The 72089-nt window shown below is 34.8% G+C and overlaps 1 protein-coding gene across 1 annotated transcript; it reads left to right on the top strand.

The window, feature by feature from the left end:
- Positions 1–3120: 3120 nt before the first annotated feature.
- On the top strand, positions 3121–46947 carry LOC139890371 (uncharacterized). The gene is made up of 8 exons (XM_071873259.1): positions 3121–3227; positions 3800–3944; positions 4078–4299; positions 4387–4446; positions 44357–44452; positions 44509–45065; positions 45159–45923; positions 46014–46947. Exons 1-8 carry the CDS (start codon positions 3121–3123, stop codon positions 46945–46947), a joined length of 2886 nt encoding a protein of 961 aa, XP_071729360.1.
- Positions 46948–72089: the final 25142 nt, after the last annotated feature.

Below are 72089 nucleotides of genomic sequence, written 5' to 3' on the forward strand. Positions count from 1 at the left end.
TTTTCATGATTAGTAATATCAGGAGATTCGGTATTTACCTCTGTATGGTCGGGAAGATCATTAACCGTAGTACTGATTGGAGGGGGACTTTGTGGAGTGGTATGATGAGTCACTTCTTCAGATGATGGAATATCTAGCCAACTCACAGCGTCACCAAAGTCTGTCTCCCCCTGACTTGTGTGTTGGGTATAGAAGTATTCAGTTTCCAAAAAATCACAATTCATTGTAGTGTACATGTGTTTCTTTTTTGGACTATAGCATCTATACCCCTTTTGATTTACCCCGTATCCCACAAAAACACATTTTTCAGCACACGCATCTAATTTGGTTCGTTCGATTTTAGGAATGTGAACAAACACCGTGCACCCAAATATTCGAGGTCTTAGGGTGAGATTAGATGGCGGTTTATAAAATTTAGTCAAGGCCTCAAGAGGGTTCTTAAGTTCTAAAGCTCTAGTTGGGAGTCTATTTACAAGATAAGTTGAAGTGGCAAGAGCTTCAGGCCAAAAAGATCTTGGAACATTAGATTCAATCATTAAAGCACGGGTTATTTCTAGTAAAATACGATTTTTTCTTTCAGCCACCCCATTTTGTTGAGGTGTGTGTGGACACGTGGTTTGATGAATAATACCCCTTTCTTCACAAAAGATTTGCATTTGACTGTTGACAAATTCACCACCATTATCGGATCTTAAAACTTGTATTTTACTTTGGAATTGTGTTTGAATCATGTTTGAAAAAATAGTAAATTTATCAAATACTTCGGATTTGTTAGTTAAAAAATATGTCCAAGTCATACGAGTACAATCATCAATAAATAAAAGAAAATATCGAAAATTGTGTCCTCCATTAACCCTTGCGGGTCCCCATACATCGGAGTGAACTAAAGCAAAAGGACGTTCGGTCTTTGTATTACTAGTTTTAAACGAGTTTTGATGGCTTTTGGCCAAAATACAAGTTTCACACTCAATACTTTTATTTGAAGAAAATAAATTAGGAAATAAAATGCGTAAATATCCAGCAGACGGATGACCAAGACGTCTATGCCACAACCATGCTTGTCTGTCGGGAGTCCCGTGAGCTAGCATGATCCTACAATCTTGAGTGACCTCATCCACATAGTATAGACCATCCCGTTCAGTACCACGCCCAACTATCTCCCCCGTTCTGATGTCCTGTAAGATACAGAATGTAGGGTGTAATAAGACGGTACAATTAAGTTCTTTTGTCACGTGACTAACAGACAGTAATTTATGGGAGAGATCGGGAACATAAAGGCAGTTTTTTAAATTTAAATTTGGTGAGATTTCAACTGTTCCCCCGCCCTTGACTTGTATAATACCGCCATTAGCGGTTTTAATTTTTGTTTTGTTTGGTTTCGTATTTATAATAATATCATTTTTATTAAAAGTCATAGTATCGGTGGCACCACAATCGATAATCCACTCATTAATTTTTGTTTTATTTGAAACAATATTAATTGACGAAACGTTATTTTTAATTTTAAAATCTTTAGTTTTATTGAAAAAAGGTTTTATTTGTTTATTACCAACTATATTATTACAGGGACTATTTGTGTCAATAAAACAATTTGGGGAATTAAATTCGGTGGTGGGTGTTGAGTTCGTGACCGACACTCCTAACCCATCATACTCATCGACATATTTATCCCCACCCACTTTATTCAATTTGTCGGGTATGATTTTTAGGGATTTAATCCCTAATCCCAATCCCCTGTTACCTTCACCGGATGATGATGATGATGATGGTGGCTCGGCTGTGAATAAACCGAAACCACCTTGAGTGGTGGTGCCGGTTTCGTTATCCTCCTGTTTTCCCTTGGTTGTGGCCGTCGTTACCATCGAGGCTTTTCCCTTTCTGTGTTTATCAGCCCACCAATCGGGGTATCCAATAACCTTGAAGCATTGTTCTCTGGTATGTCGTTTCATACCACACTTTGTACATTCAAGGTTGTCTTTATCTCGGGATGATGACGTGGAGTCTGACCGGCGCTGTTGATTTCTTGATAGCAAACCATGGCCGTCGAAATCATTGGATTTTGATGCCGGTGCTACCAGACCAGTGGCTATGCCAGATTGGGTAAAGGCATCCGTTTTATTATTAAATATAAATTGGTGTGCATTTTCTTTTCGAATGGCAGCATAAGCTCCTTCGACAGTGGGTAATGGATCGGTTCTTAATAACTCACGTTTGATATTGTCATGTTTATGATCTAAAGAATTTAAAAACTGGAAAAGTTTTTGTTCTGACCTGATGTTGTTATATTTGACAATATCATTCGGATGTTCCATGGGATTTGGATCCCTTGTGTCGATTTCACCCCAGATTCCTTGCAATTTCAACCACAGTTCTTCGGTTGATTTACCATCTTGCCTGATATTATTAGCTTTAACATGTAAATCAAAGGTTTGGAGTTTGTCTTTACCAGAACTGTAGGTTGTAATGAGGGCATTCCATAAGGTTTTTGCTGTAGGGAACTGGGTCAGATTGCTTGCAATTTGTGGCTCTATATTTTGAATGATCCATGAAAATACCACCAAGTCTTCCTGGTTCCACTTCTGGTTGTTGGTTGATGGTGGATCTTCGGTTAAATGATTGAGGAGGGCCTCGGATTTACCTCCGATGGCAACCTTGATCATACGAGACCATAATGAATAATTTGAGTTGTTAAGGGTAACACTGATTTTTAAAGAATCAGGATGCCTTTGTGATTGATTTTCATTGTTGGTTTGGAGAATTCTAGCCAATTGGCTAGTTAATTCTGTAATGAGTTGAGTTTGGCTGTCATGTTCTGCCATGATAACCACTCAAACGAAAAAAAATAGGCAAATGATTTAAATTGCTGTGATTGAATGATTTAGATCATCAACACAAGCTCTGATGCCATGTTAAAATAAGAATTGTAATTGTATTTTGCTTGAGTATTGAATATTTTCACTTAATTGAGTTTTTACATTTGGAAGATGAAAGCTAAACTTATACAGAGAATAGCCTAACGGCTATATGACAATATCATGGAAAAAATAAAGGTATGTTTCCCTTTTTGTAAAAGTTAATCTTGCTGTCTTTTTATTTCTAACAGTTACCTGCATCCTAAAGATGGACCAAAGACATTCTCTAATCCAGGAAATGATGGATGAACATGTGGTCTGCGGTACTGTCAATGCTAAAACACAATGGCATGACCACTGTCATGATATAGTTATGTAATATCATTTGAACTTTTTATGGTAATTGTTAGTGATCTTTTTTTTTTCTTTCTATGATGCAATTTTTGAAGGTTAAAGATCATTCACTTCTTGATATGTAGGTGCAATCTTCTTTCTTGATACGTAGCTACAACCTTCTTTTATATGTACTTTTTTCCAATAAACAATTACTGTCTTTTTTTTTTCTAATCTCGACATGAATTTATACATATTAGAAACCTATGCAACGCACGGGATTTTTATGTAATATCATTTGAGCTTTTTATGGTAACTGTTAGTGATGTTAGTGATCTGATTTTTTTCTATGATGCAATTTTTGAAGGTTTTAGATCATTCACTTCTTGATATGTAGGTGCAATCTTTATTCTTGATATGTAGCTACAACCTTCTTTTATATGTTCTTTGTTCCAATAAACAATCGTTGTCTTTTTTTCTAATTTCGACATGAGTTTATACATATTAGAGCTGAACAAACCTGAGCAACGCACGGGCTTTACCACTAGTAATGAGAATGCAAGTAATTACGTTCTATTATCGCATTAATAATTATACTTTTTTCCGTATTTCAGAAAGTTCAATGAGAAACACCATCCAGAGCAATATATCGTTAAACCTCAGTTTGATTTTGATTTTCAACTTGAAGTCTATTCCAACACTGGATCTGGTGAGCGAGACAATGCCATAATCGAACTTCAACAAACTTCACCATTACAAGTTCTATGTCTCGTAGAGAGCTGTGTGGTCGAGCCTTTTAAATCCTAATGGGCAAAGCATTGAATGTGACCCAATTCGTCTAAACAAGCCGATAAAAGTTGTTGATCTGTTAAACATTGCGGGTTAACACCAGCAAAAATTTCCCAAACCGGTTGAAAAGAATCCGTTGATAACTGCTCAATTGTTAGTCAAACTTACAAATTCATGTGAGATTCCTGAGTATTACACGATGCTTTCAAAGATTGGCATGAGTCGTCAACCGTTAGAAGTCATTACATGCCTAACTCAGGCAGTTGAGTTGCCAATGGAATTCATTCATTTCTACTTAAACGGGTGCATGTTGCTATGTCAGAAGGTGAATGGCGCATGAAGAGAATTGTTAGGCTGATATATCTATCTCTTCATCTGGCTTTTGATAAGGAATGTCCTCAATCTTATTTAGCTAATTCCTTATCAAAAGTTGGATGAAGAGATACACCAGCCTAACAATTTTCTTATGTGGGTATGCATCCTTTACCTTCTCACATGGCAACATGCACCCACTTAGGTAAAGATGAATGAATTCAATAGGCAACTCAACTGCCAGGTAATGACTTCTCACGATTGACAACTCATGACCATCTTTAGAAGCACAGTGTAACACTCTGAAATCTCATATGAGTTTGAATGTATGACTAACAATTAAGCACGCTTCGGATTCTTTTCAACCAGTTTGGGTAATTTTTCTGGCGTTAACCCACAGTGATGTACAAGATCGGGTTGAAATTTAATAGATCAACAACTTCTATAAGCTTGCTTAAACGAACTGGGTCATTCAATGCGCTTTGACCACTAAGAATTATAAAACTCCAGTTCGAGACATAATTCTTGTAATGGTGAAGTTTGTTGAAGTCCAATTATGGCCTTGTCTCTCTCACCAAATTCAAACTCGGGATTGACTTCAGGCTGAAAATCAAACTCAAGATGTTTTACCTCACATCCATGGGGAACAATATATGGGTTTGGATGGCTTTTGTCATTGCATTGTTCCCTTGCCCCTTTAGGCCCATAATAAAATATTAAATGTCAATCTGAACCATATGAAACATTGCCAAACCCACCACAGACCCGCCCATTTTGTAATCCTACTAAACACGATTACCTGAGGGCTGCAACTACCTGATTCTTGTGATTGCCAAGAAGAATTAATGATGGGTACATATTTACACCCATTCCTAGCTAGTAGTCTTCCCAGCTCCTCAGCAATTGCAGTTGGTCACCTGAATTTTTTTTTAACGGCAAGCTTTGCATCAATGTATCATTTATTTCAACGACACTCGTCATTTGCACACACACGCGCATTACAGGAACCCGATCCTTTAACCATCCCGAGGGGCAGGCGGACAGGGTTTGAATACTGAATGGATCCGGGAGAAAACCCCCCTGAGGTCAATCTGAATATCCATATTTCAGGAAGATTAATTAATAGGATGGGCAGAGCGAGACTCGAACTCATCACCATAGTTATACTTGTGGTAGTTTGCAGCTCTCGGAATTTTAACCCATTTACCTTTGAGTAGGTCTACCAGATAATTTGTTATGATTTAAAAGTCCATTTTGTTACCTCTATATTGCAAGAAAAATAGGATAGATGTTTACTAAATTTACATACATGAGATCATCTTAACACTTACTCATGTCAAGGTGGATTAAAACGAAGAAGAAAGCCTACGAATTCCCAAGTAGCACCAAGACTGTCTTTTCTGTATATTTGTTATTAGTAGGTACTTCATGTAAATAAAACAAAAACAATGAACCAAGAAGCAAACATTAATGAAGAGGAACACAAAATAAGTTTTAATTATATTCTAAAAAGAGGTCATTTGTTACAGGTGAGACCTACTTCTAGAGCGTTAAGTCCACTTTTTGAAGAAAAAAATTCAATAACTGATTGTACCTTATTTTTTTCTCGGGTTTGTTTTTTGCCAGATTCAAATTCTAATCTAACAGTTCATATTTAATGAAAACGGATTGCTCTAGTACACCTTTGCTCATACTATATGCAACTTCCGTGCTCCATCAATATATGACAAAGCTGTTGTCCTATTAGTCAGTATAAAGAGATAGAAGTGCACTTCTATAATCATATATCCTATAATCAATTAGTAGCATCCCGGCCAGAGTACACCCGTCATAAATCACCATGGACAAAGGACATCTTCCCGGACTCATCTTAGCAACCTGATCAGAAGGTCACTTATGAACGTATCGGACAAGGGTTAGCCGGGACGCTACAAGAAGTTTCAGCCCGGACAAGAATGCAAGCTACCGGAATCATTTAGTCGGCTGCAAATGAAATGTCCCGTTCATATTGATTATAAACGTTCCATATTAATTGATTTCGTTGCGAGGTTTTGACCTCTATATGAGACATTTTTCAAAGACTGCATTCATTTTTAAAACAACCATAACCTTTATTTTATCTATAAAGGTTTAAAAAGCATTACGTAGATTATCAAATAATGATAATCTAAAATATACCGTTTACACACGACCATTACATAATGGTTTACAATAAGAATATATTACATCAAAAATAAGTTTCTTGAATGCAGTTTTTACATAATATCATACAAACATGGACTCCAAATCTTGTCCTTATTTTAGTATGCAACAGCGGAAGCTCTTAATAATCACCTGAGAATAAACATGCTTAAAACGTCAACAAAAATGTTGGTGAGTTATAGGTTTAACCTATATATTATCAAATCATAATAATAGACCACTAGATTTCATATTTCAATATACATCCCATACATAGAGATAAAAATCATTCATATGGTGAACACCTGGTAACCGACATTAACAAGATGCATATAAGAATATCCCCTATCATTCCGGGAAATCCTTCGGACATGATAAAAACGAATTCGAATTACTAAAGCATCCGGTACTTTGGATGGGGTTCGTTAGGCCCAATAGATCTATCTTTAGGATTCGCGTCAATTAGTAGATCGGTTTACTAATTCTTAGGTTACCAAGCAAAAGGGGCATATTCGGCTTCGATCATTCACCCATATAATGCAGTTTCATTTACTTATGTCTATTTCGTAAAACATTTATAAAACTGCATGTATTCTCATCCCAAAATATTAGATTTTAAAAGTGGGACTATAACTCACTTTCACAGATTTTTACTTCGTCGGGAGTAAGACTTGGCCACTGGTCGATTCACGAACCTATAACAAATATGTACATATATATCAAAGTATATTCAAAATATATTTACAACACTTTTAATACATTTTGATGTTTTAAGTTTATTAAGTCAGCCGTCCTCGTTAGTAACCTACAACTAGTTGTCCATAGTTAGATGTACATAAATAAATTGATATATATTATCTTGAATCAATCAACGACCCAGTGTATACACGTCTCAGGCTAGATCACAACTCAAAGTATATATATTTTTGGAATCAACCTCAACCCTGTATAGCTAACTCAAACATTAATGCATATAGAGTGTCTATAGTTGTTCCAAATAATATATATACATGGGTCGATATGATATGTCAAAACATTTGCATACGTGTCTATGGTATCCCAAGATTACATAATATATTAGAATATATGTATAATACAATAAAGTTAGCTAGGATATGATTTGTATATAATTGTTACAATATTTCCCGTAGCTACAACAATCAAAAAATATCCAATCTTGTTTTACCCATTACTTCTTCGTTTTAAATCCGTTTTGAGTGAATCAAATTGCCGTGGTTTCATATTGAACTCTATTTTATGAATCTAAATAGAAAAATTATAGGTTTATAGTGGGAAATATAAGTTACAAGTCATTTTTGTAAGAGGTAGTCATTTCAGTCGAAAAAATGACGTCTTGATGACCATTTTGAAAAATATACTTCCACTTTGAGTTTAACCATGATTTTTGGATATAGTTTCATGTTCATAATAAAAATAATTTTCCCATAAGAACAACTTTTAAATCAAAGTTTATCATAGTTTTTAATTAACAAACCCAAAACAGCCCGCGGTGTTACTACGACGACGTATGTCCGGTTTTACGGTGTTTTTCGTGTTTCCAGGTTTTAAATCATTAAGTTAGCATATCATATAGATATAGAACATGTTTTAGTTGATTTTAAAAGTCAAGTTAGAAGAATTAACTTTTGTTCTAGTGATTTCAAGTTTAAACCTTCGAATAAGGTAGTTTTATATATACGAATCAAATGATGTTATGAACATCATTACTACCTCAGGTTTTGTGGATAAACCTACTGGAAATGAGAAAAATAGATCTAGCTTCAAAGGATCCTTGGATGGCTTGAAAGTTCTTGAAGCAGAATCATGACACGAAAACAAGTTCAAGTAAGATTTCCACTCGAAATAAGATTGTTATAGTTATAGAAATTGAATCAAAGTTTGAATATGAGTATTACCTTGTATTAGAAAGATATCTTACTGTAAATAAGAAAGATTTCTTGAGGTTGGATGATCACTTTACAAGATTGGAAGTAAGCTAGCAAACTTAGAAGTATTATTGATTTTATGAAACTAGAACTTATCGAATTTATGAAGAACACTTAGAACTTGAAGATAGAACTTGAGAGAGATCACTTACATGAAGAAAATTGAAGAATGAAAGTGTTTTTAGGTGTTTTTGGTCGTTGGTATATGGATTAGATATAAAGGATGTGTAATTTTGTTTACATGTAAATAAGTCATGAATGATTACTAATGTTTTTGTAATTTTATGAGATATTTCATGCTAGTTGCCAAATTATGGTTCCCACATGTGTTAGGTGACTCACATGGGCTTCTAAGAGCTGATAATTAGAGTGTATATACCAATAGTACATACATCTAAAAGCTGTGTATTGTACGAGTACGAATACGGGTGCATACGAGTAGAATTGTTGATGAAATTGAACGAGGATGTAATTGTAAGCATTTTTGTTAAGTAGAAGTATTTTGATAAGTGTTTTGAAGTCTTTCAAAAGTGTATGAATACATATTAAAACACTACATGTATATACATTTTAACTGAGTCGTTAAGTCATCGTTAGTCGTTAGATGTAAATGTTGTTTTGAAACCTTTAGGTTAACGATCTTATTAAATGTTGTTAACCCACTGTTTATTATATCTAAAGAGATGTTAAATTATTACATTATCATGATATTATGATATATTAATATATCTTATTATGATATATATACAGTTAAATGTTGTTACAACGATAATCGTTACATATATGTCTCGTTTCGAAATCATTAAGTTAGTAGTCTTGTTTTTACATATGTAGTTCATTGTTAATACACTTAATGACATGTTTACTTATAATTTATCATGATTAAACATAGTGTATCAATATCTTAATATGATTAATATGTATTTAGTAAGGCGTTGTTATAACGATAATCGTTATATATATCGTTTCGAGTTTCTTAATTCAATAAACTCAATTTTATGTATATAACTCATTGTTAAAATACCTAATGAGATACTTACTTATCATAATATCATGTTAACTATATATATAATCATATATATGTCATCATATAGTTTTTACAAGTTTTAATCGTTCGTGAATCACCGGTCAACTTGGGTGGTCAATTGTCTATATGAAACCTATTTCAATTAATCAAGTCTTAACAAGTTTGATTGCTTAACATGTTGGAAACACTTAATCATGTAAATAATAATTTCATTTAATATATATAAACATGGAAAAGTTTGGGTCACTACAGTACCTACCCGTTAAATAAATTTCGTCCCGAAATTTTAAGCAGTTGGAGGTGTTGACGTATCTTATGGAAATAAGTGCGGGTATTTCTTCTTCATCTGATCTTCTTGTTCCCAGGTGAACTTGGGTCCTCTATGAGAATTCCATCGAACTTTAACAATTGGTATCTTATTTTGCTTAAGTCTTTTAACCTCACGATCCATTATTTCGACGGGTTCTTCGACGAATTGAAGTTTTTTGTTGATTTGGATTTTGTCTAACGGAATAGTGAGATCTTCTTTAGAAAAACATTTCTTCAAATTTGAGACGTGGAAAGTGTTATGTACAGCCGCGAGTTGTTGTGGTAATTCAAGTCGGTAAGCTACTGATCCGACACGATCAATAATCTTGAATGGTCCTATATACCTTGGATTTAATTTCCCTCGTTTACCAAATCGAAAAACGCCTTTCTAAGGTGCAACCTTAAGCATGACCATCTCTCCAATTTCAAATTCTATATCTTTTCTTTTAATGTCGGCGTAGCTCTTTTGTCGACTTTGGGCGGTTTTCAACCGTTGTTGAATTTGGATGATCTTCTCGGTAGTTTCTTGTATTATCTCTGGACCCGTAATCTGTCTATCCCCCACTTCACTCCAACAAATTGGAGACCTGCACTTTCTACCATAAAGTGCTTCAAACGGCGCCATCTCAATGCTTGAATGGTAGCTGTTGTTGTAGGAAAATTCTGCTAATGGTAGATGTCGATCCCAACTGTTTCCGAAATCAATAACAATGCTCGTAGCATGTCTTCAAGCATTTGTATCGTCTTTTCGCTCTGCCCATTAGTTTGTGGATGATAGGCAGTACTCATGTCTAGACGAGTTCCTAATGCTTGCTGTAATGTCTGCCAGAATCTTGAAATAAATCTGCCATCCCTATCAGAGATAATAGAGATTGGTATTCCATGTCTGGAGACTACTTCCTTCAAATACAGTCGTGCTAACTTCTCCATCTTGTCATCTTCTCTTATTGGCAGGAAGTGTGCTGATTTGGTGAGACGATCAACTGTTACCCAAATAGTATCAAAACCACTTGCAGTCCTTGGCAATTTAGTGATGAAATCCATGGTAATGTTTTCCCATTTCCATTCCGGGATTTCGGTTTATTGAAGTAGACCTGATGGTTTCCGATGCTTCGCTTTGACCTTAGAACACGTCAAACATTCTCCTACGTATTTAGCAACATCGGCTTTCATACCTGGCCACCAAAAATGTTTCTTGAGATCCTTGTACATCTTCCCCGTTCCACGATGTATTGAGTATCTGGTTTTATGAGCTTCTCTAAGTACCATTTCTCTCATATCTCCAAATTTTGGTACGCAAATTCTTTCAGCCCTATACCGGGTTCCATCTTCCCGAATATTAAGATGCTTCTCCGATCCTTTGTGTATTTCATCCTTTAAGTTTCCCTCTTTTAAAACTCCTTATTGCGCCTCCTTTATTTGAGTAGTAAGGTTAGTGTGAATCATTATATTCATAGCTTTTACTCGAATATGTTAGTGTGAATCATTATATTCATAGCTTTTACTCGGCTACCACATTTGCCTTCCCCGGGTGATAACGAATCTCAAAGTTGTAATCATTCAACAATTCAATCCATCTGCGCTGCCTCATGTTCAGTTGTTTCTGATTAAATATGTGTTGAAGACTTTTGTGGTCGGTATATATAATACTTATGACCCCATATAAGTAGTGCCTCCAAGTCTTTAATGCAAAAACAACCGCGCCTAATTCCAAATCATGCGTCGTATAATTCTGCTCGTGAATCTTCAATTGTCTATACTCATAAGCAATTACTTTCATTCGTTGCATTAATACACAACCGAGACCTTGCTTTGAGGCGTCACAATATATCACAAAATCATCATTCCCTTCAGGTAATGACAATATAGATGCCGTAGTTAACTTTTTCTTCAACAATTGAAACGCTTTTTCTTGTTCATCCTTCCATTCAAATTTCCTCCCTTTATACGTTAATGCAGTCAAGGGTTTTGCTATTTTGGAAAAATCTTGGATGAATCTCCTGTAATAACCAGCTAGCCCTAAAAATTGGCGTATGTGTTTCGGAGTTTTCGGGGTTTTCCACTTTTCAACGGTTTCAATCTTTGCTGGATCCACCTGAATACCTTCTTTGTTCACTATATGACCGGGGAATTGAACTTCTTCCAACCAAAATGCACACTTTGAAAACTTAGAGTACAGTTTTTCTTTTCTCAACAACTCTAGCACTTTTCTCAAATGTTCTTCATGCTCTTGATCATTCTTCGAGTAAATAAGTATGTCATCGATGAAAACAATGACAAACTTGTCAAGATATGGCCCACACACTCGGTTCATGAGGTCCATGAACACAGCTGGTGCGTTAGCCAATCTAAACGGCATAACCATAAACTCGTAATGACCGTAACGCGTCCTAAAAGTAGTCTTCGGAATGTCATCCTCTTTCACCCGCATTTGGTGATATCCAGAACGTAAATCGATCTTCGAATAAACCGACGAGCCTTGTAGTTGATCAAATAAGTCGTCGATTCTCGGTAATGGGTAACGGTTCTTGATGGTAAGTTTGTTCAACTCTCGGTAGTCGATACCAACCTGAATGTACCATCTTTCTTCTTGACAAACAGAACAGGAGCTCCCCATGGTGATGTACTTGGTCGAATGAAACCACGCTCTAAAAGTTCCTGTAACTGACTTTGTAATTCTTTCATTTCGCTGGGTACGAGTCTGTATGGAGCACGAGCTATTGGCGCAGCTCCTGGTACAAGGTCTATTTGAAATTCAACGGATCGATGTGGGGGTAATCCCGGTAATTCTTTCGAAAATACATCGGGAAATTCTTTTGCGACGGGAACATCACTGATGTTCTTTTCTTCAGGTTTAACTTCCTCGATGTGTGCTATAATGACGTAACAACCTTTTCTTATTAGTTTTTGCACCTTCAAACTACTAATAAGATTTAACTTCGCGTTGTTCTTTTCTCTGTACACCAATGCGAATCGCATTTTTGTAACAAACGACCTCTTCTCTTACCTTCTTCAACCAGTCCATGCCAATTATTACATCAAAACTCCCTAACTCGACTGGTATTAAATTAATCTTAAACGTTTCATCTCCCAGTTTAATTTCTCTATCCCGACATATATTATCTGCTGAAATTAATTTACCATTTGCTAATTCGAGTAAAAATTTATTATCCAAAGGCGTTAATGGGCAACTTAATTTAGCACACAATTCTCTACTCATATAGCTTCTATCCGCACCTGAATCAAATAAAAAATAAGCAGATTTATCGTCAATAAGAAACGTACCCGTAACAAGCTCCGGGCCTTCCTGTGCTTCTGCCACATTAATATTGAAAACTCTTCCACGGCCCTGCCCATTAGTATTCCCCTGATTCGGGAAATTTCTAATAATGTGGCCTGGTTTTCCATATTTATAACAAACAGCGTTGGTATTACTTGCTCCGACACTATTCGTTCCGGCATTACTTGTTCCGACACTATTTGTTTCTTTAGTTCTGTTAAACTTTGGTCCGTAGACCTCACACTTTGTCGCACTATGACCATTTCTTTTACACCTGTTGCAAAATGTCGTGCAAAACCCCTGATGATTTTCTTCACACCTATGACATGGCTGTTTTTGGTTTTTGTTGCCGTTGTTGTTATTGAGGTTGTTGTTGGGGTTGTTATTGTTGTTGAAATGGTTGTTGTAGTTGTTGTTGTTGTTAGGATGTTTGTTGTAGTTATTGTTAGGATTGTGGTTATTGTTACGATTGTTGTTGTGGTTGTTGGGATAGTTGTTGCGATTGTGGTTGTAATTGTTGTTGTTGTTGTTGTACTGGTGACTCTTGTCACCGTTTTCCTCCCACTTCCTCTTGAGTTATTTCGTGTTGGCTTCTTCGGCCGCCTGCTCTTTAATTCTTCCCTCTATCTGATTTATGAGTTTATGAGCCATTTGACTTGCCTTCTGTATAGAAGCGGGCTCGTGTGAACTCACATCTTCTTGAATCCTTACTGGTAACCCTTTTACAAATGCTTCGATCTTCTCTTCTTCATCTTCGAATGCTCCCGGACACAATAGGCACAACTCTGTGAATCGTCGCTCATATGTGGTAACGTCGAACCCTTGTGTTCGTAACTCTCTAAGTTCTGCCTTGAGTTTATTGACTTCGTTTCTAGGACGGTACTGCTCGTTCATCAATTGCTTGAATGCTGACCACGGTAGTGCGTAAGCAGCATTTTGTCCTACCTGTTCAAGATAGGTGTTCCACCACGTTAACGCAGTACCTGTGAAGGTATGCGTAGCGTACTTAACTTTGTCCTCTTCAGTACACTTACTTATGGCAAACACCGATTCGACTTTCTCGGTCCACCGTTTCAATCCAATTGGTCCTTCGGTTCCATCAAATTCCAAAGGTTTGCAGGCAGTGAATTCTTTGTAGGAGCGTCCTACACGATTTCTTGCGCCGTTAGCTGCATTGCTAGATTCAGAGTTATTGTTGGTATGTAGCGCAGCCTGTACTGCGGCTATGTTTGCAGCAAGAAAGGTACGAAATTCCTCTTCGCTCATATTCATGGTGTGTCGTGTAGTCGGTGTCATTTCCTTTAAAATAGCCAACTGAAACGAGTTAATCATACAGAATATTAAGAGTAGTCAATAGTATTTCGTAGCATAATATGAACTCATTTATAAAAGCTTTTTCTTCATATTAGCGTTTTATAAGTTTAAATTCGGGTACTACCTACCCGTTAAGTTCATACTTAGTAGCTAATATACAATTCAACTACTACAATTCCATATGAAAAACTTATTATAATAATATATCACATACAAATATTCTTCAAACTTACAACTTCGCTATATTACATATAACATGAAATATAGTACACTTTGATACAGGACAGTTTTTGAAGATAAACCTAGTTAATACGCAAGTTGTTTAGCAAAGAAAATAAAGACACGTAGTTCATAAGTCCAGAAATAAGTCATGCATTCTGGTTTTACTAAGACGACTTCCCATCCTTGGTCTTGTAGAAAATAACCATTATGACCATTGGCTAGGCAGCATGTTGTAATGTCGTCAAAAGGATGAGGGTTACGTAATGTCCAACAGCCCCGTAATAATCTAAAAACCTTGTTTCTCACCCCAACTACTGAATCCGTCACTTGTGGGAAGGTTTTATTTAAAAGTTGCAATCTGATGTTCTTTTTCTCACTTTGGTAAGAAGCGAACATCACTAACCCGTAAGCATAACATGCTTCTTTATGTTGTATGTTAGAAGCTCTTTCTAATTCATGAAATCCTATGTTGGGATATGTTGAGTCAAAATAGGTTCTTAATCCGTAGCGTAAAATTGCATTTGGGTTCCCCGCATTTAATGCTTTAAAGAAAACACGGCGTAACTTACGGTCTCCCCAATGTGTTATACCCCACATATCAAAGGAAAGCCTTTTATAAACTAAGGCATTTCTGGAAAGTCTTTCAAATGTTTGACAAGTTAATTTTGCCATAATTAATTGTGCTGATGAATTCTGACCGACTCTAGACAAGATTTCCTCAATCATATCCTCTGGTAGATCTTCTAAAATATTCGGTTGTCTACCCTTAACGTCCATTTTGTTTTTATACTGTAAAATAAACAAGGATTAGATTCGTAAAAGATAATTAACAAACAATACAAGCAATTTTTACATAGAACATAAAAGTACAAGCACACTACAATACATATAATACACAACATGATTACAACCCTCTAATCTGAATCACTGGTTTCTTCTTCTTCGAACTTGGTTCGTTTTCCAAATTTTCTAGGAATATATGGTGTTCCACTAATACGAGCCGTCGTTTTCCACAATGGTTTAGAAAAACCTGGTGGTTTAGAGGTTCCCGGGTCATTGTTACATTTTAGGAAATACGGATGTTACCGATACATATAAAGTTCATCGGGGTTGGAATCGGGTTTCTCTATTTTTATACCTTTTCCCTTATTATTTTCTTTCACTTTATTAAATTGGGTCGAGGTAATTTCTATAACATCATCGGAATCCTCATCGGGATCCGATTCATCGGAAAATTGGTAATCTTCCCAATATTTTGCTTCCTCGGCGGAAACACCATTGACCGTTATTAACTTTGGTCCGTTGCTTGAGGATTTTCTTTTATTTAATCGATTTACTATAGGTATCAATATTTCTTCCTCCGGAACCTCTTCTTCTTCCGGTTCCTCCTCTTCCAGTTCCTCCTCTTCTGGTTCCTCTTCTTCCGGTTCCTCTTCTTCCGGTTCCTCTTCGGGAATTTGTGAATCTTCCCAAAGTATATTCTACTCTTCATTATTATTAGGTGAGTCGATGGTATTTGTACTAGTGGTAGACATCTATCACACAATATTAAACACATTAAGAGGTTAATATATCACATAATATTTACATGTTAATAACATATAGTTTCCAACAAAAGTGTTAAGCAATCGTTTTTGAAGAAAAACACGGTCGAAGTCCAGACTCACTAATGCATCCTAACAAACTCGGTAAGACACACTAATGCAATTTTCTGGTTCTCTAAGACCAATGCTCGGATACTAACTGAAATGTCCCGTTCATATTGATTATAAACGTTCCATATTAATTGATTTCGTTGCGAGGTTTTGACCTCTATATGAGACGTTTTTCAAAGACTGCATTCATTTTTAAAACAACCATAACCTTTATTTTATCTATAAAGGTTTAAAAAGTATTACGTAGATTATCAAATAATGATAATCTAAAATATACCATTTACACACGACCATTACATAATGGTTTACAATAATAATATATTACATCAAAAATAAGTTTCTTGAATGCAGTTTTTACATAATATCATACAAGCATAGACTCCAAATCTTGTCCTTATTTTAGTATGCAACAGCGGAAGCTCTTAATAATCACCTGAGAATAAACATGCTTAAAACATCAACAAAAATGTTGGTGAGTTATAGGTTTAACCTATATATTATCAAATCATAATAATAGACCACAAGATTTCATATTTCAATATACATCCCATACATAGAGATAAAAATCATTCATATGGTGAACACCTGGTAACCGACATTAACAAGATGCATATAAGAATATCCCCTATCATTCCGGGAAATCCTTCAGACATGATAAAAACGAATTCGAAATACTAAAGCATCCGGTACTTTGGATTGGGTTCGTTAGGCCCAATAGATCTATCTTTAGGATTCGCGTCAATTAGTAGATCGGTTTACTAATTCTTAGGTTACCAAGCAAAAGGGGCATATTCGGCTTCGATCATTCACCCATATAATGTAGTTTCATTTACTTGTGTCTATTTCGTAAAACATTTATAAAACTGCATGTATTCTCATCCCAAAATATTAGATTTTAAAAGTGGGACTATAACTCACTTTCACAGATTTTTACTTCATCGGGAGTAAGACTTGGCCACTGGTCGATTCATGAACCTATAAGAAATATGTACATATATATCAAAGTATGTTCAAAATATATTTACAACACTTTTAATACATTTTGATGTTTTAAGTTTATTAAGTCAGTTGTCCTCGTTAGTAACCTACAACTAGTTGTCCATAGTTAGATGTACATAAATAAATTGATATATATTATCTTGAATCAATCCATGACCCAGTGTATACACATCTCAGGCTAGATCACAACTCATAGTATATATATTTTTAGAATTAACCTCAACCCTATATAGCTAACTCAAACATTACTGCATATAGAGTGTCTATGGTTGTTCCAAATAATATATATACATGGGTCGATATGATATGTCAAAACATTTGCATACGTGTCTATGGTATCCCAAGATTACATAATATATTAGAATACATGTATGATACAATATAAGTTAGCTAGGATATGATTTGTATATAATTGTTACAATATTTCCCGTAGCTACAACAATCAAAAAATATCCAATCTTGTTTTACCCATAACTTCTTCGTTTTAAATCCGTTTTGAGTGAATCAAATTGCTATGGTTTCATATTGAACTCTATTTTATGAATCTAAACAGAAAAATTATAGGTTTATAGTCGTAAATATAAGTTACAAGTCATTTTTGTAAGAGGTAGTCATTTCAGTCGAAAGAACGACGTCTTGATGACCATTTTGAAAAACATACTTCCACTTTGAGTTTAACCATGATTTTTGGATATAGTTTCATGTTCATAATAAAAATCATTTTTCCATAAGAACAACTTTTAAATCAAAGTTTATCATAGTTTTTAATTATCAAACCCAAAACAGCCCGCGGTGTTACTACGACGGCGTATGTCCAGTTTTACGGTGTTTTTCGTGTTTCCAGGTTTTAAATCATTAAGTTAGCATATCATATAGATATAGAACATGTTTTAGTTGATTTTAAAAGTCAAGTTAGAAGGATTAACTTTTGTTTGCGAACAAATTTAGAATTAACTAAACTATGTTCTAGTGATTTCAAGTTTAAACCTTCGAATAAGGTAGTTTTATATATATGAATCAAATGATGTTATGAACATCATTACTACCTCAGGTTTTGTGGATAAACCTACTGGAAATGAGAAAAATAGATCAAGCTTCAAAGGATCCTTGGATGGCTTGAAAGTTCTTAAAGCAGAATCATGACACGAAAACAAGTTCAAGTAAGATTTCCACTCGAAATAAGATTGTTATAGTTATAGAAATTGAATCAAAATTTGAATATGAGTATTACCTTGTATTAGAAAGATATCTTACTGTAAATAAGAAATATTTCTTGAGGTTGGATGATCACTTTACAAGATTGGAAGTAAGCTAGCAAACTTAGAAGTATTATTGATTGTATGAAACTAGAACTTATAGAATTTATGAAGAACACTTAGAACTTGAAGATAGAACTTGAGAGAGATCACTTAGATAAAGAAAATTGAAGAATGAAAGTGTTTGTAGGTGTTTTTAGTCGTTGGTATATGGATTAGATATAAAGGATGTGTAATTTTATTTACATGTAAATAAGTCATGAATGATTACTAATGTTTTTGTAATTTTATGAGATATTTCATGCTAGTTGCCAAATTATGGTTCCCACATATGTTAGGTGACTCACATGAGCTGCTAAGAGTTGATCATTGGAGTGTATATACTGAAATGTCCCGTTCTTATTGATTAAAAACGTTCCATATTAATTGATTTCGTTGCGAGGTTTTGACCTCTATATGAGACGTTTTTCAAAGACTGCATTCATTTTTAAACAAACCATAACCTTTATTTCATCAATAAAGGTTTAAAAAGCTTTACGTAGATTATCAAATAATGATAATCTAAAATATCCTGTTTACACACGACCATTACATAATGGTTTACAATACAAATATGTTACAACAAAATAAGTTTCTTGAATGCAGTTTTTACACAATATCATACAAGCATGGACTCCAAATCTTGTCCTTATTTAAGTATGCGACAGCGGAAGCTCTTAATAATCACCTGAGAATAAACATGCTTAAAACGTCAACAAAAATGTTGGTGAGTTATAGGTTTAACCTATATATATCAAATCGTAACAATAGACCACAAGATTTCATATTTCAATACACATCCCATACATAGAGATAAAAATCATTCATATGGTGAACACCTGGTAACCGACAATAACAAGATGCATATATAAGAATATCCCCATCATTCCGGGACACCCTTCGGATATGATATAAATTTCGAAGTACTAAAGCATCCGGTACTTTGGATGGGGTTTGTTAGGCCCAATAGATCTATCTTTAGGATTCGCGTCAATTAGGGTGTCTGTTCCCTAATTCTTAGATTACCATACTTAATAAAAAGGGGCATATTCGATTTCAATAATTCAACCATAGAATGTAGTTTCACGTACTTGTGTCTATTTTGTAAATAATTTATAAAACCTGCATGTATTCTCATCCCAAAAATATTAGATTAAAAGTGGGACTATAACTCACTTTCACAGATTTTTACTTCGTCGGGAAGTAAGACTTGGCCACTGGTTGATTCACGAACCTATAACAATATATACATATATATCAAAGTATGTTCAAAATATATTTACAACACTTTTAATATATTTTGATGTTTTAAGTTTATTAAGTCAGCTGTCCTCGTTAGTAACCTACAACTAGTTGTCCACAGTTAGATGTACAGAAATAAATCGATAAATATTATCTTGAATCAATCCACGACCCAGTGTATACGTATCTCAGTATTGATCACAACTCAAACTATATATATTTTGGAATCAACCTCAACCCTGTATAGCTAACTCCAACATTCACATATAGAGTGTCTATGGTTGTTCCGAAATATATATAGATGTGTCGACATGATAGGTCGAAACATTGTATACGTGTCTATGGTATCTCAAGATTACATAATATATAATACAAGTTGATTAAGTTATGGTTGGAATAGATTTGTTACCAATTTTCACGTAGCTAAAATGAGAAAAATTATCCAATCTTGTTTTACCCATAACTTCTTCATTTTAAATCCGTTTTGAGTGAATCAAATTGCTATGGTTTCATATTGAACTCTATTTTATGAATCTAAACAAAAAAAGTATAGGTTTCTAGTCGTAAAAATAAGTTACAAGTCGTTTTTGTAAAGGTAGTCATTTCAGTCGAAAGAACGACGTCTAGATGACCATTTTAGAAAACATACTTCCACTTTGAGTTTAACCATAATTTTTGGATATAGTTTCATGTTCATAATAAAAATCATTTTCTCAGAATAACAACTTTTAAATCAAAGTTTATCATAGTTTTTAATTAACTAACCCAAAACAGCCCGCGGTGTTACTACGACGGCGTAAATCCGGTTTTACGGTGTTTTTCGTGTTTCCAGGTTTTAAATCATTAAGTTAGCATATCATATAGATATAGAACATGTGTTTAGTTGATTTTAAAAGTCAAGTTAGAAGGATTAACTTTTGTTTGCGAACAAGTTTAGAATTAACTAAACTATGTTCTAGTGATTACAAGTTTAAACCTTCGAATAAGATAGCTTTATATGTATGAATCGAATGATGTTATGAACATCATTACTACCTTAAGTTCCTTGGATGAACCTACTGGAAAAGAGAAAAATGGATCTAGCTTCAATGGATCCTTGGATGGCTCAAAGTTCTTGAAGCAAAATCATGACACGAAAACAAGTTCAAGTAAGATCATCACTTGAAATAAGATTGTTATAGTTATAGAAATTGAACCAAAGTTTGAATATGATTATTACCTTGTATTAGAATGATAACCTACTGTAAGAAACAAAGATTTCTTGAGGTTGGATGATCCCCTTACAAGATTGGAAGTGAGCTAGCAAACTTGAAAGTATTCTTGATTTTATGAAACTAGAACTTTTGGAATTTATGAAGAACACTTAGAACTTGAAGATAGAACTTGAGAGAGTTCAATTAGATGAAGAAAATTGAAGAATGAAAGTGTTTGTAGGTGTTTTTGGTCGTTGGTGTATGGATTAGATATAAAGGATATGTAATTTTGTTTTCATGTAAATAAGTCATGAATGATTACTCATATTTTTGTAATCTTATGAGATATTTCATGCTAGTTTCCAAATGATGGTTCCCACATGTGTTAGGTGACTCACATGGGCTGCTAAGAGCTGATCATTGGAGTGTATATACCAATAGTACATACATCTAAAAGCTGTGTATTGTACGAGTACGAATACGGGTGCATACGAGTAGAATTGTTGATGAAACTGAACGAGAATGTAATTGTAAGCATTTTTGTTAAGTAGAAGTATTTTGATAAGTGTATTGAATTCTTTCAAAAGTGTATAAATACATATTAAAAAACTACATGTATATACATTTTAACTGAGTCGTTAAGTCATCGTTAGTCGTTACATGTAAGTGTTGTTTTGAAACCTTTAGGTTAACGATCTTGTTAAATGTTGTTAACCCAATGTTTATAATAACAAAAGAGATTTTAAATTATTATATTATCATGATATTATGATGTACGAATATCTCTTAATATGATATATATACATTAAATGTCGTTACAACGATAAACGTTACATATATGTCTCGTTTCAAAATCATTAAGTTAGTAGTCTTGTTTTTACATATGTAGTTCATTGTTAATATAATTAATGATATGTTTATTTATCATAATATCATGTTAACTATATATATAACCATATATATGTCATCATATAGTTTTTTACAAGTTTTAACGTTCGTGAATCACCGGTCAACTTGGGTGGTCAATTGTCTATATGAAACCTATTTCAATTAATCAAGTCTTAACAAGTTTGATTGCTTAACATGTTGGAAACATTTAATCTTGTAAACATCAATCTCAATTAATATATATAAACATGGAAAAGTTCGGGTCACTACAGTACCTACCCGTTAAATAAATTTCGTCCCGAAATTTTAAGCTGTTGAAGGCGTTGACGAATCTTCTGGAAATAGATGCGGGTATTTCTTCTTCATCTGATCTTCACGCTCCCAGGTGAACTCGGGTCCTCTACGAGCATTCCATCGAACCTTAACAATTGGTATCTTGTTTTGCTTAAGTCTTTTAACCTCACGATCCATTATTTCGACGGGTTCTTCGATGAATTGGAGTTTTTCGTTGATTTGGATTTCATCTAACGGAATAGTGAGATCTTCTTTAGCAAAACATTTCTTCAAATTCGAGACGTGGAAAGTGTTATGTACAGCCGCGAGTTGTTGAGGTAACTCAAGTCGGTAAGCTACTGGTCCGACACGATCAATAATCTTGAATGGTCCAATATACCTTGGATTTAATTTCCCTCGTTTACCAAATCGAACAACGCCTTTCCAAGGTGAAACTTTAAGCATGACCATCTCTCCAATTTCAAATTCTATATCTTTTCTTTTAATGTCAGCGTAGCTCTTTTGTCGACTTTGGGCGGTTTTCAACCGTTGTTGAATTTGGATGATCTTCTCGGTAGTTTCTTGTATAATCTCCGGACCCGTAATCTGTCTATCCCCCACCTCACTCCAACAAATCGGAGACCTGCACTTTCTACCATAAAGTGCTTCAAACGGCGCCATCTCAATGCTTGAATGGTAGCTGTTGTTGTAGGAAAATTCTGCTAACGGTAGATGTCGATCCCAACTGTTTCCGAAATCAATAACACATGCTCGTAGCATGTCTTCAAGCGTTTGTATCGTCCTTTCGCTCTGCCCATCAGTTTGTGGATGATAGGCAGTACTCATGTCTAGACGAGTTCCTAATGCTTGCTGTAATGTCTGCCAGAATCTTGAAATAAATCTGCCATCCCTATCAGAGATAATAGAGATTGGTATTCCATGTCTGGAGACGACTTCCTTCAAATACAGTCGTGCTAACTTCTCCATCTTGTCATCTTCTCTTATTGGTAGGAAGTGTGCTGATTTGGTGAGACGATCAACTATTACCCAAATAGTATCAAAACCACTTGCAGTCCTTGGCAATTTAGTGATGAAATCCATGGTAATGTTTTCCCATTTCCATTCCGGGATTTCGGGTTGTTGAAGTAGACCTGATGGTTTCTGATGCTCAGCTTTGACCTTAGAACACGTCAAACATTCTCCTACGTATTTAGCAACATCGGCTTTCATACCCGGCCACCAAAAATGTTTCTTGAGATCCTTGTACATCTTCCCCGTTCCAGGATGTATTGAGTATCTGGTTTTATGAGCTTCTCTAAGTACCATTTCTCTCATATCTCCAAATTTTGGTACCCAAATCCTTTCAGCCCTATACCGGGTTCCGTCTTCCCGAATATTAAGATGCTTCTCCGATCCTTTGGGTATTTCATCCTTTAAATTTCCCTCTTTTAAAACTCCTTGTTGCGCCTCCTTTATTTGAGTAGTAATGTTATTATGAATCATTATATTCATAGATTTTACTCGAATGGGTTCTCTATCCTTCCTGCTCAAGGCATCGGCTACCACATTTGCCTTCCCCGGGTGGTAACGAATCTCAAAATCGTAATCATTCAATAATTCAATCCACCTACGCTGCCTCATATTCAGTTGTTTCTGATTAAATATGTGTTGAAGACTTTTGTGGTCGGTATATATAATACTTTTGACCCCATATAAGTAGTGCCTCCAAGTCTTTAATGCAAAAACAACCGCGCCTAATTCCAAATCATGCGTCGTATAATTTTGTTCGTGAATCTTCAATTGTCTAGACGCATAAGCAATCACCTTCGTTCGTTGCATTAATACACAACCGAGACCTTGCTTTGATGCGTCACAATAAATCACAAAATCATCATTCCCTTCAGGCAATGACAATATAGGTGCCGTAGTTAGCTTTTTCTTCAATAACTGAAACGCTTTCTCTTGTTCATCATTCCATTCAAATTTCTTCCCTTTATGCGTTAATGCAGTCAAGGGTTTTGCTATTCTGGAAAAGTCTTGGATGAACCTTCTGTAGTAACCAGCTAGTCCTAAAAACTGGCGTATGTGTTTCGGAGTTTTCGGGGTTTCCCACTTTTCAACAGTTTCTATCTTTGCCGGATCCACCTTAATACCTTCTTTGTTCACTATGTGACCGAGGAATTGAACTTCTTCCAACCAAAATGCACACTTTGAAAACTTAGCGTACAATTCTTCCTTCCTCAATACTTCTAACACCTTTCTCAAATGTTCACCGTGTTCTTGGTCATTCTTTGAGTAAATAAGTATGTCATCAATGAAAACAATGACAAACTTGTCAAGGTATGGTCCACACACTCGGTTCATAAGGTCCATGAACACAGCTGGTGCATTAGTTAAACCAAACGGCATGACCATAAACTCGTAATGACCGTAACGTGTTCTGAAAGCAGTCTTTGGAATATCATCTTCTTTCACCCGCATTTGATGATACCCGGAACGTAAGTCAATCTTTGAATAAACAGACGAGCCTTGTAGTTGATCAAATAAGTCGTCGATTCTCGGTAGTGGGTAGCGGTTCTTGATGGTAAGTTTGTTCAACTCTCGGTAGTCGATACACAACCTGAATGTACCATCTTTCTTCTTGACAAACAAAACAGGAGCTCCCCACGGTGATGTGCTTGGTCGAATGAAACCACGCTCTAAAAGTTCTTGTAATTGGCTTTGTAGTTCTTTCATCTCGCTGGGTGCGAGTCTGTAAGGAGCACGAGCTATTGGTGCAGCTCCTGGTACAAGATCTATTTGAAATTCAACGGATCGATGTGGGGGTAATCCCGGTAATTCTTTCGGAAATACATCAGGAAATTCTTTTGCGACGGGAACATCATTGATGCTCTTTTCTTCAGTTTGTACTTTCTCGACGTGTGCTAGAACAGCATAGCAACCTTTTCTTATTAGTTTTTGTGCCTTCAAATTACTAATAAGATGTAGCTTCGTGTTGCCCTTTTCTCTGTACACCATTAAGGGTTTTCCTTTTTCTCGTATAATGCGAATTGCATTTTTGTAACAAACGATCTCCGCTTTCACTTCTTTCAACCAGTCCATACCGATTATCACATCAAAACTCCCTAACTCTACTGGTATCAAATCAATCTTAAATGTTTCGCTAACCAGTTTAATTTCTCGATTCCGACATATATTATCTGCTGAAATTAATTTACCATTTGCTAATTCGAGTAAAAATTTACTATCCAAAGGCGTCAATGGACAACTTAATTTAGCACAAAAATCTCTACTCATATAGCTTCTATCCGCACCCGAATCAAATAAAACGTAAGCAGATTTATTGTCAATAAGAAACGTACCCGTAACAAGCTCCGGGTCTTCCTGTGCCTCTGCCGCATTAATATTGAAAACTCTTCCACGGCCTTGTCCATTCGTGTTCTCCTGGTTCGGGCAATTTCTAATAATGTGGCCTGGTTTTCCACATTTATAACAAACTACATTGGCATAACTTGCTCCGACACTACTTGCTCCACCATTACTCGTTCCGACACCATTTGTTCCTTTCGTTTTATTAACCCCTGGTCCGTAGACCTCACACTTCGCCGCGCTATGACCATTTCTTTTACATTTGTTGCAAAATTTGGTGCAGAACCCCGAGTGATTCTTTTCACACCTTTGGCATAGCTGCTTCTGATTGTTGTTGTTGTTGCGGTTATTATTGTTGTTGGGATGATTGTTGTAGTTGCTGTTGTTGTTGTTGTTGTTGTTGTTGTTGGGCCGTTTGTTGTAGTTGCGATTGATGTTGCGATTGTTGGGATAATTGTTGCGATTATTGTTGTAATTGTTGTTGTTGTTGTATTGGTGATTCTTATCACCGTTTTCCTCCCACTTTCTTTTGACTTGCTTCACATTGGCCTCTTCAGCAGTCTGTTCTTTAATTCTTTCTTCAATTTGGTTCACGAGTTTGTGAGCCATTCTACATGCCTGTTGTATGGAGGCGGGCTCGTGTGAACTTATATCTTCTTGGATTCTTTCCGGTACTCCTTTCACAAACGCGTCGATCTTCTCTTCCTCATCTTCGAATGCTCCCGGACACAATAGGCACAATTCTGTGAATCGTCTTTCGTACGTGGTAATATCAAATCCTTGGGTTCGTAACCCTCTAAGTTCTGTCTTGAGCTTATTGACCTCGGTTCTGGGACGGTACTTCTCGTTCATCAAGTGCTTGAATGCTGACCACGGTAGTGCGTACGCATCGTCTTGTCCCACTTGCTCTAGATAGGTATTCCACCATGTTAACGCAGAACCTGTGAAGGTATGCATAGCGTACTTTACTTTGTCCTCTTCAGTACACTTACTTATGGCAAACACCGATTCGACCTTCTCGGTCCACCGTTTCAATCCGATCGGTCCTTCGGTTCCATCAAATTCCAAAGGTTTGCAGGCAGTGAATTCTTTGTAGGTGCATCCTACACGATTTCCTGTACTGCTAGATCCAAGGTTATTGTTGGTATGTAGCGCAGCCTGTACTGCGGCTATGTTTGAAGCTAGAAAAGTACGGAATTCCTCTTCATTCATATTCACGGTGTGTCGAGTAGTCGGTGCCATTTCCTTCAAAATAGTTAAATGGAACAAGTTAATCATACAGAATATTAAGAGTAGTTAATAGTATTTCGTAGCATAATATGAACTCATTTATAAAAGCTTTTTCTTCATATTAGCGTTTTATAAGTTTAAATTCGGGTAGTACCTACCCGTTAAGTTCATACTTAGTAGCTAATATACAATTCAACTACTACAATTCTATATGAAAAACTGATTATAATAATATTTCGCGTTCAAACTTTTATACAATATTTTACAAACTTACAATACCGCTTATTTTACATAAAGCATGAAATATAGCACACAATAACTTTGATACAAGATAGTTGTGAAGACAATTCTAGCTAGTACACAAGTCGTTCAGCAAAGGCAATAAAGACACGTAATTCATACGTCCAGAAACAAGTCATGCATTCTGGTTTTACTAGGACTACTTCCCATCCTTGGTCTTGTGCAACATAACCGTTATGGCCGTTGATAAGACAGCGTGTTGTAACGTCATCAAAGGGACGAGGGTTACGTAATGTCCAACAGTCCCGTAATAATCTAAAAACCTCATTTCTTACCCCAATTACCGACTCCGTCACTTGTGGAAACGTTTTGTTTAATAGTTGTAGCCCGATGTTCTTGTTCTCACTTTGGTGAGAAGCGAACATTACTAATCCGTAAGCATAACATGCTTCTTTATGTTGCATGTTAGCCGCTTTTTCTAAATCACGAAGTCCAATATTCGGATATATTGAGTCAAAATAATTTCTTAACCCGTTGCGTAAAATAGCATTTGGGTTCCCCGCAATATATGCGTCAAAGTAAACACATCGTAACTTATGGGTTTCCCAATGTGATATCCCCCATCTTTCAAACGAAAGTCTCTTATAAACCAAGACATTCTTGGAACGTTCTTCGAATGTCTTACAAACTGATCTCGCCTTAAATAGTTGTGCCGAAGAATTCTGGCCGACTCTAGACAAGATTTCATCAATCATGTCTCCGGGTAGGTCTCTTAAAATATTGGGTTGTCTATCCATTTTGTGTTTTTAAACTGTAAAATAGACAAGAGTTAGATTCATAAAAAAAAATACTTATTAATACAAGCAATTTTTACATATATCATAAAGCATAAGAACACTATATTACATATATTACACCACACGAATACAACTATCTTATTCCGACTCGCTCGTTTCTTCTTTTTCGGTTTTGGTTCGTTTTGCCAAGTTTCTAGGGATATATGATGTTCCCCTAATACGAGCCGTCGTTGTCCACATTGGTTTAGAAAAACCTGGTGGTTTAGAGGTTCCCGGGTCATTGTTACAACTTAAGGACTTCGGGCGTTGACGATACATATAAAGTTCATCGGGGTTGGAATTAGATTTCTCTATTTTTATGCCCTTTCCCTTATTATTTTCTTTTGCCTTTTTAAATTCAATTGGGGTAATTTCTATAACATCATAGGAATTCTCGTCGGAATCCGATTCATTGGAGAATTGGTAATCCTCCCAATATTTTGCTTCCTTGGCGGAAACACCATTGACCATAATTAACCTTGGTCGGTTGGTTGAGGATTTTCTTTTACTTAACCGTTTTATTATTTCCCCCACCGGTTCTATTTCTTCATCCGGTTCCGATTCTTCTTCCGGTTCCGATTCTTCTTCCGGTTCCTCTTCGGGAACTTGTGAATCAGTCCACGAATCATTCCAATTTACATTTGACTCTTCATTATTATTAGGTGAGTCAATGGGACTTGTTCTAGAGGTAGACATCTATCACATAATATCAAACGCGTTAAGAGATTAATATATCACATAATATTCACATGTTAAAAATATATAGTTTCCAACAGAATTTGTTAAGCAATCATTTTTCAAATAAACACGGTCGAAGTCCAGACTCACTAATGCATCCTAACAAGCTCGATAAGACACACTAATGCAAAATTCTGGTTCTCTAAGACCAACGCTCTGATACCAACTGAAATGTCCCGTTCTTATTGATTAAAAACGTTCCATATTAATTGATTTCGTTGCGAGGTTTTGACCTCTATATGAGACGTTTTTCAAAGACTGCATTCATTTTTAAACAAACCATAACCTTTATTTCATCAATAAAGGTTTAAAAAGCTTTACGTAGATTATCAAATAATGATAATCTAAAATATCCTGTTTACACACGACCATTACATAATGGTTTACAATACAAATATGTTACAACAAAATAAGTTTCTTGAATGCAGTTTTTACACAATATCATACAAGCATGGACTCCAAATCTTGTCCTTATTTAAGTATGCGACAGCGGAAGCTCTTAATAATCACCTGAGAATAAACATGCTTAAAACGTCAACAAAAATGTTGGTGAGTTATAGGTTTAACCTATATATATCAAATCGTAACAATAGACCACAAGATTTCATATTTCAATACACATCCCATACATAGAGATAAAAATCATTCATATGGTGAACACCTGGTAACCGACAATAACAAGATGCATATATAAGAATATCCCCATCATTCCGGGACACCCTTCGGATATGATATAAATTTCGAAGTACTAAAGCATCCGGTACTTTGGATGGGGTTTGTTAGGCCCAATAGATCTATCTTTAGGATTCGCGTCAATTAGGGTGTCTGTTCCCTAATTCTTAGATTACCATACTTAATAAAAAGGGGCATATTCGATTTCGATAATTCAACCATAGAATGTAGTTTCACGTACTTGTGTCTATTTTGTAAATCATTTATAAAACCTGCATGTATTCTCATCCCAAAAATATTAGATTAAAAGTGGGACTATAACTCACTTTCACAGATTTTTACTTCGTCGGGAAGTAAGACTTGGCCACTGGTTGATTCACGAACCTATAACAATATATACATATATATCAAAGTATGTTCAAAATATATTTACAACACTTTTAATATATTTTGATGTTTTAAGTTTATTAAGTCAGCTGTCCTCGTTAGTAACCTACAACTAGTTGTCCACAGTTAGATGTACAGAAATAAATCGATAAATATTATCTTGAATCAATCCACGACCCAGTGTATACGTATCTCAGTATTGATCACAACTCAAACTATATATATTTTGGAATCAACCTCAACCCTGTATAGCTAACTCCAACATTCACATATAGAGTGTCTATGGTTGTTCCGAAATATATATAGATGTGTCGACATGATAGGTCGAAACATTGTATACGTGTCTATGGTATCTCAAGATTACATAATATATAATACAAGTTGATTAAGTTATGGTTGGAATAGATTTGTTACCAATTTTCACGTAGCTAAAATGAGAAAAATTATCCAATCTTGTTTTACCCATAACTTCTTCATTTTAAATCCGTTTTGAGTGAATCAAATTGCTATGGTTTCATATTGAACTCTATTTTATGAATCTAAACAAAAAAAGTATAGGTTTCTAGTCGTAAAAATAAGTTACAAGTCGTTTTTGTAAAGGTAGTCATTTCAGTCGAAAGAACGACGTCTAGATGACCATTTTAGAAAACATACTTCCACTTTGAGTTTAACCATAATTTTTGGATATAGTTTCATGTTCATAATAAAAATCATTTTCTCAGAATAACAACTTTTAAATCAAAGTTTATCATAGTTTTTAATTAACTAACCCAAAACAGCCCGCGGTGTTACTACGACGGCGTAAATCCGGTTTTACGGTGTTTTTCGTGTTTCCAGGTTTTAAATCATTAAGTTAGCATATCATATAGATATAGAACATGTGTTTAGTTGATTTTAAAAGTCAAGTTAGAAGGATTAACTTTTGTTTGCGAACAAGTTTAGAATTAACTAAACTATGTTCTAGTGATTACAAGTTTAAACCTTCGAATAAGATAGCTTTATATGTATGAATCGAATGATGTTATGAACATCATTACTACCTTAAGTTCCTTGGATGAACCTACTGGAAAAGAGAAAAATGGATCTAGCTTCAATGGATCCTTGGATGGCTCAAAGTTCTTGAAGCAAAATCATGACACGAAAACAAGTTCAAGTAAGATCATCACTTGAAATAAGATTGTTATAGTTATAGAAATTGAACCAAAGTTTGAATATGATTATTACCTTGTATTAGAATGATAACCTACTGTAAGAAACAAAGATTTCTTGAGGTTGGATGATCCCCTTACAAGATTGGAAGTGAGCTAGCAAACTTGAAAGTATTCTTGATTTTATGAAACTAGAACTTTTGGAATTTATGAAGAACACTTAGAACTTGAAGATAGAACTTGAGAGAGTTCAATTAGATGAAGAAAATTGAAGAATGAAAGTGTTTGTAGGTGTTTTTGGTCGTTGGTGTATGGATTAGATATAAAGGATATGTAATTTTGTTTTCATGTAAATAAGTCATGAATGATTACTCATATTTTTGTAATCTTATGAGATATTTCATGCTAGTTTCCAAATGATGGTTCCCACATGTGTTAGGTGACTCACATGGGCTGCTAAGAGCTGATCATTGGAGTGTATATACCAATAGTACATACATCTAAAAGCTGTGTATTGTACGAGTACGAATACGGGTGCATACGAGTAGAATTGTTGATGAAACTGAACGAGAATGTAATTGTAAGCATTTTTGTTAAGTAGAAGTATTTTGATAAGTGTATTGAATTCTTTCAAAAGTGTATAAATACATATTAAAAAACTACATGTATATACATTTTAACTGAGTCGTTAAGTCATCGTTAGTCGTTACATGTAAGTGTTGTTTTGAAACCTTTAGGTTAACGATCTTGTTAAATGTTGTTAACCCAATGTTTATAATAACAAAAGAGATTTTAAATTATTATATTATCATGATATTATGATGTACGAATATCTCTTAATATGATATATATACATTAAATGTCGTTACAACGATAAACGTTACATATATGTCTCGTTTCAAAATCATTAAGTTAGTAGTCTTGTTTTTACATATGTAGTTCATTGTTAATATAATTAATGATATGTTTATTTATCATAATATCATGTTAACTATATATATAACCATATATATGTCATCATATAGTTTTTTACAAGTTTTAACGTTCGTGAATCACCGGTCAACTTGGGTGGTCAATTGTCTATATGAAACCTATTTCAATTAATCAAGTCTTAACAAGTTTGATTGCTTAACATGTTGGAAACATTTAATCTTGTAAACATCAATCTCAATTAATATATATAAACATGGAAAAGTTCGGGTCACTACAGTACCTACCCGTTAAATAAATTTCGTCCCGAAATTTTAAGCTGTTGAAGGCGTTGACGAATCTTCTGGAAATAGATGCGGGTATTTCTTCTTCATCTGATCTTCACGCTCCCAGGTGAACTCGGGTCCTCTACGAGCATTCCATCGAACCTTAACAATTGGTATCTTGTTTTGCTTAAGTCTTTTAACCTCACGATCCATTATTTCGACGGGTTCTTCGATGAATTGGAGTTTTTCGTTGATTTGGATTTCATCTAACGGAATAGTGAGATCTTCTTTAGCAAAACATTTCTTCAAATTCGAGACGTGGAAAGTGTTATGTACAGCCGCGAGTTGTTGAGGTAACTCAAGTCGGTAAGCTACTGGTCCGACACGATCAATAATCTTGAATGGTCCAATATACCTTGGATTTAATTTCCCTCGTTTACCAAATCGAACAACGCCTTTCCAAGGTGAAACTTTAAGCATGACCATCTCTCCAATTTCAAATTCTATATCTTTTCTTTTAATGTCAGCGTAGCTCTTTTGTCGACTTTGGGCGGTTTTCAACCGTTGTTGAATTTGGATGATCTTCTCGGTAGTTTCTTGTATAATCTCCGGACCCGTAATCTGTCTATCCCCCACCTCACTCCAACAAATCGGAGACCTGCACTTTCTACCATAAAGTGCTTCAAACGGCGCCATCTCAATGCTTGAATGGTAGCTGTTGTTGTAGGAAAATTCTGCTAACGGTAGATGTCGATCCCAACTGTTTCCGAAATCAATAACACATGCTCGTAGCATGTCTTCAAGCGTTTGTATCGTCCTTTCGCTCTGCCCATCAGTTTGTGGATGATAGGCAGTACTCATGTCTAGACGAGTTCCTAATGCTTGCTGTAATGTCTGCCAGAATCTTGAAATAAATCTGCCATCCCTATCAGAGATAATAGAGATTGGTATTCCATGTCTGGAGACGACTTCCTTCAAATACAGTCGTGCTAACTTCTCCATCTTGTCATCTTCTCTTATTGGTAGGAAGTGTGCTGATTTGGTGAGACGATCAACTATTACCCAAATAGTATCAAAACCACTTGCAGTCCTTGGCAATTTAGTGATGAAATCCATGGTAATGTTTTCCCATTTCCATTCCGGGATTTCGGGTTGTTGAAGTAGACCTGATGGTTTCTGATGCTCAGCTTTGACCTTAGAACACGTCAAACATTCTCCTACGTATTTAGCAACATCGGCTTTCATACCCGGCCACCAAAAATGTTTCTTGAGATCCTTGTACATCTTCCCCGTTCCAGGATGTATTGAGTATCTGGTTTTATGAGCTTCTCTAAGTACCATTTCTCTCATATCTCCAAATTTTGGTACCCAAATCCTTTCAGCCCTATACCGGGTTCCGTCTTCCCGAATATTAAGATGCTTCTCCGATCCTTTGGGTATTTCATCCTTTAAATTTCCCTCTTTTAAAACTCCTTGTTGCGCCTCCTTTATTTGAGTAGTAATGTTATTATGAATCATTATATTCATAGATTTTACTCGAATGGGTTCTCTATCCTTCCTGCTCAAGGCATCGGCTACCACATTTGCCTTCCCCGGGTGGTAACGAATCTCAAAATCGTAATCATTCAATAATTCAATCCACCTACGCTGCCTCATATTCAGTTGTTTCTGATTAAATATGTGTTGAAGACTTTTGTGGTCGGTATATATAATACTTTTGACCCCATATAAGTAGTGCCTCCAAGTCTTTAATGCAAAAACAACCGCGCCTAATTCCAAATCATGCGTCGTATAATTTTGTTCGTGAATCTTCAATTGTCTAGACGCATAAGCAATCACCTTCGTTCGTTGCATTAATACACAACCGAGACCTTGCTTTGATGCGTCACAATAAATCACAAAATCATCATTCCCTTCAGGCAATGACAATATAGGTGCCGTAGTTAGCTTTTTCTTCAATAACTGAAACGCTTTCTCTTGTTCATCATTCCATTCAAATTTCTTCCCTTTATGCGTTAATGCAGTCAAGGGTTTTGCTATTCTGGAAAAGTCTTGGATGAACCTTCTGTAGTAACCAGCTAGTCCTAAAAACTGGCGTATGTGTTTCGGAGTTTTCGGGGTTTCCCACTTTTCAACAGTTTCTATCTTTGCCGGATCCACCTTAATACCTTCTTTGTTCACTATGTGACCGAGGAATTGAACTTCTTCCAACCAAAATGCACACTTTGAAAACTTAGCGTACAATTCTTCCTTCCTCAATACTTCTAACACCTTTCTCAAATGTTCACCGTGTTCTTGGTCATTCTTTGAGTAAATAAGTATGTCATCAATGAAAACAATGACAAACTTGTCAAGGTATGGTCCACACACTCGGTTCATAAGGTCCATGAACACAGCTGGTGCATTAGTTAAACCAAACGGCATGACCATAAACTCGTAATGACCGTAACGTGTTCTGAAAGCAGTCTTTGGAATATCATCTTCTTTCACCCGCATTTGATGATACCCGGAACGTAAGTCAATCTTTGAATAAACAGACGAGCCTTGTAGTTGATCAAATAAGTCGTCGATTCTCGGTAGTGGGTAGCGGTTCTTGATGGTAAGTTTGTTCAACTCTCGGTAGTCGATACACAACCTGAATGTACCATCTTTCTTCTTGACAAACAAAACAGGAGCTCCCCACGGTGATGTGCTTGGTCGAATGAAACCACGCTCTAAAAGTTCTTGTAATTGGCTTTGTAGTTCTTTCATCTCGCTGGGTGCGAGTCTGTAAGGAGCACGAGCTATTGGTGCAGCTCCTGGTACAAGATCTATTTGAAATTCAACGGATCGATGTGGGGGTAATCCCGGTAATTCTTTCGGAAATACATCAGGAAATTCTTTTGCGACGGGAACATCATTGATGCTCTTTTCTTCAGTTTGTACTTTCTCGACGTGTGCTAGAACAGCATAGCAACCTTTTCTTATTAGTTTTTGTGCCTTCAAATTACTAATAAGATGTAGCTTCGTGTTGCCCTTTTCTCCGTACACCATTAAGGGTTTTCCTTTTTCTCGTATAATGCGAATTGCATTTTTGTAACAAACGATCTCCGCTTTCACTTCTTTCAACCAGTCCATACCGATTATCACATCAAAACTCCCTAACTCTACTGGTATCAAATCAATCTTAAATGTTTCGCTAACCAGTTTAATTTCTCGATTCCGACATATATTATCTGCTGAAATTAATTTACCATTTGCTAATTCGAGTAAAAATTTACTATCCAAAGGCGTCAATGGACAACTTAATTTAGCACAAAAATCTCTACTCATATAGCTTCTATCCGCACCCGAATCAAATAAAACGTAAGCAGATTTATTGTCAATAAGAAACGTACCCGTAACAAGCTCCGGGTCTTCCTGTGCCTCTGCCGCATTAATATTGAAAACTCTTCCACGGCCTTGTCCATTCGTGTTCTCCTGGTTCGGGCAATTTCTAATAATGTGGCCTGGTTTTCCACATTTATAACAAACTACATTGGCATAACTTGCTCCGACACTACTTGCTCCACCATTACTCGTTCCGACACCATTTGTTCCTTTCGTTTTATTAACCCCTGGTCCGTAGACCTCACACTTCGCCGCGCTATGACCATTTCTTTTACACTTGTTGCAAAATTTGGTGCAGAACCCCGAGTGATTCTTTTCACACCTTTGGCATAGCTGCTTCTGATTGTTGTTGTTGTTGCGGTTATTATTGTTGTTGGGATGATTGTTGTAGTTGCTGTTGTTGTTGTTGTTGTTGTTGTTGGGCCGTTTGTTGTAGTTGCGATTGATGTTGCGATTGTTGGGATAATTGTTGCGATTATTGTTGTAATTGTTGTTGTTGTTGTATTGGTGATTCTTATCACCGTTTTCCTCCCACTTTCTTTTGACTTGCTTCACATTGGCCTCTTCAGCAGTCTGTTCTTTAATTCTTTCTTCAATTTGGTTCACGAGTTTGTGAGCCATTCTACATGCCTGTTGTATGGAGGCGGGCTCGTGTGAACTTATATCTTCTTGGATTCTTTCCGGTAATCCTTTCACAAACGCGTCGATCTTCTCTTCCTCATCTTCGAATGCTCCCGGACACAATAGGCACAATTCTGTGAATCGTCTTTCGTACGTGGTAATATCAAATCCTTGGGTTCGTAACCCTCTAAGTTCTGTCTTGAGCTTATTGACCTCGGTTCTGGGACGGTACTTCTCGTTCATCAAGTGCTTGAATGCTGACCACGGTAGTGCGTACGCATCGTCTTGTCCCACTTGCTCTAGATAGGTATTCCACCATGTTAACGCAGAACCTGTGAAGGTATGCATAGCGTACTTTACTTTGTCCTCTTCAGTAAACTTACTTATGGCAAACACCGATTCGACCTTCTCGGTCCACCGTTTCAATCCGATCGGTCCTTCGGTTCCATCAAATTCCAAAGGTTTGCAGGCAGTGAATTCTTTGTAGGTGCATCCTACACGATTTCCTGTACTGCTAGATCCAAGGTTATTGTTGGTATGTAGCGCAGCCTGTACTGCGGCTATGTTTGAAGCTAGAAAAGTACGGAATTCCTCTTCATTCATATTCACGGTGTGTCGAGTAGTCGGTGCCATTTCCTTCAAAATAGTTAAATGGAACAAGTTAATCATACAGAATATTAAGAGTAGTTAATAGTATTTCGTAGCATAATATGAACTCATTTATAAAAGCTTTTTCTTCATATTAGCGTTTTATAAGTTTAAATTCGGGTAGTACCTACCCGTTAAGTTCATACTTAGTAGCTAATATACAATTCAACTACTACAATTCTATATGAAAAACTGATTATAATAATATTTCGCGTTCAAACTTTTATACAATATTTTACAAACTTACAATACCGCTTATTTTACATAAAGCATGAAATATAGCACACAATAACTTTGATACAAGATAGTTGTGAAGAAAATTCTAGCTAGTACACAAGTCGTTCAGCAAAGGCAATAAAGACACGTAATTCATACGTCCAGAAACAAGTCATGCATTCTGGTTTTACTAGGACTACTTCCCATCCTTGGTTTTGTGCAACATAACCGTTATGGCCGTTGATAAGACAGCGTGTTGTAACGTCATCAAAGGGACGAGGGTTACGTAATGTCCAACAGTCCCGTAATAATCTAAAAACCTCATTTCTTACCCCAATTACCGACTCCGTCACTTGTGGAAACGTTTTGTTTAATAGTTGTAGCCCGATGTTCTTGTTCTCACTTTGGTGAGAAGCGAACATTACTAATCCGTAAGCATAACATGCTTCTTTATGTTGCATGTTAGCCGCTTTTTCTAAATCACGAAGTCCAATATTCGGATATATTGAGTCAAAATAATTTCTTAACCCGTTGCGTAAAATAGCATTTGGGTTCCCCGCAATATATGCGTCAAAGTAAACACATCGTAACTTATGGGTTTCCCAATGTGATATCCCCCATCTTTCAAACGAAAGTCTCTTATAAACCAAGACATTCTTGGAACGTTCTTCGAATGTCTTACAAACTGATCTCGCCTTAAATAGTTGTGCCGAAGAATTCTGGCCGACTCTAGACAAGATTTCATCAATCATGTCTCCGGGTAGGTCTCTTAAAATATTGGGTTGTCTATCCATTTTGTGTTTTTAAACTGTAAAATAGACAAGAGTTAGATTCATAAAAAAAAATACTTATTAATACAAGCAATTTTTACAAATATCATAAAGCATAAGAACACTATATTACATATATTACACCACACGAATACAACTATCTTATTCCGACTCGCTCGTTTCTTCTTTTTCGGTTTTGGTTCGTTTTGCCAAGTTTCTAGGGATATATGATGTTCCCCTAATACGAGCCGTCGTTGTCCACATTGGTTTAGAAAAACCTGGTGGTTTAGAGGTTCCCGGGTCATTGTTACAACTTAAGGACTTCGGGCGTTGACGATACATATAAAGTTCATCGGGGTTGGAATTAGATTTCTCTATTTTTATGCCCTTTCCCTTATTATTTTCTTTTGCCTTTTTAAATTCAATTGGGGTAATTTCTATAACATCATCGGAATTCTCGTCGGAATCCGATTCATTGGAGAATTGGTAATCCTCCCAATATTTTGCTTCCTTGGCGGAAACACCATTGACCATAATTAACCTTGGTCGGTTGGTTGAGGATTTTCTTTTACTTAACCGTTTTATTATTTCCCCCACCGGTTCTATTTCTTCATCCGGTTCCGATTCTTCTTCCGGTTCCGATTCTTCTTCCGGTTCCGACTCTTCTTCCGGTTCCTCTTCGGGAACTTGTGAATCAGTCCACGAATCATTCCAATTTACATTTGACTCTTCATTATTATTAGGTGAGTCAATGGGACTTGTTCTAGAGGTAGACATCTATCACATAATATCAAACGCGTTAAGAGATTAATATATCACATAATATTCACATGTTAAAAATATATAGTTTCCAACAGAATTTGTTAAGCAATCATTTTTCAAATAAACACGGTCGAAGTCCAGACTCACTAATGCATCCTAACAAGCTCGATAAGACACACTAATGCAAAATTCTGGTTCTCTAAGACCAACGCTCTGATACCAACTGAAATGTCCCGTTCTTATTGATTAAAAACGTTCCATATTAATTGATTTCGTTGCGAGGTTTTGACCTATATATGAGACGTTTTTCAAAGACTGCATTCATTTTTAAACAAACCATAACCTTTATTTCATCAATAAAGGTTTAAAAAGCTTTACGTAGATTATCAAATAATGATAATCTAAAATATCCTGTTTACACACGACCATTACATAATGGTTTACAATACAAATATGTTACAACAAAATAAGTTTCTTGAATGCAGTTTTTACACAATATCATACAAGCATGGACTCCAAATCTTGTCCTTATTTAAGTATGCGACAGCGGAAGCTCTTAATAATCACCTGAGAATAAACATGCTTAAAACGTCAACAAAAATGTTGGTGAGTTATAGGTTTAACCTATATATATCAAATCGTAACAATAGACCAAAAGATTTCATATTTCAATACACATCCCATACATAGAGATAAAAATCATTCATATGGTGAACACCTGGTAACCGACAATAACAAGATGCATATATAAGAATATCCCCATCATTCCGGGACACCCTTCGGATATGATATAAATTTCGAAGTACTAAAGCATCCGGTACTTTGGATGGGGTTTGTTAGGCCCAATAGATCTATCTTTAGGATTCGCGTCAATTAGGGTGTCTGTTCCCTAATTCTTAGATTACCAGACTTAATAAAAAGGGGCATATTCGATTTCGATAATTCAACCATAGAATGTAGTTTCACGTACTTGTGTCTATTTTGTAAATCATTTATAAAACCTGCATGTATTCTCATCCCAAAAATATTAGATTAAAAGTGGGACTATAACTCACTTTCACAGATTTTTACTTCGTCGGGAAGTAAGACTTGGCCACTGGTTGATTCACGAACCTATAACAATATATACATATATATCAAAGTATGTTCAAAATATATTTACAACACTTTTAATATATTTTGATGTTTTAAGTTTATTAAGTCAGCTGTCCTCGTTAGTAACCTACAACTAGTTGTCCACAGTTAGATGTACAGAAATAAATCGATAAATATTATCTTGAATCAATCCACGACCCAGTGTATACGTATCTCAGTATTGATCACAACTCAAACTATATATATTTTGGAATCAACCTCAACCCTGTATAGCTAACTGCAACATTCACATATAGAGTGTCTATGGTTGTTCCGAAATATATATAGATGTGTCGACATGATAGGTCGAAATATTGTATACGTGTCTATGGTATCTCAAGATTACATAATATATAATACAAGTTGATTAAGTTATGGTTGGAATAGATTTGTTACCAATTTTCACGTAGCTAAAATGAGAAAAATTATCCAATCTTGTTTTACCCATAACTTCTTCATTTTAAATCCGTTTTGAGTGAATCAAATTGCTATGGTTTCATATTGAACTCTATTTTATGAATCTAAACAAAAAAAGTATAGGTTTCTAGTCGTAAAAATAAGTTACAAGTCGTTTTTGTAAAGGTAGTCATTTCAGTCGAAAGAACGACGTCTAGATGACCATTTTAGAAAACATACTTCCACTTTGAGTTTAACCATAATTTTTGGATATAGTTTCATGTTCATAATAAAAATCATTTTCTCAGAATAACAACTTTTAAATCAAAGTTTATCATAGTTTTTAATTAACTAACCCAAAACAGCCCGCGGTGTTACTACGACGGCGTAAATCCGGTTTTACGGTGTTTTTCGTGTTTCCAGGTTTTAAATCATTAAGTTAGCATATCATATAGATATAGAACATGTGTTTAGTTGATTTTAAAAGTCAAGTTAGAAGGATTAACTTTTGTTTGCGAACAAGTTTAGAATTAACTAAACTATGTTCTAGTGATTACAAGTTTAAACCTTCGAATAAGATAGCTTTATATGTATGAATCGAATGATGTTATGAACATCATTACTACCTTAAGTTCCTTGGATGAACCTACTGGAAAAGAGAAAAATGGATCTAGCTTCAATGGATCCTTGGATGGCTCAAAGTTCTTGAAGCAAAATCATGACACGAAAACAAGTTCAAGTAAGATCATCACTTGAAATAAGATTGTTATAGTTATAGAAATTGAACCAAAGTTTGAATATGATTATTACCTTGTATTAGAATGATAACCTACTGTAAGAAACAAAGATTTCTTGAGGTTGGATGATCCCCTTACAAGATTGGAAGTGAGCTAGCAAACTTGAAAGTATTCTTGATTTTATGAAACTAGAACTTTTGGAATTTATGAAGAACACTTAGAACTTGAAGATAGAACTTGAGAGAGTTCAATTAGATGAAGAAAATTGAAGAATGAAAGTATTTGTAGGTGTTTTTGGTCGTTGTTGTATGGATTAGATATAAAGGATATGTAATTTTGTTTTCATGTAAATAAGTCATGAATGATTACTCATATTTTTGTAATCTTATGAGATATTTCATGCTAGTTGCCAAATGATGGTTCCCACATGTGTTAGGTGACTCACATGGGCTGCTAAGAGCTGATCATTGGAGTGTATATACCAATAGTACATACATCTAAAAGCTGTGTATTGTACGAGTACGAATACGGGTGCATACGAGTAGAATTGTTGATGAAACTGAACGAGAATGTAATTGTAAGCATTTTTGTTAAGTAGAAGTATTTTGATAAGTGTATTGAAGTCTTTCAAAAGTGTATAAATACATATTAAAACACTACATGTATATACATTTTAACTGAGTCGTTAAGTCATCGTTAGTCGTTACATGTAAGTGTTGTTTTGAAACCTTTAGGTTAACGATCTTGTTAAATGTTGTTAACCCAATGTTTATAATAACAAAAGAGATTTTAAATTATTATATTATCATGATATTATGATGTACGAATATCTCTTAATATGATATATATACATTAAATGTCGTTACAACGATAAACGTTACATATATGTCTCGTTTCAAAATCATTAAGTTAGTAGTCTTGTTTTTACATATGTAGTTCATTGTTAATATAATTAATGATATGTTTACTTATCATAATATCATTTTAACTATATATATAACCATATATATGTCATCATATAGTTTTTTACAAGTTTTAACGTTCGTGAATCACCGGTCAACTTGGGTGGTCAATTGTCTATATGAAACCTATTTCAATTAATCAAGTCTTAACAAGTTTGATTGCTTAACATGTTGGAAACATTTAATCTTGTAAACATCAATCTCAATTAATATATATAAACATGGAAAAGTTCGGGTCACTACATATACCAATAGTACATACATCTAAAAGTTGTGTATTGTACGAGTACAAATACAGGTGCATACGAGTAGAATTGTTGATGAAACTGAACGAGGATGTAATTGTAAGCATTTTTGTTAAGTAGAAGTATTTTGATAAGTGTCTTGAAGTCTTTCAAAAGTGTATGAATACATATTAAAACACTACATGTATATACATTTTAACTGAGTCGTTAAGTCATCGTTAGTCATTAGATGTAAATGTTGTTTTGAAACCTTTAGGTTAACGATCTTGTTAAATGTTGTTAACCCATTATTTATTATATCTAAAGAGATGTTAAATTATTACATTATCATGATATTATGATATATTAATATATCTTATTATGATATATATACAGTTAAATGTTGTTACAACGATAATCGTTACATATATGTCTCGTTTCAAAATCATTAAGTTAGTAGTCTTGTTTTTACATATGTAGTTCATTGTTAATACACTTAATGACATGTTTACTTATAATTTATCATGATTAAACATAGTGTATCAATATCTTAATATGATTCATATGTATTTAGTAAGACGTTGTTATAACGATAATCGTTATATATATCGTTTCGAGTTTCTTAATTCAATAAACTCAATTTTATCTATATAACTCATTGTTAAAATACCTAATGAGATACTTACTTATCATAATATCATGTTAACTATATATATAATCATATATATGTCATCATATAGTTTTTACAAGTTTTAATCGTTCGTGAATCACCGGTCAACTTGGGTGGTCAATTGTCTATATGAAACCTATTTCAATTAATCAAGTCTTAACAAGTTTAATTGCTTAACATGTTGGAAACACTTAATCATGTAAATAACAATTTCATTTAATATATATAAACATGGAAAAGTTTGGGTCACTACAGCAAAGTCTAAAAAACCAAGAACCATGTCACCACGAAGAAGCCCGGCTGGACCATGGATGCCGGCGACAATCTTTATAAAGCTATTCATAAACCGGCTACAATCTTGCTCGGTCATAACAGATACCGTGAAGAAACACTTGGAATAAAACACAAGATAAAACCTTTATTAAGAAATTGAGATAACATACGATTAATGCCTTTATTAAGAAATTGATTGGATCGTTTACAATCTCGTTAATACTCTGTACCATCTTCTGATACGTCGCCAGAATACTTTGATCGATGCCCGTCGCTGCCACTAACCAAAGTGCTCCATGAAATAGATGATAACTTTCTACTTATTCATACAAGAACTGTTAATTAATATATATATATATATATATATATATATATATATATATATATATATATATATATATATACACACTACTACAAATATGAGAATAGGAACCCCCATAAGGAACCTCTTTTTATAATAGCAACAAAAAAGAGGTTTCAATACCAAAAAGGAACCGGTTTGTGTTGTTTAATAGGAAAACCGGTTTCAATAGTTGAGTTAAGGAACCTCTTTTTGTAAAAAAAAAACCGCTTCCACATCTTTGGAACCTCTTTTTATATAAAAAGAGGTTTCTTTTCTAAAACTTAAGGAACCTGTTTTTTTTATAAACACCGGTTCCTGCGTTTTGGAACCTCTTTTCATTACAAAACCGGTTTCTTTCATAAACATAAGGAACCTGTTTCTTTAGAAAACCGGTTCCAGGGATTTGAAACCTCTTTTCGATAGAAAACCGGTTTCATATCCAAAAGAATGAAATGAATAACGTCTATTTTTTGAACAAATGGTTGGTAGCTAATGATCTGATGAGCTGGTACACCTCTAAACTTCAACTTCGAATTTCACACACATTTATCCAAACTTCATCTCTTCATTTACTCCAAACTTCAACTTCATTTATCCAAATTTCAACTTCATTTACTCTATCATTTACTCCATTCAAACAACTTAAAAAACACAAATTCATACTCACCAACCAAATTTCACACACGCTTATTCTTTTCCATCTCAAAATCACATATGCTTGAATTTTCCAACACATTTGTTTAAGGTATATATGTATTTCATTTGCATTTATGTATGTGTTCTATTGTTGCAAAATAAAAGCATACATTTGAAAAAAAAATTTGATTTTTTGTTTATTTACTATTTTTATTAGAGGTTTATTAGTGTTTTTAGTGTACATTTATATGACCAACATATTGGCAAATTAGCGTTACGATATTTTCTATGATATGATGTACTTCGTTTGTTTTTAAGTATATATATGAAAGTGTTTATAGTTAACTTTTTTTTTGTTTTTTTTATATAGGTGTTTGAAGATTTATTTCTTATCACTCAATGAAAACTCTAAAGTTTTAGTTTCTTGGAATCATAGACCTACAAAGGGTATGTATATCTCTAAATTATCATGTAATTTCGAGCAACTAAAATATGATTTAATTTTAGCATTAAGATCGTATATATTAGAATTATATTCAAGTCAAATGCCTAAGGTTAATTTTAGCATTAAGATCCTATAAATTAGAATTATATATATTCAACTCAAATGCCTGAGGTTAAGTTGCCACTTACAACTATATCACTATGTAATTATTTGTATGTTTGTAGATGGATCGTAATAAATGGATGTATGAGATACCTCAGTCTAGTCATGAGTTTCTTACGGAGTTGTCTGAATTTATGAAAGTTGCTGACGCAGATCGAGTGAGAAAACAAAAAAAAAAGTATCGTGTCCGTGTAAAAAGTGTCAAAATTTTAAGGCTTATGCGGATGTTCGTATGATTAGCCAACATCTAATTGTAAAAGGGTTTGTAGATGAGTATATTTGTTGGTCATGCCATGGTGAACTACTAGTGGATAACCACAATGTTAGTTATGAAGGTAGCGTTGATGGTACAAATGGAAATACGGACTCACACGATGATGGTTATCATGATAATTTAGACGATATGTTACATGATTTGGAGCGTAATATGGATGAAAATGAGTTTGATAAATTTCAACAAAACTTTATCGATTCAGAAAAACCATTATATGTTGGATGTACGAAGTTTACCAAATTATCTACTGTCTTGAGACTGGTTAACTTAAAATCAAACAACAATTGGAGTGATAAAATTTTCACAAGCCTTTTGGAGTTGCTACATGACATGCTACCTGAAGATAATGAATTGCCTGTCTCATATTATCAAGCCAAAAAAGTTATGTGCCCGATGGGATTGGAAGTCGAAAGAATACATGCATGTCCAAATGATTGTATATTATATAGAAATAAGTATAAAGACTTGCATGAATGTTCTGTGTGTGGTGCATCAAGGTACAAGCAAAAAAAAACAAACAGAGTTGAGTAGTGATGTGACAAAGAATGGCCCCCAGCTAAACTGTTGTGGTATTTTCCCATCATATCTAGACTGAAACGATTATTTGGAAGCCCTAAAGATGCAAAATTATTACGTTGGCATGCAGAAGAGCGTAAGAAAGATGGAAAAATAAGACATGTGGCCGATTCATCTCAGTGGAGGACTATTGACAATGTATATACAGAATTTGGACAAGAGATTAGAAATATATGCTTTGGACTTAGTTCAGACGGATTTAATCCTTTCAGAAACATGAGTAGTCGTCACAGTACTTGGCCGGTTATTCTATGTGTATACAATCTTCCACCATGGTTATGCATGAAACGCAAATACATCATGATGTCTTTGTTGATCCAGGGTCCAAAACAACCTGGGAATGACATAGATGTTTATTTAGCACCGTTAATTGATGACTTACAAACATTATGGAGTCCCGGTGTATCCGTATATGATGCGTATAAGAAGGAGACTTTCAACTTGTGTTCCATGATTTTCTGCACCATAAGCGATTTTCCAGCATATGGGAATTTATCAGGATATAGTACCAAAGGAGCTAAGGCATGTCCTATTTGTGAAGATGATACATGTTCAAGATGGTTAAAACTTTGTAGAAAAATGGTGTTTATGGGACATCGAAAATTGCTTGAAAGATATCATCCATATCGTAGAAAGAAAGACTTGTTTGATGGTAACATTGAGAATGGAAGCGCACGATCGCCATTGGATGGAGAAATGACCTTTTCCCGAGTTAAAAACATAAATATTGTGTTTGGGAAAACAAACAAAAATCGCGAAAAGGGTATATGGAAAAAACGGTCTATTTTTTGGAATCTACCGTACTGGAAATATTTACAAGTCTGACACTGTATTGATGTTATGCATATTGAAAAGAATGTTTGTGATAGTTTGATAGGATTATTTTTGAACATACAAGGGAAGTCAAAGGATGGAGTTAAAGTGCGACAGGACATGGAAGAAATGAATATTCGAAAAGAGCTTCATCCGGTTAAGAAAGAAGGTAAGCGACCTTATCTGCCTGTAGCTTGCTATACCCTATCAAAGGCCGGAAAAACAAAATTTTATGAAAGCTTATATGGTGTTAAGGGTCCATCAGGCTACTCTGCTAATATAAAGAGTCTGGTGTCGATCAAAGACAATAAACTTATTGGTATGAAGTCACATGATTGTCATGTTTTGATGACCCAAATGATTCCTATTGCAATTCGTGGAATACTTCCAGACCGAATCCGACATACAATCACAAAGCTCTGCTTGTTTTTTAACATGATTCATTCGAAAGTAATTAATCCTGGTGTTTTAGATACATGGCAAAGTGATATAATCCTTACTCTTTGTCAGCTTGAGATGTACTTCCCGCCTTCATTTTTTGATGTAATGGTCCACCTGGTATCTCATATTGTGTACGAAATAAAGGCTTGTGGTCCTATTTTTTTACGATACATGTATCCAATCGAGAGATACATGGGTTTCTTAAAAGGTTATGTAAGGAACAAGCGTCGACCTGAAGGGAGTATAGTCGAAGGGTATGTATCCGAGGAGGTGATTGATTTTTGTAATGATTATTTGGAGGGTGTCAAGAATATTGGTTTACCTCAACCTCGGCACCAGGGTCGACTTCAAGGGGTTGGGACCATTGGAATCAAAGTAGTCATTGGTGGAATTAATGATATACGCCAAGCACATTTTACAGTCCTTCAACACATGGTATCAATTGCTCCGTATGTACAAGAGCACATGGCATTATTAAAAGCGAAGAATCGTGGCAAGGATAAAATGTGGTTGACAACCGAACATAACAAAAGTTTCTCATCATGGTAGAAAGAGTAAAGAAAGTTGATGTTGTGGACCAATCGGTAAAAATGTTGGGGTATGGTCCGAATATTATGGTGACAAAATACCAAGGATTCGACATAAATGGGTATACATTTTGCACAAAACAACAAGATGCAAAATGTACCTTGCAAAATAGCGGAGTAACGCTAATAGCCTCAACGACTGAATTCTACAGGGGGAATCGCGAAGCAAGGTCGAGGATTGCAAAAAACTCTTATTACGGTGTCATACATGAGATTTGGGAATTAGATTATCAGACCTTTAAAATACCGATGTTCAAGTGTAAATGGGTTGAAACAGAAGGTTGATACTAATAAGAAGTTGCGAAGTATGTACCATCACAAAATTCAAAAGAGGCCTCCCTGTGTGAAACAACTATTTGATCATTGGATGAATCGTGAGAACCCAAATGCTGGGAGAACTTTTGAAGTGGACAGCTCGGTCTTTGGTGTAAATGAGCATCCTTATTTCACAATTATGCCCGACGATATTATGCGATTAATGACGAATGGGTGGTTGGACATATCAATTGTCACATGGTTTTCAATGTAAGTAAATTAGTATATACTATTATGTTGGGTATCAATGTTAGTTTAGATTAATAATATGTTTATTCTCATTTATTCAGGACGTGTCATAAAATTCAAAATGGGATAAGTAAACCAAAGAGGTGCGCATTCTTAAATCCAAATATAATCTCACAAGAAATATGTTCTAAAAGCTCCCGAGAAGGCAATTGATTATATCAAGGCAACAACTTCACTTCGCAACAAGTATTATATCATACCTTATTTTCAAGGGTATGTACTATATTCTACTTAGCTTTTTTTTTTAACCTACTTGTGTAAATATGTATATATCTGATAGAATCTTTTCAAATTATCAGAAATCATTGGACGTTGTTTATTATTTACCCTCACGCCAATCGAGGTTACATTTTGGATTCCTTGAAAGGAGGAAAGAGTCCACGGAGTTACTTATTGACAGAGATAATAGATAAGTAAGTTTTTATATCCAATAATTCGAAATTCGTTTGTGATGCATAAAACTGAAACAAATATTGGTTGTCTTTTAGGGCTGTTGGATGTCTCACATGGGATCAACCGATGGTAATTAACCTTGACCTTTTACAACTTCATGTATACCTATTTATAGATATTGCTACTATTTTCCAAGTTTCATGGTAGATTTGATTATTGTTTGTATACCACACAATTCTGCAGGTGTGGTATACAGTGGTGGAAAATCGGTGGTTTAAGCAGATTGGGTAACATGTCTAAGTGAAAAATATTACTTTGGGTATACAGTGGTGGAACTATTTAACCCATTTATAAGTGAATGTGCTGAACTTTTCAACTTTACAAGATTTTTTTATTTTTTTTATTCAAAAGCAACTCCACAAGAAAAGATACTGATATTACTTAATATACACAGAGAAAGAAATACCCTGAAAAGCCTAATCCAACATTTTGTCACTGTTTTGAGTGTTTGTCACTATTTTCCAAGTTTGTTCATGTACCCTCCTTTAAAAACTAATAAAACTCTGTTTTGCTTTAAAAAAAGAAAGAGAAGTTTGATTATCTTATGTCAGGTAGTTTTCTAATTATACTGTCAATTATATATGTTTGATGATTGATGATTGATTATTTAATCAAAATGTAGTGTCAACAACAAGAAGGTGAATGGGAGTGCGGTTACTACATTATGAAGTGGATGCATCAATTTATTTTATTTGATCGACACCGGTTACACCAAGAAGTAAGTTATTTTTATATATTTTTAAAATTTGGAAAAGCAGATTGTAGGTCATAAAATTTGTTATGTGTTATTGCACATACAATCTAATTTTAAGTTTAAGTTGATATGATTTTTTTGGTTTTCAATCGGTTACGTTTTCGGGTTAATCAGTTTAAAGTCAAATATTGAACACTCATGCCTAAAAAATATAATAAAGGTTAAAGGTTTGTTCAAGTACTGAAAATCTCTACACATATGATTAAAATAAGCCTTTTGAATGTACATGAACTATAAAGAGATGATCACATATTTTTAGGAGGTGTGACAAAAATACAGTATTATTTCTTAAAAAATGAACTAGTTTAATACATCTTGACTTGCTTGTAAATCCTAAATCACTTCAATCAGCAAATAACTTGTTACTCAGTATATTAGTTCAACAGGGGTGTTAATAACCAATCGGGACCTTGTTGAATACATAATTGAACGTTGTTATCATCTTTGCTCCTTGAGCTATCCTGCGTAGTTTGCTTTCACCATGTATAAAGTACTAATTCTAAGTTTGGTATTGGTTATCTATATCTTTTGACTAACATGCTCTTTTTTGTTCTTTTTATAGATTCCGTGGATCTCTACACAACCGTTTAGCGCGACCGAGTTAGAAAGTATCGTTAGTACTTGGATCTCCGAATATTTGAAGCCTTGATTAGTTAAGTTTTTAGTGGTACTTAGCTATCTTATTTTCGATTGTTGAACACATTGGTTGTTGAAGTTTTAACAAGACTAAAACTTGTGTAAAACTTGTGCAAGTTATTTTGGTTGTGATGTGTCAACAAAACTGAGATTTATTTACCTTTTGGAGTGTTATGTAAAATATTAAATAGCAGGTTTCAATATATATGAATACGTATATATATATATATATATATCAGGTTTTGTTTCAATATATATGAATATGAATATATAGTAGGTTTCAATATATATATGAATTTATATCTGTGTTCAAATTTAAAAAAAAAAAAAATAGAAGCTCTAGAACTGGTTTTTTGATATAAAAAAAAAAAAAAAAAAGGTTCCAAATAAATACCCCTTTTAAAAAGAGGTTCCTTTTTTAAGAACCGGTTTTAGTTAAAAAAGAGGTTTCATATACTAAACAAAGAAACCGGTTTCAAGCTAAAAAGAGGTTCCTTTTCTTCATTAAAGGAACCGGTTTCTAAACCGGTTTCATACTTTTGGAACCCCCACTTAAAGGAACCTCTTCCAAAACCGGTTCCTAAAGGGTAAAAAAGAGGTTCCATTGCTAATTTTTTGTAGTAGTGAGAGTATATATAATTATAAATTATTGCGAACAAAACGATTACCAGAAAACAAAAACGATTACCAGAATATTTCGAGACAGTGATCTGGTGATGGAGTAGGATTGGAACCTTGCCGGAAAATATGAGTGGGTTTATTTAGTGTGGAGCGTGCGTGTTTATTTTGTGAAGAGAATGGTTTGTGATGGTATTTATTTATTGTTTTACAACTTACTGCGGATTATTAGCGTTACAACTAAGCGACTAATGCTATTACCGAGTTGGCGAGTACTCCGTCTTTTTTATTACCGTTATGAACAAATAAATAAATAAATACGTTATTATACGTTATAATTATAATATAATTATTATAATATTTATAATTATAATTATAATTATGTAATTATTATAATTTATAATTATATTTATATTTATAATTATAATTATAATTATATTATAATTTATATTTAGATTTATAATTATAATTTATAATAAGAAGAATAATAAGATGAAAAAATGATTTTTCAATCTAACATTTCAACATAATAATTCCCCTATCATTCTATATAATCATGTGTCTTCTACTAATTCTCCGCCCAATCAATAAATCTTTAATCTTTCATGTGTCATTGTGTAATTGAGGAGGTTAATTCAATAGGTTGATAAATCATTACTTTATTATTACTCGTATACTAATCTTGTTGCCTTATTTAAATTAGAGCACAAACATAAATTATAAGCAAGTTTATTGGTACTTCTTTTTTGTATTACCATTACAAAGATTATTAGACATCTCTCCATCATGGCTAACATTATTTATTCTCTAGACTACAGTGCCATATCAGAACTCAAATCATATAACTAACTTATAAAATTATATAATTAAACATTGTCTATCATGATTAAAACATATTTCTCTTAACTGCCACGTCAGTAATTAATTTTTTTATATTTATTTTAACTAACCCAAAAATATTTAGAAACATTTATATAATCACTTTTTTAAACAACACTTTCATTAATAAACACAAATACGATTACATTTTGAAAACATATATATAAATTAAAACATAACGATAATTTAACAAACATAAAATCAAACACAAACTAATCTGAATCATTTCCTTCGTCTTGTGGTCCACTCGGTTTACGCACTTCTGCAAAGAATAGAAATGTCGAAGAGGCACCAACGCCTTAGTCATCATGGCGCCAACATTTTACGTTGTCTTAGATATGATAAGTCAATTTTCAGTTCATTTAATAAAAACTCGTCATTTTGTGATTCTTGCATTCTTGACAAACATATTAAATTACCTTTTTACAATTCAACTTATACTACTATGTCTCCATTTGAAATAATGCATACTGATATTTGGTCTTCACCTGTTCTGAGTTCTGCAGGTCACAAGTATTACGTTTTCTTTTTAGATGACTATTCTAATTAGGGATGGCAATGGGGGGAAAACACGTGACTCGCGGGTACCCGTGCCCGTGACGGATGGGTATTTATGAAAAAATGTACCCGCAGGCACGGGTCGGGTAAAATTTTGTACCCGACTGTAATACCCTAGCTTTTCCGTTAAGCTTTGTTAACTGTATGTTAAGTATTTAACGGTGTTTACTTTCGATTCGTGTATTTAATTGAATTAAATACATACTTGAGTTCATGATGAACTAAGATATTTAATATATGATTATATTAGTCGGAAAACTTATTTCATGTTTTGAGATACTGAGAAAACAATATGGTTTTGAAAACTGCAACTGAGGTCTCACGAGACTGCGAAACGTCTGATTTTTGATAAAATAATTATTTTTAATAATTATTACTTTTTATAAAAAATTAATTAATTATTTAATGAATTAAACCCGGTGGGTTGCGTTTTAACGATCGATTAACGTTCCGGTGACATGGTACGATTAACGGCACTCGAAACGGACCACTGCACGTACACTAGCTAGCAAAACGAGCCCGAGGCCCCACTCCAAGGGCCATTCGGCCGAACCCCATCACCACACCCATTAGGGCCTAACTTGATATAATTAGCAATTAAAAGTAACTGGACATTCATTCTAACCTAAATCAATCGACATCTTACATACACCACCACCATACAATCTTCAAAACTCAAAATTAGATCAAGTGTTGTGCTTCAAAGTTGCTCGTTGCTTCGTTCTACGTCTAGTATTGTGCATTGATTTGGCTAGAAAGGTATAATTGCTAACCCTAAGTTAATAAATCTGATTTTTATTACTAATATGATGAATTAGATGTTCTATTGCTCAATTTGTCGCGATTGTGTATGTAACTAGTCGTTATTTTGTCCGATTTGCGAGTTAGGGTTTTAAAACGAATTATATTGCTATGCTACTGGTTTTATGATTTTGTTTTCTGTAATTAAAAGTGTTTAGATGGATAGCTATCGAAAAACTATAGAATTTGATCGCTTGAATTGCACGATTTCGTTTTGTATATCCTAAGTTATGATCGTTTGAAGTTTCAGTATGTAATTATACTATAATACGAAAACTGCAATTTTTGTGTTTTGAATTGACTTATGAACTGATACTAGATCGACATAGAATTGAAAAACACATAAAATGGACCAGGATATCATATTAAATGGATTTGTAAAAGTCATTTTAATATTACTTGAATGTTCGTGTTTCAATGTGTTGACTAGTAAATAGTTCATGGACCAAACGACCATTTAACATGCTTTTTTCTACCCAAGCTTTTTTATTTTATAAATTTCATGATTACTACTTGATGTTTCATGTAGACTTCACATGCTAAATATTTCTAGATGCTTGTATATTCGACCCCAAAAACGACTACCTGAATGGGATCGAATCTGTCTATTTTGTACAAATAATTGTCTAGCATGAAGTAGAAGTTGAATTAGGCTTTGTGCTTCTGGTATGTTGTTGTATGTATATTTCTTAGCATATTTTGTTTACATGTATAGCTCTAAAAGTCTTATTTGCTATGTGTTGCATGCGTGCCGAAACCAAAGGTCTGAATTCTGTCTAAATCAAAAAGTCCGAAAAGTTGGTTAAAACTGTACAAATTGGCTACATGGTTTTCTTTGATTATTTTATTACGGATAATTTTAGGTGTTTAGAGTCATCTCCAATTGGCCGTTTGTTAATTTCTATTGTCTAGATTAAATGAGAATTAATACGAAACTGATGCGCAAACAGAAACTAAACTTGAATGTTTTGCATGCAACGTGAGTTCTAGGAACTGTATGATAGTGTGCTTGGTATTTTTCGAAAGCTTATAACATGAACTTATGATCTGGAGTTGTTCATAATTGTTTGATGTGTCATTTGTGAACTATGCTTGTATGATTTCATGATCGTTGTGAAAAAGTACGATAGCTAAACTAGTAAACGTTATTTGACTAAACGACTATATGAAACTTATGAGTTGACCTTGGTTTGACTTTATGATAACATTGACATGACCTACTGATGTAGTTGACTTAGGTTGACCATTTTTGACTTTTTGTTGACTTGCTTGACTAGTTGACTTTTGTGTTGACTTTTACTATACGATTTCGTCGGTCTGAGCAATAGGACAACTGTTCAATGAGTCTGTCTTTTGAAATAAAACTTATGTAACTATAAATGGTACAATTAGGTTGCATTACTCAGTCGTTGTAATTCGACTACTTTTCGCTTGTGAATTGTCAAGTGCACTCAAGGTGAGTCTACAGTCCCATACACTTTTAGTTTTTGGGATGAGATAACATGCTGTTTTAAACTGTTTTATGCATTAGACACGATTACTAAACTGAATATACACAATGAGTTAGATCCAAAAGCCTCTAGCTTGAATATATTAATTACTTTGTAACGCCCAAACTATAAGCACGGTACCGTAGGTTTGACAAACCTCACTCAACGAACTGGGTGCTTATAACTTTTTAACCGAATGCTTGATCAACGTTTTCAATATGGGGTAAAGAAAGACGTGTAGCGCATTTAAGCTATCCGCGGGTTAAAGCTTTATATTCAAGTGCTCATAACTGTTGTATAACTTTTACTACTTTGAACTAAATCTCGTGGTCTAACAAAGAAAAACTAATTTACTTAAACCTGCAGATTCACTCAACATTTTGTTGACCGTTTTCATGTTTTATCTCAGGTTCTTAAAGGTATTAGTTTTCGCATTTCTTTCATGATTATGTGCTTACGTGGTGCATACACTGGATTGGAGTTTAGCATGGGTCTTTTCGTCAAGAACATTTGATCGCATATAAAACTGTTTATTATTAAATAATGTTATGGATTATTTACTATTGTCATTATGATATGGCCAAAATGGACAGTTTTATTTATGCGGTGTCGTTAGGTCGCAAAATATCAGAATCAGTTACCAAGAGGGAGTAATCGTTTTATTATTTATATTTAGCTGGTTTTCCTAGCTATAATTTACCTACTTGTCTTCCTTTTAACGAGTAAGTGGTAAGTATAACTCAGGTTCGTATTTTTATATGTTTGTTCAGTAATGTGGGATAAAAGTGCCTAAATAGTTAACCCTAGTGACAAGTGGTGATATATTAAGATCAACTAAGGTAATACAAACTATTTAGATAAAAAGGGATAGGTATGAAGAATAGAATACTGATGGAGAACTATTACAAGAGTTTAACTTCCTAGAATGAACACTAAACCTCAATTAATTGGGTTATGAACCTAATCAATTTGTCACTAAGAGTTTAGGTTTTGAAGATTCTAGCTAAGACGGATATCCCTACTCCCAACGTTAACCTTAGAGGGTTTAAACGACCTTATGGATAGAATCCTAGGTACATGAATAAAGTGGTATATCCCTAAAGGAAAGTCTCAGCTTTTCTTAATCCTAGTTGGTTTAACTACCGTAACGTTCCTCCACTTAATAATAAGCTATGCCTTAACATTAACAGATGTGCAATCTTAGATATTCTAAGGTACTACTAATTGGATTAGAGGTCTCTCCTTTGCGATCACTTACTCAACCCCGGATCATCTTACAACATCTCAAGAACGTTGTTTCTTACACGAATCATGCTTTTGAGTAAGCCAGTGTTCACTGAACTCTATATTGCCTACTCTAATCACAACCTAAATGGGAAGCTCTTCTTTGACGGATAAATGATTAACCGTACGTAGGTACTATATCCCTATTGTGACATTAAGCACACATAACTACTTACCTTGTATCCTAGGGTTGATCAGGTCCTAATACTAGGTTATAGCCACGTGAATAAGTGGAAAGGGTGGTCTGTAAATTAGACTTCTAAACTGTCAAGGTTTTAGCATAACAATAGCGTAAGTTTCAGACAAGATATTCAACATGTAATAAACATTTGCAACGGATAGATAAGCATGCAAGATGAAAGCAACTTCAAATAAAAAGTTAACTTTATTAAATTAAGGAAAGCGTTCACCATTTACAGACGAGATCTGGACCATTACAAGTGCTGGCATCCTCTAGAGCGCTCCTAGTACAATCTTCGGCGTTCACCTCCGGGTACTTAATTTTCCGCTTGGAGGTGAGAAGGCCTTGAAGGCTCTATTGAGAGAGAGAGTGTATTGTAGTGAGAGAGTGAAAAGAGGTGTGTGTAAAATGGATGACAAAAGCTCCTTAAATAAGCTTGAAATTTTCCTGCATACGGCTAGTAGGCCGTAAGGCAGGCCCTATGGGCTGGCAAGCCTTTTTTCATGCCCGTTTGCTGAGGCCGTATGGCAGGCCATTTTTCACATTGGCAGGCGGTATGGCAGGCCGTATGGCCTGCCCTGGTCAGCTGTGTTTCCTGGATCATAACTTGATTTCCTTGGTTGTAAACTGTCTTTCACCGTTTTCGCTCTAGAATCTTCGTTTTTGCTCCGTTTTACTTGATTCTTTTTGCATCGCCTTTGTAATTACTTTGTCTACAAAATTAACCGAAAAGGTGATTATTTTGGTGACAAAGTTTGGAACTTTATGGTTTTATGGCTCAATATTGGGGGTATAAACGTGACTTTTTGGCCGATTTCACATTAAATTAAATGTTTTTGAATTATTTTACTTTAATAACAATGCTTTTGAAATAAATTCGATTACTTTTTGGTAAACATCTCATATAGAGGGCGTGACTGTTAACTGTGGGACCAGAAGTTAATATTCCGTTAGTGTGTTCTGACGGGGTGTTACATTTGGTATCAGAGCTGATGGTCGTAGGGAACTAGGATTTGCATTAGAGTGTCCGTATGAGTCACTAGGATACATAAGTGAGTCTAGACTACAACCCTTACTTAGAACTGTTGTGATTTACTACACTATTACATATGCTTTGTTTATGTTATGTGTGTACTGTAGTGACCCGAACTTTTCCATGTTTATATATATTAATTGAGATTGATATTTACATGATTAAATGTTTCCAACATGTTAAGCAATCAAACTTGTTAAGACTTGATTAATTGAAATATGTTTCATATAGACAATTGACCACTCAAGTTGACCGGTGATTCACGAACGTTAAAACTTGTAAAAACTATATGATGACATATATATGGATATATATATAGTTAACATGATATTATGATAAGTAAACATATCATTAAGTATATTAACAACGAACTACATATGTAAAAACAAGACTACTAACTTAATGATTTTTAAACGAGACATATATGTAACGATTATCGTTGTAAAGACATTTAATGTATATATATCATATTAAGAGATATTCATACATGATAATATCATGATAATATAATAATTTAAAATCTCATTTGATATTATAAACATTGGATTAACAACATTTAACAAGATCGTTAACCTAAAGGTTTCAAAACAACACTTACATGTAACGACTAACGATGACTTAACGACTCAGTTAAAATGTATATACATGTAGTGTTTTAATATGTATTTATACACTTTTGAAAGACTTCAAGACACTTATCAAAATACTTCTACTTAACAAAAATGCTTACAATTACATCCTCGTTCAGTTTCATCAACAATTCTACTCGTATGCACCCGTATTCGTACTCGTACAATACACAGCTTTTAGATGTATGTACTATTGGTATATACACTCCAATGATCAGCTCTTAGCAGCCCATGTGAGTCACCTAACACATGTGGGAACCATCATTTGGCAACTAGCATGAAATATCTCATAAAATTACAAAAATATGAGTAATCATTCATGACTTATTTACATGAAAACAAAATTACATATCCTTTATATCTAATCCATACACCAACGACCAAAAACACTTACAAACACTTTCATTCTTCAATTTTCTTCATCTAATTGATCTCTCTCAAGTTCTATCTTCAAGTTCTAAGTGTTCTTCATATATTCTACAAGTTCTAGTTACATAAAATCAAGAATACTTTCAAGTTTGCTAGCTCACTTCCAATCTTGTAAGTTGATCATCCAACCTCAAGAAATCTTTGTTTCTTACAGTAGGTTATCATTCTAATACAAGGTAATAATCATATTCAATCTTTGGTTCAATTTCTATAACTATAACAATCTTATTTCAAGTGATGATCTTACTTGAACTTGTTTTCGTGTCATGATTCTGCTTCAAGAACTTCGAGCCATCCAAGGATCCATTGAAGCTAGATCCATTTTTCTCTTTTCCAGTAGGTTTATCCAAGGAACTTAAGGTAGTAATGATGTTCATAACATCATTCGATTCATACATATAAAGCTATCTTATTCGAAGGTTTAAACTTGTAATCACTAGAACATAGTTTAGTTAATTCTAAACTTGTTCGCAAACAAAAGTTAATCCTTCTAACTTGACTTTTAAAATCAACTAAACACATGTTCTATATCTATATGATATGCTAACTTAATGATTTAAAACCTGGAAACACGAAAAACACCGTAAAACCGAATTTACGCCGTCGTAGTAACACCGCGGGCTGTTTTGGGTTAGTTAATTAAAAACTATGATAAACTTTGATTTAAAAGTTGTTATTCTGAGAAAATGATTTTTATTATGAACATGAAACTATATCCAAAAATTATGGTTAAACTCAAAGTGGAAGTATGTTTTCTAAAATGGTCATCTAGACGTCGTTCTTTCGACTGAAATGACTACCTTTACAAAAACGACTTGTAACTTATTTTTCTGACTATAAACCTATACTTTTTCTGTTTAGATTCATAAAATAGAGTTCAATATGAAACCATAGCAATTTGATTCACTCAAAACGGATTTAAAATGAAGAAGTTATAGGTAAAACAAGATTGGATAATTTTTCTCATTTTAGCTACGTGAAAATTGGTAACAAATCTATTCCAACCATAACTTAATCAACTTGTATTGTATATTATGTAATCTTGAGATACCATAGACACGTATACAATGTTTCGACCTTTCATGTCGACACATCTATATATATTTCGGAACAACCATAGACACTCTATATGTGAATGTTGGAGTTAGCTATACAGGGTTGAGGTTGATTCCAAAATATATATAGTTTGAGTTGTGATCAATACTGAGATACGTATACACTGGGTCGTGGATTGATTCAAGATAATATTTATCGATTTATTTCTGTACATCTAACTGTGGACAACTAGTTGTAGGTTACTAACGAGGACAGCTGACTTAATAAACTTAAAACATCAAAATATATTAAAAGTGTTGTAAATATATTTTGAACATACTTTGATATATATGTATATATTGTTATAGGTTCGTGAATCAACCAGTGGCCAAGTCTTACTTCCCGACGAAGTAAAAATCTGTGAAAGTGAGTTATAGTCCCACTTTTAAAATCTAATATTTTTGGGATGAGAATACATGCAGGTTTTATAAATGATTTACAAAATAGACACAAGTACGTGAAACTACATTCTATGGTTGAATTATCGAAATCGAATATGCCCCTTTTTATTAAGTCTGGTAATCTAAGAATTAGGGAACAGACACCCTAATTGACGCGAATCCTAAAGATAGATCTATCGGGCCCAACAAGCCCCATCCAAAGTACCGGATGCTTTAGTACTTCGAAATTTATATCATATCCGAAGGGTGTCCCGGAATGATGGGGATATTCTTATATATGCATCTTGTTAATGTCGGTTACCAGGTGTTCACCATATTAATGATTTTTATCTCTATGTATGGGATGTGTATTGAAATATGAAATCTTGTGGTCTATTGTTACGATTTGATATATATAGGTTAAACCTATAACTCACCAACATTTTTGTTGACGTTTAAAGCATGTTTATTCTCAGGTGAATACTAAGAGCTTCCGCTGTTGCATACTAAAATAAGGACAAGATTTGGAGTCCATGTTTGTATGATATTGTGTAAAAACTGCATTCAAGAAACTGATTTCGATGTAACATATTTGTATTGTAAACCATTATGTAATGGTCGTGTGTAAACAGGATATTTTAGATTATCATTATTTGATAATCTACGTAAAGCTTTTTAAACCTTTATTTACGAAATAAAGGTTATGGTGTTTTAAAAATGAATGCAGTCTTTGAAAAACGTCTCATATAGAGGTCAAAACCTCGCAACGAAATCAATTAATATGGAACGTTTTTAATCAATAAGAACGGGACATTTCAGTTGGTATCCGAGCGTTGGTCTTAGAGAACCAGAATTTTGCATTAGTGTGTCTTATCGAGTTTGTTAGGATGCATTAGTGAGTCTGGACTTCGACCGTGTTTACTTGAAAAATGATTGCTTAACAAATTTTGTTGGAAACTATATATTTTTAACATGTGAATATTATGTGATATATTAATCTCTTAACGCGTTTGATATTATGTGATAGATGTCTACCTCTAGAACAAGTCCCATTGACTCACCTAATAATAATGAAGAGTCAAATGTAAATTGGAATGATTCGTGGACTGATTCACAAGTTCCCGAAGAGGAACTGGAAGAAGAGTCAGAACCGGAAGAAGAATCGGAAACGGAAGAAGAATCGGAACCGGATGAAGAAGTAGAACCGGTGGAGGAAATAATAAAACGGTTAAGTAAAAGAAAATCCTCAACCAACCGACCAAGGTTAATTATGGTCAATGGTGTTTCCGCCAAGGAAGCAAAATATTGGGAGGATTACCAATTCTCCGATGAATCGGATTCCGACGAGAATTCCGATGATGTTATAGAAATTACCCCAACTGAATTTAAAAAGGCAAAAGAAAATAATAAGGGAAAGGGCATAAAAATAGAGAAATCTAATTCCAACCCCGATGAACTTTATAAGTGTCGTCAACCCCCGAAGTCCTTAAGTTGTAACAATGACCCGGGAACCTCTAAACCACCAGGTTTTTCTAAACCAATGTGGACAACGACGGCTCGTATTAGGGGAACATCATATATCCCTAGAAACTTGGCAAAACGAACCAAAACCGAACAAGAAGAAACGAGCGAGTCGGAATAAGATAGTTGTATTCGTGTGGTGTAATATATGTAATATAGTGTGCTTATGCTTTATGATATATGTAAAAATTGCTTGTATTAATAAGTATTTTTTTATGAATCTAACTCTTGTTTATTTTACAGTTTAAAAACACAAAATGGATAGACAACCCAATATTTTAAGAGACCTACCCGGAGACATGATTGATGAAATCTTGTCTAGAGTCGGCCAGAATTCTTCGGCACAACTATTTAAGGCGAGATCAGTTTGTAAGACATTCGAAGAACGTTCCAAGAATGTCTTGGTTTATAAGAGACTTTCGTTTGAAAGATGGAGGATATCACATTGGGAAACCCATAAGTTACGATGTGTTTACTTTGACGCATATATTGCGGGGAACCCAAATGCTATTTTACGCAATGGGTTAAGAAATTATTTTGACTCAATATATCCGAATATTGGACTTCGTGATTTAGAAAAAGCGGCTAACATGCAACATAAAGAAGCATGTTATGCTTATGGATTAGTAATGTTCGCTTCTCACCAAAGTGAGAACAAGAACATCGGGCTACAACTATTAAACAAAACGTTCCCACAAGTGACGGAGTCGGTAATTGGGGTAAGAAATGAGGTTTTTAGATTGTTACGGGACTGTTGGACATTACGTAACCCTCGTCCCTTTGACGACGTTACAACACGCTATCTTATCAACGGCCATAACGGTTATGTTCCACAAGACCAAGGATGGGAAGTAGTCCTAGTAAAACCAGAATGCATGACTTGTTTCTAGACGTATGAATTACGTGTCTTTATTGCCTTTGCTGACCGACTTGTGTATTAGCTAGAATTATCTTCACAACTATCTTGTATCAAAGTTATTGTGTGCTATATTTCATGCTTTATGTAAAATAAGCGGTATTGTAAGTTTGTAAAATATTGTATAAAAGTTTGAACGCGAAATATTATTATAATCAGTTTTTCATATAGAATTGTAGTAGTTGAATTGTATATTAGCTACTAAGTATGAACTTAACGGGTAGGTACTACCCGAATTTAAACTTATAAAACGCTAATATGAAGAAAAAGCTTTTATAAATGAGTTCATATTATGCTACGAAATACTATTAACTACTCTTAATATTCTGTATGATTAACTTGTTCCATTTGACTATTTTGAAGGAAATGGCACCGACTACTCGACACACCGTGAATATGAATGAAGAGGAATTCCGTACTTTTCTAGCTTCAAACATAGCCGCAGTACAGGCTGCGCTACATACCAACAATAACCTTGGATCTAGCAGTACAAGAAATCGTGTAGGATGCACCTATAAAGAATTCACTGCCTGCAAACCTTTGGAATTTGATGGAACCGAAGGACCGATCGGATTGAAACGGTGGACCGAGAAGGTCGAATCGGTGTTTGCCATAAGTAAGTGTACTGAAGAGGACAAAGTGAAGTACGCTACGCATACCTTCACAGGTTCTGCGTTAACATGGTGGAATACCTATCTAGAGCAAGTGGGACAAGACGATGCGTACGCACTACCGTGGTCAGCATTCAAGCACTTAATGAACGAGAAGTACCGTCCCAGAACCGAGGTCAATAAGCTCAAGACAGAACTTAGAGGGTTACGAACCCAAGGATTTGATATTACCACGTACGAAAGACGATTCACAGAATTGTGCCTATTGTGTCCGGGAGCATTCGAAGATGAGGAAGAGAAGATCGATGCGTTTGTGAAAGGATTACCGGAAAGAATCCAAGAAGATATAAGTTCACACGAGCCCGCCTCCATACAACATGCATGTAGAATGGCTCACAAACTAGTGAACTAGATTGAAGAAAGAATTAAAGAACAGACTGCTGAAGAGGCCAATGTGAAGCAAGTCAAAAGAAAGTGGGAGGAAAACGGTGATAAGAATCACCAATACAACAACAACAGCAATTACAACAATAATCGCAACAATTATCCCAACAATCGCAACATCAATCGCAACTACAACAAACGGCCCAACAACAACAACAATAACAACAACAACAACAGCAACTACAACAATCATCCCAACAATAATAATAACCGCAACAACAACAACAATCAGAAGCAGCTATGCCAAAGGTGTGAAAAGTATCACTCGGGGTTCTGCACTAAATTTTGCAACAAGTGTAAAAGAAATGGTCATAGCGCGGCGAAGTGTGAGGTCTACGGACCAGGGGTTAATAGAACGAATGGAACAAATGGTGTCGGAACGAGTAATGGCGGAGCAAGTAGTGTCGGAGCAAGTTATGCCAATGTAGTTTGTTATAAATGTGGAAAACCGGGCCACATTATTAGAAATTGCCCGAACCAGGAGAACACGAATGGACAAGGCCGCGGAAGAGTTTTCAATATTAATGCGGCAGAGGCACAGGAAGACCCGGAGCTTGTTACGGGTACGTTTCTTATTGACAATAAATCTGCTTACGTTTTATTTGATTCGGGTGCGGATAGAAGCTATATGAGTAGAGATTTTTGTGCTAAATTAAGTTGTCCATTGACGCCTTTTTATAGTAAATTTTTACTCGAATTAGCAAATGGTAAATTAATTTCAGCAGATAATATATGTCGGAATCGAGAAATTAAACTGGTTAGCGAAACATTTAAGATTGATTTGATACCAGTAGAGTTAGGGAGTTTTGATGTGATAATCGGTATGGACTGGTTAAAAGAAGTGAAAGCAAAGATCGTTTGTTACAAAAATGCAATTCGCATTATACGAGAAAAAGGAAAACCCTTAATGGTGTACGGAGAAAAGGGCAACACGAAGCTACATCTTATTAGTAATTTGAAGGCATAAAAACTAATAAGAAAAGGTTGCTATGCTGTTCTAGCACACGTCGAGAAAGTACAAACTAAAGAAAAGAGCCTCAATGATGTTCCCGTTGCAAAAGAATTTCCCGATGTATTTCCGAAAGAATTACCGGGATTACCCCCACATCGATCCGTAGAATTTCAAATAGATCTTGTACCAGGAGCTGCACCAATAGCTCGTGCTCCTTACAGACTCGCACCCAGCGAGATGAAAGAACTGCAAAGCCAATTACAAGAACTTTTAGAGCGTGGTTTCATTCGACCAAGCACATCACCGTGGGGAGCTCCTGTTTTGTTTGTCAAGAAGAAAGATGGTACATTCAGGTTGTGTATCGACTACCGAGAGTTGAACAACATTACCATCAAGAACCGCTACCCACTACCGAGAATCGACGACTTATTTGATCAACTACAAGGCTCGTCTGTTTATTCAAAGATTGACTTACGTTCCGGGTATCATCAAATGCGGGTGAAAGAAGATGATATTCCAAAGACTGCTTTCAGAACACGTTACGGTCATTACGAGTTTATGGTCATGCCGTTTGGTTTAACTAATGCACCAGCTGTGTTCATGGACCTTATGAACCGAGTGTGTGGACCATACCTTGACAAGTTTGTCATTGTTTTCATTGATGACATACTTATTTACTCAAAGAATGACCAAGAACACGGTGAACATTTGAGAAAGGTGTTAGAAGTATTGAGGAAGGAAGAATTGTACGCTAAGTTTTCAAAGTGTGCATTTTGGTTGGAAGAAGTTCAATTCCTCGATCACATAGTGAACAAAGAAGGTATTAAGGTGGATCCGGCAAAGATAGAAACTGTTGAAAAGTGGGAAACCCCGAAAACTCCGAAACACATACGCCAGTTTTTAGGACTAGCTGGTTACTACAGAAGGTTCATCCAAGACTTTTCCAGAATAGCAAAACCCTTGAATGCATTAACGCATAAAGGGAAGAAATTTGAATGGAATGATGAACAAGAGAAAGCGTTTCAGTTATTGAAGAAAAAGCTAACTACGGCACCTATATTGTCATTGCCTGAAGGGAATGATGATTTTGTGATTTATTGTGACGCATCAAAGCAAGGTCTCGATTGTGTATTAATGCAACGAACGAAGGTGATTGCTTATGCGTCTAGACAATTGAAGATTCACGAACAAAATTATACGACGCATGATTTGGAATTAGGCGCGGTTGTTTTTGCATTAAAGACTTGGAGGCACTACTTATATGGGGTCAAAAGTATTATATATACCGACCACAAAAGTCTTCAACACATATTTAATCAGAAACAACTGAATATGAGGCAGCGTAGGTGGATTGAATTATTGAATGATTACGACTTTGAGATTCGTTACCACCCGGGGAAGGCAAATGTAGTAGCCGATGCCTTGAGCAGGAAGGACAGAGAACCCATTCGATTAAAATCTATGAATATAATGATTCATAATAACCTTACTACTCAAATAAAGGAGGCGCAACAAGGAGTTTTAAAAGAGGGAAATTTAAAGGATGAAATACCCAAAGGATCAGAGAAGCATCTTAATATTCGGTAAGACGGAACCCGGTATAGGGCTGAAAGGATTTGGGTACCAAAATTTGGAGATATGAGAGAAATGGTACTTAGAGAAGCTCATAAAACCAGATACTCAATACATCCTGGAACGGGGAAGATGTACAAGGATCTCAAGAAACATTTTTGGTGGCCGGGTATGAAAGTCGATGTTGCTAAATACGTAGGAGAATGTTTGACGTGTTCTAAGGTCAAAGCTGAGCATCAGAAACCATCAGGTCTACTTCAACAACCCGAAATCCCAGAATGGAAATAGGAAAACATTACCATGGATTTCATCACTAAATTGCCAAGGACTGCAAGTGGTTTTGATACTATTTGGGTAATAGTTGATCGTCTCACCAAATCAGCACATTTCCTGCCAATAAGAGAAGATGACAAGATGGAGAAGTTAGCACGACTGTATTTGAAGGAAGTCGTCTCCAGACATGGAATACCAATCTCTATTATCTCTGATAGGGATGGCAGATTTATTTCAAGATTCTGGCAGACATTACAGCAAGCATTAGGAACTCGTCTAGACATGAGTACTGCCTATCATCCACAAACTGATGGGCAGAGCGAAAGGACGATACAAACGCTTGAAGACATGCTACGAGCATGTGTTATTGATTTCAGAAACAGTTGGGATCGACATCTACCATTAGCAGAATTTTCCTACAACAACAGCTACCCTTCAAGCATTGAGATGGCGCCGTTTGAAGCACTTTATGGTAGAAAGTGCAGGTCTCCGATTTGTTGGAGTGAAGTGGGGGATAGACAGATTACGGGTCCGGAGATTATACAAGAAACTACCGAGAAGATCATCCAAATTCAACAACGGTTGAAAACCGCCCAAAGTCGACAAAAGAGCTACGCTGACATTAAAAGAAAAGATATAGAATTTGAAATTGGAGAGATGGTCATGCTTAAAGTTGCACCTTGGAAAGGCGTTGTTCGATTTGGTAAACGAGGGAAATTAAATCCAAGGTATATTAGACCATTCAAGATTATTGATCGTGTCGGACCAGTAGCTTACCGACTTGAGTTACCTCAACAACTCGCGGCTGTACATAACACTTTCCACGTCACGAATTTGAAGAAATGTTTTGCTAAAGAAGATCTCACTATTCCGTTAGATGAAATCCAAATCAACGAAAAACTCCAATTCATCGAAGAACCCGTCGAAATAATGGATCGTGAGGTTAAAAGACTTAAGCAAAACAAGATACCAATTGTTAAGGTTCGATGGAATGCTAGTAGAGGACCCGAGTTCACCTGGGAGCGTGAAGATCAGATGAAGAAGAAATACCCGCATCTATTTCCAGAAGATTCGTCAACACCTTCAACAGCTTAAAATTTCGGGACGAAATTTATTTAACGGGTAGGTACTGTAGTGACCCGAACTTTTCCATGTTTATATATATTAATTGAGATTGATATTTACATGATTAAATGTTTCCAACATGTTAAGCAATCAAACTTGTTAAGACTTGATTAATTGAAATATGTTTCATATAGACAATTGACCACTCAAGTTGACCGGTGATTCACGAACGTTAAAACTTGTAAAAACTATATGATGACATATATATGGATATATATATAGTTAACATGATATTATGATAAGTAAACATATCATTAAGTATATTAACAATGAACTACATATGTAAAAACAAGACTACTAACTTAATGATTTTTAAACGAGACATATATGTAACGATTATCGTTGTAAAGACATTTAATGTATATATATCATATTAAGAGATATTCATACATGATAATATCATGATAATATAATAATTTAAAATCTCATTTGATATTATAAACATTGGGTTAACAACATTTTACAAGATCGTTAACCTAAAGGTTTCAAAACAACACTTACATGTAACGACTAACGATGACTTAACGACTCAGTTAAAATGTATATACATGTAGTGTTTTAATATGTATTTATACACTTTTGAAAGACTTCAAGACACTTATCAAAATACTTCTACTTAACAAAAATGCTTACAATTACATCCTCGTTCAGTTTCATCAACAATTCTACTCGTATGCACCCGTATTCGTACTCGTACAATACACAGCTTTTAGATGTATGTACTATTGGTATATACACTCCAATGATCAGCTCTTAGCAGCCCATGTGAGTCACCTAACACATGTGGGAACCATCATTTGGCAACTAGCATGAAATATCTCATAAAATTACAAAAATATGAGTAATCATTCATGACTTATTTACATGAAAACAAAATTACATATCCTTTATATCTAATCCATACACCAACGACCAAAAACACTTACAAACACTTTCATTCTTCAATTTTCTTCATCTAATTGATCTCTCTCAAGTTCTATCTTCAAGTTCTAAGTGTTCTTCATATATTCTACAAGTTCTAGTTACATAAAATCAAGAATACTTTCAAGTTTGCTAGCTCACTTCCAATCTTGTAAGGTGATCATCCAACCTCAAGAAATATTTGTTTCTTACAGTAGGTTATCATTCTAATACAAGGTAATAATCATATTCAATCTTTGGTTCAATTTCTATAACTATAACAATCTTATTTCAAGTGATGATCTTACTTGAACTTGTTTTCGTGTCATGATTCTGCTTCAAGAACTTCGAGCCATCCAAGGATCCATTGAAGCTAGATCCATTTTTCTCTTTTCCAGTAGGTTTATCCAAGGAACTTAAGGTAGTAATGATGTTCATAACATCATTCGATTCATACATATAAAGCTATCTTATTCGAAGGTTTAAACTTGTAATCACTAGAACATAGTTTAGTTAATTCTAAACTTGTTCGCAAACAAAAGTTAATCCTTCTAACTTGACTTTTAAAATAAACTAAACACATGTTCTATATCTATATGATATGCTAACTTAATGATTTAAAACCTGGAAACACGAAAAACACCGTAAAACCGGATTTACGCCGTCGTAGTAACACCGCGGGCTGTTTTGGGTTAGTTAATTAAAAACTATGATAAACTTTGATTTAAAAGTTGTTATTCTGAGAAAATGATTTTTATTATGAACATGAAACTATATCCAAAAATTATGGTTAAACTCAAAGTGGAAGTATGTTTTCTAAAATGGTCATCTAGACGTCGTTCTTTCGACTGAAATGACTACCTTTACAAAAACGACTTGTAACTTATTTTTCCGACTATAAACCTATACTTTTTCTGTTTAGATTCATAAAATAGAGTTCAATATGAAACCATAGCAATTTGATTCACTCAAAACGGATTTAAAATGAAGAAGTTATGGGTAAAACAAGATTGGATAATTTTTCTCATTTTAGCTACGTGAAAATTGGTAACAAATCTATTCCAACCATAACTTAATCAACTTGTATTGTATATTATGTAATCTTGAGATACCATAAACACGTATACAATGTTTCGACCTATCATGTCGACACATCTATATATATTTCGGAACAACCATAGACACTCTATATGTGAATGTTGGAGTTAGCTATACAGGGTTGAGGTTGATTCCAAAATATATATAGTTTGAGTTGTGATCAATACTGAGATACGTATACACTGGGTCGTGGATTGATTCAAGATAATATTTATCTATTTATTTCTGTACATCTAACTGTGGACAACTAGTTGTAGGTTACTAACGAGGACAGCTGACTTAATAAACTTAAAACATCAAAATATATTAAAAGTGTTGTAAATATATTTTGAACATACTTTGATATATATGTATATATTGTTATAGGTTCGTGAATCAACCAGTGGCCAAGTCTTACTTCCCGACGAAGTAAAAATCTGTGAAAGTGAGTTATAGTCCCACTTTTAAAATCTAATATTTTTGGGATGAGAATACATGCAGGTTTTATAAATGATTTATAAAATAGACACAAGTACGTGAAACTACATTCTATGGTTGAATTATCGAAATCGAATATGCCCCTTTTTATTAAGTCTGGTAATCTAAGAATTAGGGAACAGACACCCTAATTGACGCGAATCCTAAAGATAGATCTATCGGGCCCAACAAGCCCCATCCAAAGTACCGGATGCTTTAGTACTTCGAAATTTATATCATATCTGAAGGGTGTCCCGGAATGATGGGGATATTCTTATATATGCATCTTGTTAATGTCGGTTACCAGGTGTTCACCATATGAATGATTTTTATCTCTATGTATGGGATGTGTATTGAAATATGAAATCTTGTGGTCTATTGTTACGATTTGATATATATAGGTTAAATCTATAACTCACCAACATTTTTGTTGACGTTTAAAGCATGTTTATTCTCAGGTGAATACTAAGAGCTTCCGTTGTTGCATACTAAAATAAGGACAAGATTTGGAGTCCATGTTTGTATGATATTGTGTAAAAACTGCATTCAAGAAACTGATTTCGATGTAACATATTTGTATTGTAAACCATTATGTAATGGTCGTGTGTAAACAGGATATTTTAGATTATCATTATTTGATAATCTACGTAAAGCTTTTTAAACCTTTATTTACGAAATAAAGGTTATGGTGTTTTAAAAATGAATGCAGTCTTTGAAAAACGTCTCATATAGAGGTCAAAACCTCGCAACGAAATCAATTAATATGGAACGTTTTTAATCAATAAGAACGGGACATTTCATGTACTAACTTGATTTGTTTTCTATGAGCTTAGATGTCTGCTCCTCATCCCATCATTATTAGTGACTCCGAGTCCGAGGCTGAAGATATTGTTCAGTCACCAGTGAACTAGGTATCTGACTCTGAGATTGAAGTTGAGTCAGTGCATACGGAGGAGACTAAGCCCTCTGAGGCGGGTACAGATGTTGCCTAATATGATCCTGAGGAAGAACCAAAAGTGGATCCTGATGAAGAAGAGCCCGAGGAAGAGTTGCTCCCAAGCCGCCTACCCAGTACAGCCTAGCACTTTGGGTAAAAGGTCCCGCTCACCCGAACCCCTTCCCATCCCTCGTGAGGTAGTAGGCGGGTGGAGAAGGGATAAACCTCGTATGAGGGTGTTTGAGCCGAGTAGCAATCCATTTGCACCTAGGGTTTCTCTACATGATGCTAGTCACTCATCTACTAGTGCTTCGCCTAGTACTCCTGCTACCTCAGTTACTTCAGACGTCACTTTAAGGAGTATGAACATGAGAATTAGGTTGTTGGAGGATGCTGTTAGTCATCTACTTGATCAGGGAGGATTCCCCAAGTAGAGCTATTTTGCATTTATCGTACTTGTTTCCATTATTATGGATATATTATTACTTATCTACTTTATTACAAACTTACCGGTGTGGTTTTTACCGGCTATTTTATTCATGTAGTAATGGACGATTATTGATTGTTTGATTATATGATTATTGGATTATTTTGGCATGATGAATACTTTACTTAATGACATGTTATGTGTTGTGTGGTAATATATTTACACGTTGTTATGCTGCATGATAATCTACTGCTTAAACTACTATCATACATACTTATACTAGTGTTTACTACTACTACTAGCTAACACTACTCACTACTATCCACTACTATCACTACTAAATCTCTACGACTTACTACTATTTACTATGCATCACTACTCGTTGCTAGTATACTTTTAAGCTATTGTTTTTATTGAACTGATCTGGTGTATTATTTTTATCTAGAAAGATAATGCCTCTGAAAGAATCGACAGCTGCTTTAGTTCGAAGACTAGTTGTCGAGGGTATGGCTGCAGAGTGAGCAGAGATGGCACGTAACAATCAGGGGAATAATATTAACAATACTAATGGTACTAACAACAATAATCAGGGTGGATGTACGTATAAGATGTTTACCAGCTGTAAGCCGCATGCCTTTCGCGGAATGGAAGGACCGGTTAGTTTGACTCGTTGGATTGAAAAGTTAGAGTCTATGTTTCGAATCAGTGAGACTAGAGAAGTTGACAAGGTGAAGTTTGCATCATGCACGTTGTCAGATAGTGCATTAACTTGGTGGAACGTTTATGTTGCGTCGGTAGGACTCGATCAGGCTTTTGCCACTCTGTGGGAAGATTTTAGGCAACGTATGGTCAAGGAGTACTGCCCTCAAAATAAGATTTTGAGGATGGAGCGAGAACTTCGTGAGTTGAAACTGGTGGGTACAGATCTTGTTAATTATAAAAAAGGAGGTTATTTGAGTTGGCATTGATGTGCCTAGAGTTGGTCCCGACTGAGAGGCGCAAGGTGGAGCAACATATCGAAGGTTTGACTGGAACGATCAGGACTGGTGTAACTACTTCTAAACAGAGAACTGTGCAAGAAGCCATCAACATGGCAAATTTGTTACTTGATCAGGATGCAAGTGACAGCAAAGTGGTTGTGGCGACCCATGAGAACCTTTCTGGAGACGGTAAACGTAAGTGGAAAAACGGTCATGACAAGAACTCTAATCAGCAATTTCAAAAGAAACAAGAGACTAATAAGGGTACTACGTCTGGTCCAAGTACTAGAGCATGGTATCAAGGGAGGTTCCCACTTTGTACCAAGTGTAACAGATATCATACTGGAGCTTGTAATGGGCCGACTTGTGATAAGTGTAAGAGGACTGGACATTCGGCGAAAGACTGTAAGATGGGTACGAATACTTGCTATGGTTGTTATAACAACCCTCACATTTCCATTCTGAATTTACTAAATTGCCCTTAGGGTTTCATTGTCATGTTCTGTGTATTAGCACTAGGGTTGTTATCCGGATATAGTAAATGGAGTAATTAATACTAAAACCCTAATATTAATTAAAACCCTAAACCTAACCCTATACATTAAATACTACACCCTAATACCATTTAATATTAAATATTAAACCCTAACCCTAATACTAGATTAATAATATAAACTATATGTAATAAATAAATTATGACATTATAAAAAAAATTAAACTATTAGGAACTAAGTAAAAATTTATAAGAAGACATGGACAAATAAATACATGATTAAATAAAATATACTTTAAATAAAGGTAACCTTAACTATAATAAAATATATATATATATATATATATATATATATATATATATATATATATATATATATATAATACATAAATAAATAATAAGTGCCGAAAAAGAAATATATACATAAATAAATCGGCCAAACAATAAAAAATAGGATTAAATGAATAAAAATTATAAGCTTGATCATTAAGCTTAGACACTCCTAGTTTAATCCTAATTTTAATCCTTGAACACCAAGTTTTCATGAATCCTAAATCAATCCCAACTCATGATTTGTTTTCTATAAAAACCCTCATGTTATTCTATATTTTTGCA

This window comes from Rutidosis leptorrhynchoides, chromosome 2 (assembly GCF_046630445.1).
Source record: "Rutidosis leptorrhynchoides isolate AG116_Rl617_1_P2 chromosome 2, CSIRO_AGI_Rlap_v1, whole genome shotgun sequence".
Lineage (NCBI taxonomy): Eukaryota > Viridiplantae > Streptophyta > Magnoliopsida > Asterales > Asteraceae > Rutidosis > Rutidosis leptorrhynchoides.

What these genes read in the sequence shown, in the direction of transcription:
- LOC139890371 (XM_071873259.1), top strand. Translation starts at nt 3,121, where the DNA reads ATGGACCAAAGACATTCTCTAATCCAGGAAATGATGGATGAACATGTG. An exon ending in CTAACAATTTTCTTATGTGG is followed by an intron (nt 4,447 to 44,356) that starts GTATGCATCCTT and finishes GTATGTTTGTAG; the next exon opens with ATGGATCGTAATAAATGGAT. An exon ending in AAGGGTATATGGAAAAAACG is followed by an intron (nt 45,924 to 46,013) that starts GTCTATTTTTTG and finishes TGTTTGTGATAG; the next exon opens with TTTGATAGGATTATTTTTGA.